The 60,948-nt window shown below is 39.6% G+C and overlaps 1 protein-coding gene across 1 annotated transcript; it reads left to right on the top strand.

Annotated features, from left to right (window-relative positions):
- Positions 1-1,557: 1,557 nt before the first annotated feature.
- On the top strand, positions 1,558-32,478 carry LOC141548928 (uncharacterized). The gene is given in 7 exon segments (XM_074278235.1): positions 1,558-1,895; positions 2,815-2,953; positions 3,711-3,781; positions 7,241-7,367; positions 8,071-8,166; positions 30,420-32,305; positions 32,308-32,478. Coding segments are annotated over 6 exon segments (2,250 nt in total). The 5' UTR covers positions 1,558-1,895; positions 2,815-2,919; the 3' UTR covers positions 32,344-32,478.
- Positions 32,479-60,948: the final 28,470 nt, after the last annotated feature.

Below are 60,948 nucleotides of genomic sequence, written 5' to 3'. Positions count from 1 at the left end.
AGCAGTGGCTCCCTATTACCTCCAGGATCAAATACAAAGTGCTTAGGGCGCCTATATGCTGCAGTGGATAGAACATCTGGCTTGGAATTCACAGAAACTGAGTTCAAATAGGCCTCAGAGACTTAACATTTCCTAGATGTGTGACTCTAAGCAAGTCACTTAAGCTCAATAAGAAAGAAAGAAAGAAAGAAAGAAAGAAAGAAAGAAAGAAAGAAAGAAAGAAAGAAAGGAAGGAAGGAAGGAAGGAAGGAAGGAAGGAAGGAAGGAAGGAAGGAAGGAAGGAAGGAAGGAAGGAAGGAAGGAAGAAAGGAAGAAAGAAAAAGAGAAAGAGAGAGAGAGAAAGAGAAAGAAAGAGAAAAAAGAGAGAAAGCGAAAGAAAGGAAGGAAGGAATGAAGAGAGAAAAAAAAAGAGAAAGAGAGAAAGAAAGAAAGTCCTGTTTGGCATTGAAAGCCCTTCATAATCTGGTCCCCTTCTTCTTTCCAGTCTCTTTACACCTTACTCCTCAACACACATTCTTTGTTCTAGTGACACTAAGACCCTTCCATGTCTCATTCCATGCATTTTCTCTGGCTGAACCCCTTGCCTGAAATATTCTACCTCCTCTGCTCTGCCTACTGACCTCCCTGCCTTCTTTAAATCCCACCTTCTCCATCCCTATCCTCTCAATTCTAGTGCCTTCATTACTTTCTATTTATCCTGTGTATAGATTTTTGTACATATTTATTTGCAGGTTAAATCCTAATTGGATTGTGAGTTCCTTGGAGGGAGGGATTGTTTTTGTTTTTGTTTTTTTTGCCACTTTTTGTATCCCTAGTGCTTAGGACAGTGCCTGGCACAGAGCAGGTGCTTTATAAATTGCACTGACTGACTTTCCACCTATGAACTAAGAGAGTTCGATGATCCTATAGCAGTAATGAATGTAGGAAGCATAGTAACTCATGGAGATATGGGCCCCCAGTCAGGAAAACCTGAGTGTAAATTCCACCTCAGACACTTAGCAGCTCTCTGAGCCTGGGCAAGTCACTTTACCTCTGCCCTCCTCAGTTTTTTCGTCTGTAAAATGGGGATTATAAAGTAGCCTCTACCTCCTGGGGTTGTTGTGGTCAAATGATAAAATTGTAAAGTGCTTAGCATGGTGCCCGCCATACAGTAGGTGCAAAGTAAATGTCAACTATTAGTATTTAGAAAACCTGGGTCAGGAAGGTGGGAAGCAAGGCTACTGTCCGGTGTAGGATGCTCACCCGTGTCTGACTGACGGGGAGAAGCCTCAGGCGGCACTCTCCCCCAGAAGTGGTCAGCAATGACATTCCTGAGCTGGAGGACTGAGGTGGAAGAAGAGGAGCCTCCAGGGAGCCTCGACACCTTTCCCACGGATCCCAAGTCACTTTCCACTATCTCCACTTAGCCTGTAGCCTCCGTCCTCAGTCACCTCACACCTCTTGAGTCCAGCCCAGAGAGGGCAGGTCTAGGCAAATGCGCCTGCGCAGCCCAACCCAACTATGCACACCTAAATCCTTGGAAGGGCTTGAGAGCAAAGAGATACTTCCGGAAGTGGACTCCGGCCCGCGCTTTTCCCCTTCGGCGGTCGTTCGCCGCTCCTTGGAACTACGATTCCCAGAATTCCATGGACTGCCAGGGGCGCGTCTTTCTTCGGACTTGCAGGGCCACACCGTTAGGGGTTGGGAAGCAGGGAAGGTAGCGGTAAACGAGTTAAGAGCTTCGGTTGAGATGGCATTCTGGGAAATGGAGTTTAGGAGCGGCAATGTCTTCGACTCGCGGACGTCTTGAATGGGCAGTCCGGAAGCCCACCCCGCGCAGGCGCACTAAGCTGTCTGGCCTGGCGGGTGCGTCCTCTTGGCTGGCAGCGTTGGTCGGCTTGCAGACCTACGGGAAGGTAGGTCGGTGCCTGAGGGATCACGGCGCCCATGGGTATTTCGGGCTGAGGCTCGAGATCGTCACGGTAACCGCTCGCCTGTCGCGTGCCGATGTCTTTGCCTTGTGCGGGGAGGCGGAGGACCCTGGGCTTTGGGGAGTGTGCGGGCTAGGGTCGAGGATGGGGCGTAAGGAATGGAGAGGGGGCGGCTGTGACTTGAATGCCTGTGACCGCACCCTCGGTACCACCCTCTCCCAAGGGGAGCCGGAGCTGCCGCTGGATTCCCCTTCCCCCTCAGAGACTACCCCTTTTCCGATCCATGCATGTGGGTACGGGCGTGTGGGTGTGGATGTGGGTGGGGATCTGAGTGTTGTTCCCTCGTGTGACTGAGCCTCTCCTCTGCCTGTAGAGCCGTAAGAAGCTAGGGCCAGGCTGTGGATCCTTGGGTTTGGCTGACGTTAGTGGGACAGGGGCCAAGTCCCTGCAGATCTCTTTGCGTCAGAGAAGAGTTCTGTGTCCCTGTTTGTGGGAGCCAGCTCCACCAGTTCTGTTTCTGCTTGTCTGCCTGCCTGCTGTTTGGTCCTCACCCTGTCACCATTCCTGTGTTCCAGGATCGCTGGGCATTCTTTACAGGGCCCTCGATCGGACTAAGGCTTCTGGGGGCTTCGTGCTGACTTCAGCCTGTCTCTGCCCACAGAGTCTCCAGGAACCTACCCTGAGACTCGAGGGTGGGCTTCCCAGGAGGGAGACAGAAATTCAAGCCCCAGGGCCACTCTCCCTACTTAAGGGGCATTGCTCCCGAGCCCCCCAGACCCCAGCTCACCAGGACCTTCTCAGACTCCTGGGAGTGAAAGTAGAGGCGAATCCCCCTTCCCCCAACCCCAGGGAGTAGGAATCCAGCCTAGCAGGAGACAAACCTGACCAGAGATCTCTCAACCAGAGCTTCAGGGCTGAGGCTGGAGAGTGATACAGAGGAACAGATCCTGGGACTGCTGGCGCCTTTGCAATTCCTGACCATCTCTAAAACAGTGAGGAAGGGCTAACCATGGAGGATTTGACCCAAATGATTGGAGAGAGAGGTGAGAATGGTAGAAGGATGTGAGAGTGAGGGCTCATTCTTCCCAAGACAGGAAAGAAGAAAAAGACCTGGTGGGAGGTTGAAACTTTGGGTATGGACTAGGGCTCCGTGATAGGCTCGGTGAATGTGTTTGGGAGCTCATCATGAATCCCTCTCCATCATCCAGATGAATCCTCTCCTCCAGTTCTGCTGTGCCTAATAAGGTACTCCCTGAATTTAATTCCACAAACAATTATTACTAGGTTGGAAGCAGTGAAACTGTTCAGGAAATGCATTCTGCAGTTGTTGCTGATTATTTCTTTGTAAACCTTTTTTTTCCCTTTAGAAGGTTCTTAAATGAATTTGTCTTTACGTTGGGATTGTTCATTTCTCAAAGCCTTTTCAAATTTGTTCTCATTTTGGCCTTAAGAGAGCCAAGAAGCCAGGTTAGTTTTGGGGGCAGTAAGGGGCAGGAGTCTGGGCTTGTGATTTCATTAATACAGGAATTTCTGGTGTGGAATTCCTCCATTGATGCAGATAAGTAACATGTTTGTGACTTCTAATCTTAGAGAGTTGCCTGGGGAATTGAGAAGTTAAGTGACTCACCCAGCATCCTGAAGTCACTATGTGTCAGAAGCAAGATTTGAACCCAGGTTCACCAGTCATTGTCCATTGGAGGAGCACACCCAGCTGGGGTGTGGGGATTTCTAGCCTACGGGTAGATCTGGGCACTTCAAGACAAATCTGATTCCTCTCCTGCCCCCCCCATTACTCCCCAGCTCTACCTTCCCAGGATGAGAATCCCCCAGACGAGGAGATGGCTGCTGTGGTCTTGCCAGCTGGGCCCCAGGTGAGTCAGACTCAGTTTGCCTTCCTTAAATGCCATTTTCATTCTCCACAGATTCTAGTCCTTCCTTCATTCTGGAGCTTTGTGACCCAGTCCTCCCTGCCTTCTCCTCACAGCCTGGGCTCTGGGTGGCTAAATCTAGCCACCTTTGTTCCATTTCTTTTCTCTCTTATCTTTTGTGTATGATTTGATAACAGCTCCTTCTCACTTGATGCTCCTCACTGTGTTAGCCTAAGAGATGTCACTCTTCAGATTCTGTTCCTGCCTTTTGGATAAATTTCCTCTGTCTCCTTCTTAGCTTCATGACTCCATCCTGGACCTTCTTGGCATTTTTCTGCACTTACATCCTACACAACTTTCAGCTGCCACCTCCATGAACATGACTCCCCAAAGCTATATTGATTTCTGAGATTTACATTCAGATCCCTACAGTAATGGAGTGGCATCATAGACACAGGGGCCATTGAAGTATGCAGAAGGATCCCTGGCTCCTTCTTCTCCCCACTTCAGAGCTTGGAAAACCTCATATTAACATTCTGTTCTATTGTGCTTTCATTTGTTTTGTTAAATATTTTCCAGTTACATTTTAATCTAGCTCAGCAGCCGGCATGCTTGACATCTCTGGTCAACAAGATCTCTCAGAATGTTTTACCAGCATCATTAACTCAACGTGGCCCCAACTGAGCTCATTATTTTCTTTCCTAAACCTCCTCTTTCTTCTGGCTTCAGTATTTTTGTCTGGTGCCAGCATTCACCCACTCGCCCATTTTATGACTTGAGAATTCTTAGACTCCCAGCTTTCTCTCTCCTTTCTCATCTGTAATTAGTTACCACCACCATCCCCTGCCATTTTCACTTCTGTAATTTCACTCACATTCATCTCCTCATCCATATGAGCCCCTATTACCACTCACTTTTTTTTTTGTATTTTCTACAGTTATTTTATTTATTTATTTTTATAGCTTTTTATTTACAAGATATATGCATGGGCAATTTTACAGCATTGACAACTGCCAACTTTTTGTTCTAATTTTTCCCCTCCTTCCCCCCCATCCTAAATGGCAGGCTGACTAATACATGTTAAATATGTTAAAGTATAAATTAAATACACAATATGTATACATGTCCAAACAGTTGTTTTGCTGCACAAAAAAAATCGGACCTTGAAATAGTGTGAAGGAAATCCAAACGCAGGCGGACAAAAATAGAGGGATTGGGAATTCTCTGTAGTGGTTCATAGTCATCTCCCAGAGTTCTTTCCCTGAGTGTAGCTGGTTCACTTCATTACTGCTCTATTGGAGCTGATGTGGTTCATCTCATTGTTGAAGAGGGCCACAGCCATCAGAATTGATCATCATACAGTATTGTTGTTGAAGTGTATAACAATCTCCTGGTCCTGCTCATTTCACTCAGCATCAATGAACTATACTTTTTAAAAGTTTACCCATCCCTGCTCTCTACCTCCAATTCTTCATACTAGTGCCAGAATAAGTTTGTTATGTATGGTTTTAGTCATATCAGAAATGTTCAGTGGTTCCCAGTATCTGCCCAGCAGAGTTTACACTCTTCTGCCTGTGGCCTTTATAGCTCTCCAAGGGCTAGCACTGTCATATTTTGCTAGCATTTAAAGTCCATCTCGGATATCATTTCCTCCACGAAGCCTTCCCCAATTTGCCTTAACTCATTGACAATGTTCATTTCCCCTTCAGACTTCATATAGCAACCTGTTTTACATTTTTAAAGTCTACTTACTTAGTATTATGTATTATAGTTCATTATAATGGTAGATTAAATAAGTTCATTGAGAGTAGGTGCCTTCATGTGGAATTGTTTCTGTATTCAAAGCCATCCCTTTCTCAAGATGGTTTCTATCAGTCTTATTGTTCTGTTGTTGACATTGATATACTGTGAGCTTCTTGAGAAGGAAAACAAAATACATTTTTACTAAACAAAGACCAAAAAAGCAAGATGTGTTTGAATGGAAAACCAGAACCAGAATCACTTTACCTTCTGGTAGAAACTTAGAAACAGTGAATGGATTTTAAAATGTGCTTAATTTGGTGCTAATTTGCCATATACTAAAATAAACTAACAATCTCTCACTTAAAAAAAAGAGAGAGAGTAGGGGCTCATCTTTATATCAGCCCCCTAGCACACTTCCACATGCCCTGTGGGAGTGGCTGCTTAATAAATGGCCTTTGCTTTTCTTTGGTACTCTAGGAACAAATCAGAAATGTTAATTCGAGTTTGTGAGTTTGCCTTAGTTTCAGATGTTAGTTCAATTGTTATCCATCAGCTATCAAGTATTAAGTGCCTGTTATGTGTGATTATATGGTAGCCACTGGGGATACAAGTACAATAAATGAAAATACCAGGAGCATTGCATTATGTTCTAATGGAGGAGACAAATACACACTGAAGTCTAAATAGAATAAGAAGAAAAATGAAAACTAGTTCAACAAAGATAGTTTGAGAGGAAAGGCTAGCAGGGATAGGCTTACATATCCATGTATCTGTGTATGTAGTATTCTTGTGTGGATCATTTTGGTTATGTCTGGGCCTGGAGTTTCCAACTGTGTAAGGTGCTCTCCTGGAAGACCTCTTCTACCTCTGTTTCCACTCTGCACCTTACAAACTGGAGTAGAGAAATTTCAATCCCGTGCACAGAGCCAGCATGTGTCAATCAAGATTTGAGCCCACATTGGCCAGACTCCAGAGCTCTCTGTCCCCTATGCCACATTGCCTCACAATTAGCAGGAAATTCTTTTTTTTTTTTTTTTTTTTTGGTGTAGGATTAATTAGAAAAATCAAGTTCTACCTCCAGACACTTTCAGAGTACCTATCCTTATGCATTCAGATATGTACATTTATGGCAACTCCTTTGTTTGGCAGTTAAAGCTCTTTATAATCTGATGCCAACCTACTTTCCAACCTCATTATATATTTATGTACTCTACTGTTCAGCCAAATTGCCTAGAGTGTTTCTTGAACATAACAGTTTATCTCCCATATCTTTGCTTTTGCAACCCTCTATCCTCTATCCCTGAAATGTGCTTCCTGCTCACCTCCAACCGTTGGTGTGTCTTTCTCCAGGGATCAACTCAAGGATTACTTTTTTCCTAATCTGCATATCTGCTAGTGCCTTCCTTCCCTCAGTTACTTTGTATATGTGCTGTACATGCTTATATATGATCTCTCTTTCTCTCCCTCTTACACACACACACAGACACACACACACACACACACACACACACGTGTTCTATCTCTCTCATCTCCCCCAATAAAATCTTGGCTTTTCTATCCTCAGCTTATGGCATAATGCTTAGCACACAGTAGTTCATAAGTGCTTATTGACTTTACTTTTTAAGTACTGGAGATTTTCAGAATATAAGGATTTATTAATTCATGAATTGTTGGTTTCATTAAAGCACTTAACAAAACCTCTCATGCTCTTTCTTTCAGCAATCAGTGGCATTTAAGAATGTGGCTGTGGCTTTTGGCCAAGAGGAGTGGAGTCAACTGGACCCTACTCAAAAGGACATGTACAGAGACGTGATACTGGAAAAGTATCGGCACTTGGTTTCAATGGGTAAGGGATGACTTTCCTCTTTAATTCAGAATCTTCCCATTGGAGAATTTTACCTCCTCTTTTTTTAGTATATATAAGACCTTTTAGCTTAGGGTTCTGGATTCAGTATTTCCAAATCTTTTTTTGTCCTAAAAACATCTGTTCCTGTTCATTGTCCAACACTTGGTTGAATTGAAAGTAGGTGGTTGTAGTTTCCCCATCCTTTTTTTCCTCAATCCAAGGCTTTCTCCCATGAGGTCCACACTGCATATATCTATGTAGTAAGAAATTCCTAGCTTTCCAGCCTGAAGACTATCATCTTTCTGAACTCATTAAAAGTGAATTCTTTATCCATCTCCCATGAACTCTTTATAGGAATTTGCCACTTAGCATTGTGTGGGGAGCCATTTTATTTCCTTCTGGGTCTTCCCTGGTGCTTCCATTACCCACCCCCCCACCCCATGCTTCCCTGAAGATTAAGAGCATGGTAAGCAGAAAGAACCTTGGAGTGTGAGTGAGGAAGTTGGGATTCTGGTACCTGTTCCATCACCCAGCAGTCAAGAGGCCTCAGGTTTAAACATCTCCGGGTTACAGGTCCTTATCTGAAAAAGAATTCTTTTTGTGATTGATTACATTTAATAAGTAATTCTTGGAGTCTGATGTGCAACATGCCTTTGTGTCCTCAACACAAATAATGAAGTCCTATTTATTTTTCTGTGAACAGGGCTTCCAATTTCCAAACCTGATGTCATCTCACAGTTGGAAAGAAAAGAAGACCCATGGATGCTGGAAAGGGAAGTCTCAAGAGACGTCTATTCAGGTGAGTGATAAAGAGCTGGTGATCATTGGAAGTAGTAGGCCTATTAGTCATTGAGCACCTTTGGTGTATGATAGCTGAAGAGCCTCACCTCAAAACCCTACAGGCCTACAGAGGAGGAGCTGGAGGGAGGCCTTCTTGGACAAGTTTCCCCATAGAATTTGGGCTACTTGGACAGTTATTTTTTTGCCCCCTAGTTTCAAAAGAAGAACACCTTTTCCCTGAAGCTAATTCCTGTACTTGTATTCTGGATCCCAACACTTACTTTTTCTAGCACTTTGCCCTACCACTTCATTACAGAGTTTCTCTCATCTCTTCAAACTTACCAAGGTTTCTTTTATTTGAAACAATTCAAACACTTTTTTTTTCTTTACTCTTGCTCCCTCTTCTACCTTTTGTCTTTTTTGTTTGTGTGTGTTGTTGATTTTTTTGCTGAGGCAATTGGGGTTAAGTGACTTGCCCAGGGTCACATAGCCAGGATGTGTTAAGTGTCTGAGGTCAGATTTGAACTCAGGTCCTCCTGAGTTCAGGGCTGGTGCTCTATTCACTGCACCACCTACCTGCCCCTCTTCTGCCTTTTGTCAAACATTCTTTCATTGCAGGGTTCCTCAAATATGCATTTTACAGCTGCTGCATATACTTCACCCCCCAAATTTCCTAAAATCTGCATTACTTTCTGCCATTCTTGTGAAACTGCTATCTTAAAGGGCATAACTGACTTCCTGTTAACCAGATCAGTGCCTTTTCTCTGCTTTATTCCATATTATGGACCAGCTCTACTTTTATTTTAAAGACTGGATCTCCTTATCTCACCCAGGCTGGATGTGCAAAAGCCTGATCCTACTACCATTTAGTAGGGGATCTTTGACCTGTTTCATTTTCATTCAGAGCATTTCTTTAAGCAACCTGGTGACATCCACTGCTAGGAACTCACCATATTGAGGCCTAATTTAGTGCAGACATCTGACTAGCACAACTCAAGACAGCTTAAAATTCCCAAGCTGCATATTAACTAGCTGTGGCCTCCATAGGAGCCAGAATTATAGGCATGTACCCAGCTCACGCGTCCTCAAACTCTTCTACTTTGATCCTCATTCTTTCTTTCTTCCAACCACTTTTCGTCTTCATAAATGTGTCTTCTTCTTCCCCTAAGTGGAAGTAGACTTAATTAATAACATTTAATAATTAATAATAATTTAATTTAATAATAATAATAAGGAAGTAATTAACACTTAATTAACTATTTTACAGTTTTTGCTATTGGGTCTTTTCTTTCTTTTTTATTTAATAATATTTTATTTTTCCCCAATTACATGTAAAGAAAATATATAGGTTTTTTTTTTTTAAGATTTTTTTTTTTTTTAGTAACTACCCCTAAAGTTTTTTAATGTTTGTCAACAGGTAACAGTAGATTATCATAGTCATTTGTAAGATTGCAGATTTAGGGTTGGAAGAAAATTTAAAGATCAAGTAGTCTACTCCCCTCATCTTACAGTCAGCTGGGACCCAGAGAGCTAAGTTACAACCTCAAACGAGGCAAACCAAAAAATTAATAAAGATAATATTTCTAGCAAACCTGGTGTGTTAAAAACAAAATAGAGTTCTGTTTTTCTAGATCCATATCTATATTTATGTACTTTTTTTACATTTAGAGAAAGCCAGAATAATTAAAACTAAAAATACCAAAACTACAATTGCAATATATTTACAGTTTTTGGAATATCATTTTTAAAGAATGGCTAGCAGACTTTTGTCTGGAAAGTTAGAACGCTTTTTAGCCCCAAGTGAATGTTGAGAAAATTGAATAGAAAACTGTAGGAAGACACTTGTGTTCAGTAATACCTAAATATACATCCCTAGGTACATACTTACCCTGATATATCTGAAATTGATTTCATCTCAATAAAAAAAAATATTGAATCAAGAAAACAAACACAAAGTTTATTTATAAAACCATGTCTTCAGAATAGGACATCAGACCTCTTTTCTTTCTTTCTTTTTTTTTTTTTTTTTAATGTGATAGCTTTAAAAATTTTTCCAAATTCACGCAAACATAGTTTTCAACATTTTCACATTCACTTTTTCAAAACTTTGTGTTCCAAATTTTTCTCCCTTCTCCCTCCACTCAGAGATAGCAAACAATCTGATATAGGGTAAACACGTGCAATTCTTCTAAGCATATTTCCACATTTGTCATGCAAGATCAGATAACAAGAAAAAAAAAACAAACAAACAACAGAGATGAAAATACTGTGCTTTGATTGATTCAATCTCCATAGTTCTCTCCCTGGATATGAATGCCATTTTACATGCCAAGTATATCACAGTTGTTACTTAATCTTACTGTTGCTGTATACAATGCTCTCCTGGTCCTGCTCATTTCACTCAGCATCAGTTCATGCAAGGCTCTCCAGGCCTTTCTGAAATTACCATGCTGGCATTTCTTACAGAACAATAATATTCCATAAAATTCATTATACCATAACTTAATCGGTGATTCTCTAAATGATGGGCAACCATTCAATTTCCAGTTTCTGGCCACTATAAAAAGGGCTGCCATAAGCATTCTTGCACATTCTTTCCCTCCTTTAAGATCTCTTTGGGATATAAACCCAGTAGTAACACTGCTAGATCAAAGGGTATGCACAGTTTGATAGCCCTTAGGGCATAGTTCCAAACTGCTCTCCAGAATGGCTGGATCAGTTCACAACTCCACCAACAATGTCTTAGTCTCTTTTCAAAAAACATTGTGGGAAATTCCAACGTTCATTTTTACTCAGGCAAAGACGATGGCTGTGGCTTCCCACTAGTCTTGTGCCAAGCTGCCCAGGGAAAGCACAGCAGCCCAGATGCTGGCTCCTCCACCCTCAATCCCATTGGGCTTACTCTCAAGTTATAGAAGTAGTTCCAACAGAACAAAAGTCCACTAGTGTTTTCAACCATTTCTTTACTATATCCCTGGGGGTGGCAGGGTATCATTGGCTCACTTCCTTCTCATGGGTCCTGATAACTCCCTGTCACCAAATAGTTAATGTGACCTCTTTGCTAAGCAAAGCAGGCATAGAACTTGAGATATGGATCTGGGAAATTATGTGTCATGAGTGTACAACTTCATACTCCCCAGTGCTCTTTTAAAAATAAGAATTTATGGTAGCAAAAGAAAAAATACTATGAAATAAAGTATAAATTGTACAATAACAAATAGAACCAGGAACAGTTTTCATATTGAAAAGGTTGGCGTTCTTATTTTTTCATTTCATTTTTTCTGGCCTCATCACGCCCTTTTATCCTCTTATTCAGCTTATCTTCAGTTGATAAGCAAAGTAACTTTTTGCTACTTACTAAGAGCCTCTTTTCTTTCTGGCTCTCTGTGAACTCATTAGTTTCTTTTTTTTTTTTTTTTTTTTTTTCTTTATCACAATAGCTAGCCTCTGCTCACCTTTGCCTTTCTGGAGCAATTTCCCTCTCGTATTCCATTTTTCTTACTTAGCAACCTTTTCCAGTCTGGTTCTCTTTTTCTTTATATAGTTAAGGCACATGTGTATGAACTGACTTTCTAGTTAACCAACCAACTTAGTAGCTTCATTTCTTAAATAAAAAAATTTGTGCTTTTTTGGTTTTTATACTATACAGTCTTCTCATATATTATCTTTCCTCTCTACCCCCTCATTCCAGCCAACAGGATACCCTTCACTCCCACCCACAACTCCCTACTTCTACCCATCCAGCCACTCCCAGTAACGAAAACAAAACCAGTTGAGCAAAAGTGACCAGCACGGTGACCGTATCTCTTAAGTATATTTTTATAATCTGTTGTCCCCCTCCAACACATACACCTCCTCCCCAACAAAGAGGTTTGAGATATGTTTATCAAACTGTCCTCTGGAACTCATCATGTTATAAGGCGGAGACAAATTAAACAAGTTTTTTTCATGCTTCCAAATCTGGGTCTCCAGCTCTGATCTCTCATTTGCATTCCAGTCCCATACTTCCATCTATTTAGAGACCCTGGGATAACTCACACTTACCTCATACTGTCCTCATTCAAAATTGTGCTCTTCTTTGCCTCCAAACTAGTTCTTCCCTTTGTTGCTCTTCCTATTTCCTAGGGAAGAAAACTGAAAGTTACTTCTGGCTCTTCCCTCTCCTCATCTGATATAATCATTCACTAAGTCCTGTTGATTCATACTTTGAAAAGTCTGATTTGTCATTTCTTCTCTACTTGCACTGAGAGCACTTAGTGGAGACCATCATTACTATAGCCTTAGATTGTTGTAACAGTCTCCTACATTATCTTATATCTTATTTACTGATTACTTCTGTCAAATTCTTCTACCCAAAAAAACCCCATTGATTTCATTGTACCATTTCCTCTCAATCCAGGCATGGTTATTGATTCCCAGTGCCACAACGGACATTCCACATCATCAGATTTCTAAAAATACTAATTATTAATGCCTTTTGCCTTTATATTGAAGTCATTTCAACTCTTCCTCCACATTTAACCTCCCTCCTCAAATGTGTTGAGCGTACTTTCCTCCATACTCCTATTGCACTTGTGTATAGTATACAGGCTGCAATTACCTATTGTATTGGAGTACTCCGTAACTGTTTTGTGTGTGAGATTTATGTCCCTGCTTACATTGGAAGCTTCTCCAAGCTTGCACATTTATTCGTATCACATCATTGATTTAGAACTGGAAGGGATCTTAGTGATTTTGTAGTGCAACCCATTTTACAAAAGAGGTAACCAAAGCCCAGTGAGAAAAGGCTACACAGGTAGTCATCCAAATTGGCATTTGAACTATGTCTTCTAACTTCAAATGTAGCACTCTTTCCTCTATAATACAGGCTCAGAATGAGCATAAGACCTGTCCCATAAAGTGGCTACAAAACAGGCTTTTACAAAATATTTGTCTTTTTGCTATCTAAGGTGCCAGGAAGATGAGAAAACTTTGCTCTTTCTCATGTGTTTTGTGGTCTTATTTTGCCCACCACTTATTTTCTGTTTCATCTTTCCTTAAGCAACTATTAGGAGAGAGACAAAAATTAAGATGTGATCTCTGCCCTCCAGAAGTTTATGGTCTTTTTAGGTAGCAGGATATATACAGATAAAACATATTCATAATGTCAAAGTAATATATGTAAGCGTCAAAATGAAAAAATACAGCTAGGAGATTTTGGAAAAGAGCAGGGTTGACTGGAGTAGTTGGGGAAGACTTTAGAAGTGATGGGATTTGATGTTGGCCCCGAAAAATTTGGTTAGATGAAAAAACAGAAGGGAATTCTGGGTTGGAGAATAGAATGGCCTGAGGCTGTGAATATTACATATTCTACCTAGACTTTATTTTGGAACTACTCATACCATTGCTGGGAACACCCCAACCAACCACCCTCTGCTTAAGCAAGAGCCTTCCTGGCATCAAATCATCATGGTCATCAAGCTGGCCTACTCAAGATTCTTTTCCAGTTGGCCTCTGCTCTTTGCCTTTGAATTAAGGAATCCCACCTAAACTTGAGTTTTTCCATTGGAATAGGAGCAAATTCTTGCTGCTTTTAGGAAGCAAACTCAGCCCTGTGCACAAGGAAGTACATACCATTCTAGGTTCACTTTTAACACTATGCTCTTAGATCATAGAATGTATACACTATTCTTATCTATTCCATGAGTACTAGATACCAATATCAGCTGTTAACATTCCAGCTTTCAGTTTTATCTTTACTTTTGTGTGCTTTCAGTTCTTTTGTGTTTACAAAATGCCCTACTGATTAGGTAGTAGGTATTTAATCTAGCAAGTGCATTCATACTAGTGTACTTGTCTTGCCAAAGCATGATTCCTATTAATTTTATTCCTATAGGATCCACACAAACTTAAGAATGTCAGACACACTCAAAATGTCCCATCCAAGTCACATGGCTTTTCACTTAACCTACTTCTCCCACTTGGTCTAGAGTCCCCACCTTCCTTATGTTGGCCTTATGCAATTGCAACAGCATCCTTTTGGCACTAGGGAGATTTTTGACCAAGCAGGGACAGAAAGGAAGGGATGTTTTAGAAGTTAGAATAGTATAATCTTTGGAGTTATCTAATCCAATCTTTTGTAGTTGCAGAAATCATTTCTATAATATCCTCGATCATCCATGGTCACCAACTTTTGCCCAAGCATTACTAGTAACACGTGAAGTCACTACTTAAAGAGGGAGCTCACTTTTATCACTGGTTCGCTATTAGAGAATTCTTAACTAGATCAAGCCAAAATTTGCTTCCTTGTAACTTCCGCACGTTAATCCTGATTCTATCTTCTGGAACATTATATAGCAAGTCTTATGCCCTCTCCTACATACAAGCCTTTAAGATAATTAAAGATTGCTCACATGCATGCCTTATCTTTTTTCAAGACCTAACTTTCTTGGTTCCCTCAACTGTTTCTGACTACACTATAATCTTTAGACCCCTTTTCTGTCCTGGTTGACAGCTCCAGAAATACTCTTATCACTGGGTCTTCCCAGATTTCCAGTAAGCATAAGGAAAACCTTTGTTTGTTTTTAATTTAATTTCGTTTTTCTTCAGTTAAAAAAACAATTTTTTTCTACCTCCCATTAAAATAAATAAATAAATAAAGCTTTTATAAGAAACAGGCATTGTCAAGCAAAGCAGTTCTTTGATTGTGCATGTTCAGAAATTCTCATTCTACATCCTGAGTAAAGAAAGAGCTTTCTAATGCAGCTAGGCAACAATAAAATGAGCTATCTTTTGAAGGACTGACCTTTCCATCACTGAACATGTTCTGGTATTTCATGCTCAATGGTAATAACTCTTCTTGATCCAGGGAACAGATGATGGAATACACTTCTTCCTTCATCTTATTAGAGAAGTTGGGAACTGGTACTATGAAGAATGTTGCATAAGATACAAATGTACATGGAATACATATGATATGCATATGTATAATTGCTGGGACCGTTGGTTTTGCTTACATGTTTTTCCTTATTACAAGGAAGGGTTCAGTGAGGAAGGAACAGTAACAACAACAAATGATATGAAAACAAAAATTGCAAAAATATTGTTATTTGTTATATTATACTATTATTATATATCATATTAATTCATTTGATTTATCAATCATCAATTAAAGTAATTGATTCAAATTAATTGGTAATAAAATTACTAATATTGTTATATGTGATTACATATCATATTATATATAATATATAGCAATTATATTAACATAGTATATATTATTGTATATAATATATATTATTAATTATATTGTTAAATTAAAATATTGAACTATAGCCTCCAGAATTTAATACAGTATTCATGGTTTAATGTGAAAAGCACATAATAAAATGGAACATCTCATTCCCATGATATTTGATGTGGACAATGTTTTAATGTCTGGTAAGGTACCCTGAGATTTCATCCTTTGCCCAAATCCCTCTTTGTTCCATGCAGGTGACAGTGTATTCTTAGAGGTTGTGCTAATAGAGCGTAATGTCTAGCAGGTCCTGTCAAGCTGGAAAAATTTCACTTGCATGTTGTTGCAGGGCTCAGCAACAAACACTTTCTTTCTTTGTTTCTTTTTTAAAAAAAATAATAATAGCTTTTTTATTTTCAAAATTCATGCAGAGATAGTTTTCAGTGTTCATCCTTGCAAAACCTTGTTCTAAATTTTTTTTCCTTTCTTCCTTCCCTTCCCCCTCCCCTAGACAACAAATAATCCAATGTAGGTTAAACATGTGCAGTTCTTCTATATATATATTGCCGCATTTATCATGCTGTGCAAGAAAAACCAGATCAGAAGGGGAAAAAAGGAAAAAGGAAAAAACCCCAAGCAACCAAACAACAATAAAGGTGAAAATACTATGTTATGATCCACATTCAGTCCCCATATTCCTCTTTCTGGATGCAGATGGCTCTCTCCATCACAAATTTATTGGAATTAGCCTGAATCACCTCATTGTTGAAAAGTGCCAAGTCCATCACAGTTGATCATAACATAATCTTGTTGTTGCTATGTATGATGTTTTCCACTCACTTCACTTAACATCAGTTAATGTTTAATTCTCTCCAAGCTTTTCTGAAATCAGCTCAGCAGACTGTTTCTTATCTGAGCAAAAATTAGAGAGACTGATCTGACTATAAGGGGGAAAATTGTTATGCCATAGTTACTCCCAAAGATAGTCTCTCTTCTTGGAGGAAGGGAGATGGGAGCGGCATTGGTAAAGGGACCATAGCAATGAAATCACAGAACCTTGAAGTATTGAAGGGGTTAGATTTTTTTAGCCACATGACCCTATTGATTAATACAACTCAGGCTCCACTCATCTCTGAGGAGTTGATTTTTTTCACCCTAAATATAGTGTGTTTGTTAATGATGATAACTTAAAATTCTTTATCATTTAGTGTTTTCACATATATTCCCATTTAAATGTTATAATTGCCTTTTGAATTAGTGAAAACATTAATTATTATGCCCACCCATTTTACAGATGAGGAAACTAAAACTTAGGTTGAGACTTATCTAGGTTCACATGGCTTATAAGTGGTGGAGCTGAGACTCAAATTGGGTCTTCTTTCTACCATCTCATGTTGCTCTACAGCTGTACAGTTAACTGTTAAATTTCATTGTGTTGGATTTTTCTTAGTATGCCAGTCCATTAAGATTACTTTGGATAGCACCAGCCCTGAAGTCAGGAAGACCTGAGTTCAATTCTGGTCTCAGACAATTAATACTTACTAGCTGTGTAACCCTGAGCAAGTCACTTAACCCCAATTGCCTCAGCCAAAAAAAAAAAAAAAAAAAAAAAAAAAAAGAAAGATTACTTTGGATTTTGCTTCAGATACTTTATTAGAGGCAGTATGATAAAATAGCTAGAGAGAAGGGTGGCCTTGGAGTTTTGAAGTCCTGGGTTCAAATGCTACCCTAACCTCTTCAGTCACCTGGCTAGTTCTCTGTAACTATTAGTTACAGAAGGGTTGATCATTTGTGTTAGTGGAGGAAACTTCAATGATGGGACTTAGCTACATGAATGAAATTCTAAGTCTAGGCCCTACCCCTCCCCCCCAAAATATTAGCTACTCCTCTCAGATTTTGTGGCCAAAGATTTAATAAGCATATTTTTTATATTTTTTCCAAGTCTATAGATAAACCTTTTGGATAGAATTAGACTATGGACAAAATTTTCTTATTTGATAATGACCCATTAATCTTTAAGAGATTAATCATTCTTAAAGTACCTGGTACTAGTCATAGCACTCTTTTTTTTTTTTTTTTTTAACTAATATTTTACTTTTCCAACTACATGTAAAGATAATTTTTATCTTAATTTTTGTCTTTTTTTTAAAATTAAAGCTTTTTTTTTCAAAATATATGCATGGATAATTATAAAATTCATCCTTGCAAAACCTTGTGTACCATGTTTTTTCCCTACTCCTTCCTCTAGACAGCAGGTAATCCAATATATGTTAAACATGTGCAATTCTATACATATTTTCACAATTATGCTGCACAAGAAAAATCAGATCAAAAAAGGAAAAAAAAATGAGAAAAAACAAAATGCAAGCAAACAACAAAAAGAGTAAAAATGCTATGTTGTGATCTATACTCAGTTCCCACAGTCTTCTCTCTGGATGCAGATGGCTCTCCATCCCAAGACCATTGGAACCCACCTGAATCACCTAATTTTTGAAAAGAGCCATGTCCATTAGAATTGGTCATTGTATCATCTTGTTTCCATGTACAATGATCTCCTGGTTCTCCTAATTTCACTTAGCATCAGTTCATGTAAGTCTCTCTAGGCCTTTGTGAAATCATCCTGCTAATTATAATTATAAAATATATATTATTTTATATATGTAGTATAAAATATATAAAATATAATTATAAAAATAATATTCCATAACGTTCATATACCACAACTTATTCTCAACATTCATTTTTGTAAATTTCATGTTCCAAATTTTTTCTCCTTCCTTCCCTTTCCTACCCCCTCTCCAGGATAGCTCAAGCAGTCGATTATAAGTTATACAAGTCATAGCATCTCTAAAGCAGTGTTTCTTTATCTGGAAAACAATGATAATGTCTACCTGACCTTTCCTGCAGGATTTTTGTGAGGATCAAATGAAGTAATATATGTGAAAGCTTTAGCATTAGATGATGACAATATAATGATGTTCTCTTCTGTCCTTTTGAGAGTAGCACACTCTGCCAATATTCAGCCCACATTCTACCACCTTATCCATATGAATTAGAACCACCTCTTAAGGCCTGTCAGTATCTCAGTGTAGCTCAGGGGTAACCTTGTGTTGGAAAAAGGGAAGGCCAATAGATCACAGGCAGGGCCCTGGGGAATCTGTGGTCTGAGGTCCAGCTTAGCTAGGTGGAAAGAGGCTCGCTAGAAGGCTGCAGACAGGATGATGGCTTTTCAGCAACAGCAATCCCCAAAGACCATGAAGATGGAGAAACTTCATTGGTGGAAGGCATGCCAATTACTGGCAAATTAGAGGTCCTATCAAAGTCTACAATTATATAATCTGAGACTTTGTGTTATCACGATAGGTTTTGGACATAGCTAAACTATATTTTGTAGCACCTAACACTAAAATGTCTTTTTCAAATGTCTGTTGAATGTTTATGGCATTCTCCCATTATAATAACACTTTCAAAAGAAAAGAAAAGAAAGGTATGAGATCAGTTTGTTGGGTACCTAAATCATCAGTATTTATTATCAGGATGTCGTTTTTCTACAACTTACCCTTCTGGGGTTTTTTGTTTTGTTTTTTTGTTTTTGCTTAGGCAGTTGAGATTAAGTGATTTTCTAGGGTCACACAGTTAGGAAGTATTAATTATCTGAGGCTGTATTTGCACTCAGGTCCTCCTGACTCCAGGGTCTCTGCTGTGTCCACTTTGCCATCTAGCTGCTCCTCACCCTTTTGCTGTTTTTGAAAACCAGGTTATTTCCCAAGCCCAAGTTTCAGGTCTACTTCTCTCATCCAGGATTTCTCCTTGCCTCTCAGATCATGCCTGCAGGGCCTGTGAGCACACTAGAATAGAACTCATTTAGGCCTGGGAATGAGTTCTTTATAATACTGTCTTTTTTTTTTTTTTCTTAATTTTTAAAAATAATTTTTTAAAATTAATTTTATAATTATAACTTTTTTTTTTTTTTGACAGTACATATGTCTGGGTAATTTTTTACAACATTATCCCTTGAACTCCCTTCTGTTCCGAATTTTCCCCTCCTTCCTTCCACCCCCTCCCCTAGATGGCATGCAGTCCCATTCATGTTAAATATGTATAACACTGTTTTAATCTCTCATTATTTTGTGCTACAATTTCTTGTTTATTCTGTTAGACCCTTTTATAGCATGGAGACCATTTTTTCTCCTGGGGAAACCATGGGATTCAAGTAACTTTGCCTGATAGAGTTGCCATGCTTATTGCTAATTATAATAGCCATCTTTGAGAGCTGCAGCTCCTTGTGCCATTCAGTCTTCCAAGGAGGCATAATGGCTACAGCTCCAGACCTGGAATCAGGAAGTCCCGAGTTCAAATCTGTCTGAGACACTTACTAGTGATCTTGGCCAAGTCACTTAATTTCCATTTTTCTCAGTTTCCTTATCTGTAAATAGGGATCATAAGAGTCCCTAACTCCCCACATTGTTGCAAGGATCAAATGAGATACTTATGTTCAGCATCTCATACTGGCACACTGTAGGTACTATAGAAATGTTAGTCGTTAGAATTCTTGCTGATATTATTTTTACAGGTGCTTGCTATTTTGTCAGTGTCCTCTTTCACTTGGTCAACAAGCATTTCTTAAGCTCCTACTATGTGCCAGGTACTGTGTTGGGTGCCGGGGATTCAGAGATCCAAATGATCTGATCTGCTCCCTGATCTCAAGCTCACAATTCAATAGTTGGTAAACAATGGAACTAACAGTTGGGGGCTCAGAAGAGGCTTCATAACTTAGAAGTGAAGAACTAAGGTATTAAGTGTATGTGATAAGAAGGAGATAAAGATGCTGGGGAAATAGAAAGGGCAAGGGGTGGACAGCAGGTAGCTGTGTGGGATGAGGGAGAGTGAGGAGGTGACAAGCCCAAGCTATTGAATTTTGGAGACTGGAAGGGTAGTCAGGCCCTCAGCAGAAATGGGTAACTTGTCAAGATGAGTCTGTTTAGGGAGAGGACATGGATAAAGATAGAGTTCTGTTTTAGATATAGTGAGTCTGGAGAGTCGTCAATTCAAAGTGTTTGCTAACCAGTTGGTGATAAAGCATTGGCATTCAGGAGACAGAATGGGGCTGGACGTGGAGGTCAAGGAATCATCCGTATAGAAAAGAGCAGTAAGCTTGGGAGCTGCTGACATCACCATGGAGGTAGCAGGGTGTTGCAACAGTACATAGAGCCCTGGGACTGGTGTCAAATTCACACTTACTTGCTCTGTGATCCTGGACGAAGTCACTCCATTTCTCACCTTCAGTTTGCTCAAAAAGAAAATGAAGATAATGGGTTCTACTTCCCAGGGTTGTGAGGAGCACTTAGCATAGCACCTGGCACGCTGGAGATCCTTAATAAATAAATACTTGTTCCTTTATTCCCCATCCTCCACCTAGGGAGAAAGTATACCAAAAAAAAGAGGAATTAGGACAGAGTTTTAGGGTACAATCACATTTAGGGATGTAACCTTAATACTGAGATGATAACAGCCACTGGCATGAGCATAACGAGTAAAACAGAACTGGACTCCTTGAGAAAGGAGGAAGGACGAGTTGGCTATAAGACAACGGCCCCCTCAGGCAACTGTCTGTACTGGTGGATAGAGCTTGATAGTGATCTCTAGTATTGTAGAGGTGGGGGCATGGGGAATGAGAGCAGGTGCAGGAGGAAGCAGCAAAGATGCAGTATCATTGGGAAGGGGAGAGTGATGGGGTGGGCACATGAAAAGAACATCAGATGCTAAGTGAAATGAGCAGAACCAGGAGATCATTGTGCACGGCAAACAAGATTGTCCGAGGATCAATTCTGATGAACATGACTCTTACCAACAATGAGATGGTTGAGGCTAGTTCCCATGATCTTCTGATGAAGAGAGCCATCTATACCCAGAGAGGATTGTGGGAACTGAATGTGGATTACAACATAACATTCTCACTGTTTTTGATGTTATTTGTTTACATTGTTTTCTTATTCAATTTCTTTCCTTTTTGATCTGATCTTTCTTCTGCAGCAAGAGAATTGTATAAATATGTTTACACATATTGGATTTAGTTTATATTTTATATATATATTTTAACATGTATAACATATTGGATTTCTTGCCATCCATGGGAGGGAGTGGAAAATTTGGAACACAAGGCTATGCAAGAATCATTGTTGAAAAATTATCCGTGCATATGTTTTGAAAATAAAAAGCTTTAATAAAATTTTTTTTAAAAGAACATTAGAGAAGAACTCACATCCTTGGGAGCGCAACAGTCCCTTCATTGCACACGAGCCCCTATTATCCTCATTCATTGAGATTGCCTAGTAAAGTTCAATCACTTTCTTTCATTAACAAAGACTTTACCCATTGGTTAGTATTAGGTCTGGACTAATCAGTCTCTGTCCTTAATTGCTCAGCCTTTAAAAGATGAAGTTGGCAGCAAGGTGAGCCTTTGAGATGGCTCTTTTTTGCCAAATTCTCAGCAGGATGTCAGAATTGCAATCCTCCATCCCTTTTCCTTGCCTCTTTGCCAGGTTGTTGTGGTTGGTGCTGGTTGGGAGGCAGTCCTGACTGTTGAAATTGCCTTCTCTCATACAGATTACCTCTAATTAGCTCCTTTAATTTACTGTCTCCTAAATTAAGGAGTGTTGCCTGAGGCTTGAGAAGCTAAGTGACTTGCCTGTGGTCACCCTACAGGCATTGTTTCAAAAATACAATTTTGAACCCTGCTCTTCCAGGCACCAAGGATACCTCAAATCCCATTAAGTCACTTTGTCTTTTGAAGCCAGTTTTATAATCACTATAGGGAAATTATCATCTGTATCCTTCCTCTGAACAATCGGAGGAGTAATATTAATCCTGTTGCGCAAAAAAATTTTTTGGGGGGAGATTGAGACACTGGGGTTAAGTGACATCCACAGTCACACAGCTAGTAAGTGTCTGAGGCCAGATTTGAACTTAGATCCTCCTGACCACAGAGCCCATGCTCTGACTACTGTGCCATCTAGCTGCCCTTTTTTTCTGTGGGGAGAGGGTCCCCTTCAGTTTTTAGCATAATAGTATTTCATAACATTCATATATCATAACTTGCCCCCAATTGGCATCCCTTTGTTTCCAGTTCTTTGTCACTATAAAAAGAGCCACCATAAACATTGTTTGACATATGGGTCCTGTTTTTCTTTCTTTTGGATACAGACTTTACTAATGTTATTGCAATTTTTTTTTTTTTTAGCAATGTTATTGCATATTTAAAAGGGCTTGCACTTTGACCCAGCAGATCATAAAAAAGGGAAAAGGACCCATATGTGCAAGAATGTATGTGGCAGCCCTCTTTGTAGTGGCAAGGAACTGGAAACTGAGTGGATGCCCATCAGTTGGGAAATGGCTAAATAAGTTATGGCATATGAATGTTATGGAATATTATTGTTCTTTAAGAAATGATCAGCAGGATGATTTCATAGAGACTTACATGAATTGATAAGTGAACTAAGCAGAACCAGGAGATCATTACATACAGCAACAATACTGGATGAGGATGTATTCTAATGGATGTGACTCTCTTCAACAATGAGATGAACCAAATCAGTTCCAAATGTTCAGTAATGAAGAGAGCCATTTACACCGAGGGAGAGGACCATGGGAACTGAATGTGGACCACAACATAGCATTTTCACTCTTTCTGTTGTTTGCTTGCATTTTGGTTTTCCTTCTCAGGTTTTTTTTTTTCCTTCTTGATCTGATTTTTCTTGTGCAGCAAGATAACTGTATGGATATGTATACCTCTATTGGATTAACATATATTTTAACATATTTAACATGTATTGGACTACCTGCCATCTAGGGGAGGGGGTGGGGGGAAAGAGGGAAAATTTGGAACAGAAGGTTTTGCAAGGGTCAAAATTGAAAATTTACCCATGCATATGTTTTGTAAATAAAAAACTATAATAATAATAATAATAATAATAAAAAACTACTGCTTAATCTAAAAAAAAAAGAGTATGCATAGTTCTAACAACATTCCAAATTGCCTTTCAAAAATAACTAGACCAATTCATAGCTTTACCAACAGTAACAATGTCCCTGTTTGTCCACCACCCCTCCAGCATGTCATTGTCCTTTTTTGTTAGCTTTGCTGATCTGATGGGTGTGAGCTGATACCTCAGAATTGTTTTGATATTCATTTCTTTATTAGGTATTAGGAGAAAAGGTGCAGTGCAACACAAACTAGATATAAATGTAATTGGGAAATGTCTAACAAAATAAATAAAAATACATTAAAACAGATGAGGTTAACCTATGATTTTTCTGAATCAGTACAGCTTACAGGGCTCTGTTTCTGAGTTTAACACTCCTAAGTGAACGCATTTTTTTCTTATAGCTATAATAGCCTGGATTTCTTGTGCTACAAAATGTTTATTTAAATCTTTTGACCCTTTACCAATTAGGGAATGGCTATTACTCTTAGAAATTTGAATTAGTTCCCAGTGTATCTTAGAAATAAGATCTTTGTCAGAGAAACCTGTTGCAAAGATTTATTTTTCCTACTTTTTCTGCTTATCTTTTGATTTTAGCTGTATTGATTTTTTTGCATAAAAATTCTTCAATATTTTGTAATTAAAAGTATCCATTTTATTTTCTGTGAGGCTTTCTATCTTTTATTTGGACATGAATTCTTTTCATAGATCTGGTAGGTAAGTTCTTTCTGGCTCTTCTAATTTGTTTATGATATCGCACTTCATATTTAAGTCACATAGGTGTTTGGAGCTTATCTTGGTATATTGTGTGAGATATTTATCTATACCTAGTTTCTATTACCCTGCTTTCTAGTTTTATCACCAGTTATCAAAAAGTATTCTTCTGCCACTAACTAGGATCTTTGGGTTTATCCAACACTAGACCATTTTGTTTGTTTATTTTTATATGTTGTGTACCTAATCTTTTGTACTGATTTTTTTTTTTTTTGAATTTTTTATTTTATTTTATAATTATAACATTTTTTGACAGTACATATGCATGGGTAATTTTTTACAACATTATCCCTTGCACTTACTTCTATTCAGATTTTTTCCCTTCCTCCCCCAACCCCCTCCCCCAGATGGCAAGCAGTCTTATATATGTTAAATATATTACAGTATAATTTAGATACAATATATGTGTGTAGAACCGAATTTTTTGTTGCACAGGAAGAATTGGATTCAGAAGGTAAAAATAACAGTTTACATTCATTTCCCAGTGTTCCTTTTCTGGATGTAACTGGTTCTGTCCATCATTAATCAATTGGAATTGGATTAGCTCTTCTCTATGTTGAAGAAATCCACTTCCATCAGCATACATCCTCGTACAGTATCATTGTTGAAGTGTATAATGATCTTCTGGTTCTGCTCGTTTCACTCAGCATCAGTTGATGTAAGTCTCTCCAAGCCTCTCTGTATTTCTCCTGTTGGTCATTTCTTATAGAACAATAATATTCCATAACATTCATATACCATAGTTTACCCAACCATTCTCCAATTGATGGACATCCTTTCATCTTCCAGCTTCTAGCCACTATGAAAAGGGCTGCCACAAACATTTTGGCACATACAGGACCCTTTCCCTTCTCTAGTAGTTCCTTGGGGTATAAGCCCAGTAGTAGTATGGCTGGATCAAAGGGTATGCACATTTTGATAACTTTTTGGGCATAATTCCAGATTGCTCTCCAGAATGGTTGGATTCTTTCACAACTCCACCAACAATGCATCAGTGTCCCAGTTTTCCCACAGCCCCTCCAACATTCATCATTATTTGTTCCTGTCATCTTAGCCAATCTGACAGGTGTGTAATGATACCTCAGAGTTGTCTTAATTTGCATTTCTCTGATCAATAGTGATTTGGAACACTCTTTCATATGAGTGGAAATAGTTTTAATTTCATCATCTGAAAATTGTCTGTTCATATCCTTTGACCATTTATCAATTGGAGAATGGCTTGATTTCTTATAAATTAAAGTCAATTCTCTGTATATTTTGGAGATGAGGCCTTTATCAGAACCTTTAACTGTAAAAATTTTTTCCCAATTTGTTACTTCCCTTCTAATCTTGTTTGCATTAGTTTTGTTTGTGCAGAAACTTTTTAATTTGGTGTAATCAAAATGTTCTATTTTGTGATCAATAATGGTCTCTAGTTCTCCCTTGGACACAAACTCCTTCCTCCTCCACAAGTCTGAGAGGTAAACCATCCCATGTTCCTCCAATTTATTTATGATTTCGTTCTTTATGCCTAAATCTTGGACCCATTTTGATCTAATCTTAGTATGTGGTGTTAAATGTGGGTCCATGCCTAGTTTCTGCCATACTAATTTCCAGTTTTCCCAGCAGTTTTTGTCAAATAATGAATTCTTATCCCAAAATTTGGGATCTTTGGGTTTGTCAAAGATTAGATTGCTATTTTTATTCACTATCTTGTCCTGTGAACCTAACCTATGCCACTGATCAACTAGTCTATTTCTTAGCCAATACCAAATGGTTTTGGTGACTGTTGCTTTATAATATAGCTTTAAATCAGGTACACTTAGACCACCTTCCTCTGACTTTTTTTTCATTAGTTCCCTTGCAATTCTCGACCTTTTATTCTTCCATATGAATTTTGTTGTTATTTTTTCTAGGTCATTAAAATAGTTTCTTTGGAGTCTGATTGGTATAGCACTAAATAAATAGATTAGTTTGGGGAGTATTGTCATCTTTATTATATTCGCTCGGCCTATCCAAGAACACTGAATGTCTTTCCAATTATTTAAATCTGACTTTATTTTTGTGGCAAGTGTTTTGTAATTTTGCTCATATAATTCCTGACTCTCCTTTGGTAGATATATTCCCAAATATTTGATACTATCGACTGTTATTTTGAATGGAATTTCTCTTTGTATCTCTTGCTGTTGGATTGTGTTGGTAATGTATAAAAATCCTGAGGATTTATGTGGATTTATTTTGTATCCTGCGACTTTGCTAAAATTCTGAATTATTTCTAATAGCTTTTTAGCAGAGTCTTTGGGGTTCTCTAAGTATACCATCATGTCATCTCTTTTGTACTGATTGACCTATTTCTTAACGAGTGCTAAATTATCTTGATGATTATTGCATTGTGGTATAATTTGAGATTGAGACTACTATACTAGGCTCCCTTCTCACTTTTTCATCATTTCCTTTAAGATTAGGATTTTTCTTTTAAGTTTTATAAAGTAATCCTTTGGTGGTTTGGGTTGGCATGAATAAGTAAATTAATTTAGAGAGTTTTGTCATTTTTATTATGTTGAGTCAGTCTACCCATGAGCAATTAATATTTCTTCAATTATTTAAATCTCTCTTTATTCGTGTAAAGGGTATTTTATACTTGTATTCTTATAGTTCCTGTGTGTCTTGTCAGATAGTTCCAAGTATTTTGTACTGTTTGTAATTATTTTAAATGAAATTTCTCTTGCTTTTTCTTCCAGATAGGTTTTGTTGGCAATATATAAAAATGTTGATGTTTTTATATGTGTTCATTTTATATTGTACAACTTTGCCATAGTTATTTTTTTAGTTGTGCCTTTATGGTTGTCTAAATCATCATATATCTGCAAAAAGCAATAATTTTGTTTCTTTTTTGCCAATGATTGTTCTGTTTCTTTTTCTTGCCTTGCTGTTAAAACTACCATTTCTAGCAGTATATTAAATAGTAATGGTGATAATAGATATCCTTGCTCTATTCCTGATCTTATTGGAAAAATCCACCAATGCTTTTTATTTTATTTTAATTATTAATTTTTGGCAAGGCAATTAGGGTTAAATGACTTGCCCAGGGTCACACAGCTAGCAAGTAAGCATCAAGTCACCAGTGCTTTTTAGTATTTTTATACACCCAGTTTCGTGGATTTCTTTTTTTTTTTTTTAATTGAATTGTGTTACTTTTTTTTTTTCAGGATTTTTTTTTTTTTTTATTTCCAAAACATATGCACAGGTAATTTTTTCAACATTGACCCTGCAAAACCTTTCGTTCCAAATTTTCTCCTCCTTCCTCCCAATCCCTCCCCTAGATGGCAGGTAGTCCAATACATGTTAAATATGTTAAAGTACATGTTAAATCCAATCCAATATATATATATATATATATATATATATATATATATATATATATATATATACACACACACACACACACAGTTATCTTGCTACCATTATCTTGCTGCACAAGAAAAATCAGATCAAGAAGGAAGCAAAAGAAAAACTGAGAAAGCAAATAACAGCAGAGAGTCAGAATGTTGTGTTGTGGTCCACACTCAGTTCCCACAGTTCTCTCTCTGGGTGTAGATGGCTCTCTTCATCACTGAACAAGTGGAACTGGTTTGAATCAACTCATTGTTGAAGAGAGCCACTTGCATCAGAATTGATCATTGTATAGTCATGTATAATGATCTCCTGGTTCTTCTCATTTCACTTAGCATCAGTTCATCTCTAAGCCTCTTTGAAATCCTCTTACTGGTCATTTCTTATAGAACAATAATATTCCATAGTATTAATATACCACAATTTATTCAGCCATTCTCCAATTGATGGGCATCCATTCAATTTCCACTTTCTAGCCACTACAAAGAGGGCTGCCACAAACAGTTTTGCACATACAGATCCCTTTCCCTTCTTTAAGATCTCTTTGGGATATAAGCCCAGTAGAAATACCGTTGGGTCAGAGGATATGCACAGTTTGATAACTTTTTGAGCATAGTTCTAAACTGCTCTCCAGAATGGTTGAATCTGTTCACAGTTCCACTTATGATGTATCGGTGTCCCAGTTTTCCCACATACAGTCCAACAGTTGTCACTATCTTTTCCTGTCATCTTAGCCAATCTGACAAGTGTATAGTGGTATCTTAGAGTTGTCTTAGTTTGCATTTATCTAATCCATAGTGATATGGAACACCTTTTTATGTGACTACAAATAGTTTTAATTTCTTCATCTGAAAATTGTCTGTTCATATCCTTTGACCATTTATCAATTAGAGAATGCCTTGAACTATTAAAAATTTGAGTCAAATTCTCTATATATTTTAGAAATGAGGTTTCTATCAGAACCTTTGAATGTAAAAATATTTTCCCTTCTAATCTTGTCTGCATTAGTTTTGTTTGTACAAAAACTTTTTAACTTAATGTAATCAAAATTATTCATTTTGTGATCAGTAATGATTTCTAGTTCTTCTTTGGTCACAAATTCCTTCTTCCTCTACAGATTTGAGAGGTAAACTATCCTACGTTCTTCTAATTTGTTTATAATATCATTCTTTATGTCTAGATCATGAACCCATTTCGACCTTATCTTGGTATATGGTGTTAGGTGTGGGTCAATGCCTAATTTCTGCCATACTAGTTTCCAAATTTCCCAGCACTTTTTATCAGCTAGTGAGTTCTTATTCCAAAAGCTTAGATCTTTGGGTTTGTCAAACACTAGATTAATATAGTCATGGATTATTTTGTTCTGTGAACCTAAGGTATTCCACTGATCAACTTCTCTATTTCTTAGCCAGTACCAAGTAGTTTTGATGTCCATTGCTTTATTATATAGTTTTAGATCTGGTACAGCTAGGCCATCTGAATTTGATTTTCTCTTCATTAATTCCCTTGAAATTCTTGACCTTTTGTTCTTCCAGCTGAATTTTGTTGTTCTTTTTGTCTGGGTTAGTAAAATAGTTTCGTGAGAGTTTGGTACAGCACTAAATAAATAGATTAATTAGGTAGTATTGTCATCTTTATTATATTTGCTCGGTCTATCCAAGAGCACTTGATATTTTTCCACTTGTTTAGATCTGACTTTATTTGTGTGGAAAGTGTTTTGTAATTATGCTCATATAGTTCCTGACTTTCCCTTGGCAGATAGATTCCCAAATATTTTATCCTATCAACAGATATTTTAAATGGAATTTCTCTTTCTATCTCTTGCTGTTGGATTTTGTTAGTGATGTATAAGAATGCTGATGATTTATGTGGATTTATTTTGTATTCTGCAACTTTGCTAAAGTTATGGATTATTTCTAATAGTTTTTTTAGTTTATTCTCTAGGGTTGTGGATTTCTGTACACATGTTTACCTTTCAAATGTACATTAATACCATTTGTCCCCTTCTATTAGAACTGTTTCCTTTGAATAAAATATTGGTTTCCATTTATAGCCCAGTCCATAACCCCCAGTTTTAGTGATAGCTGTGAAATCAAGTTTAATTTCTTGTATTACAACTTTCAAGCTTACTTTGTTAACAGTTTGACTTTTGCTTTGGTATATGCACATATGGCATTTTATGTATAGTTATCAACCTGGAGATGATTATTCATCTCTAGATTCTAGATACCACCACTATTTTACAGAAATCTTCATTCTATTTCGTCCACAGTGTTTTCCATAATATTTAGTTTTATGGTTTTATTGAGTTTTTTTTTTTTTTTCTTTCTCTCTCCCTCATAATACTATCTAAAGCCTTCTTACTCAGGTCAATGCTTCTCCTGTCAAACACATTATTTCTTGTTTCTGAGATATGGAAAACAGCGAACAAATCCTTTTGTTAAATGTGAAATCTCTGTGACCAGATATTCTGATCTTCAGCTTTAAAGTTTGCAAAGTGTTTTAAATAGATTCTCACAAAAAACTCTTTGTGTACTATAGAGATTTTCCTATTTTACATATTAGGAAACTGAAGCATCCAGAGGTTAAATGACTTCTCCAGAGTCACACAGCTGGTGAGTGTCAGAGGCAGAATTAGAGCCTTTCTTTTTCACCAAGTTAGTATTTCCAGTACCCCATAATTCTGGATAAGCTGTTTTCATTCTCTTTGTTTACCGTGTGATGTGGACCATTCTGTCTCTTACATCTGCTCTTTTCCTGCCCACTTGTCCTTCCTTCTGCTTTTAATGGTATACTTAAGAGATGTTAAAGCTGTCTGTGTTGTGAAAGTATTTTCATTTTTAAATTCATTATCTTATTTTCACTGTAGCAGTTTACTGTCTTCTGATACAGGAAATAGGAGACCTTTTTATTTTGTATGTTTTTCAGACTGGGAGACTAAGCCTGAAATCAAGCAGTCTTCTCCAAAGCATGACTTTTCTGAAGAAGGCTCATCTCATGGGGAGATAATAGAAAGATTCACAAGGGATGGTTCCTGGGATTCTATGTTTCTAGAAAGCTGGGACTGTAAGGGCCAACTAGAGAGAGAGCAGGGCCTTCAGGAGAGCCACATGAGGCAAATGACAATGACACACATGAAAACCCCTGCTGGAGACAAAGGTCATGAATGTAATGAATTTGAGGGAACCTTCAGTCTGAAGTCTATCCTTGTTACACAGCAGAATGCTCCTACAGAAGAAAACCTTCTTAATTGTGATGCACGTGGAAAAAGCCTCAAAAAGAATTCAGATCTAGCTAAACTTCAGAAACTATATGGAGTGAAGAAGGCTTGGAAATGTGGCGAATGTGGGAAAGGCTTTAGGAACCGCTCGGCTCTTATTGTACATGTGGGAATTCATAGTTCAGATAGACCCTTTAAGTGTACAGAATGTGGGAGTGCCTTTAGGCAGAACTCATCCCTTTTGAAACATCAGCGGTCACACACTGGAGAGAAGCCCTTTAAATGTAATGAATGTGATAGAGCCTTTAGTCAGAGTTCATCCCTTATTGACCATCTGAGAATTCACACTGGAGAGAAACCTTATGAATGCACTGAATGTGGGAAAGCCTTCAACAAAAGTACACATCTGACTCAACACCAGAGAACTCATACTGGAGAAAAACCATATGAATGCATTGAATGTGGGAAAGCCTTTACCCGGAGCACACACCTTACTCAGCATCAAAGGATTCATACTGGAGAAAAACCCTATAAATGCATCGAATGTGGGAAAGCCTTCAAGGATGCTTCATCTCTTAATCGCCATCAGTTTATTCATACTGGAGAGAGACCATATAAATGTGGTGACTGTGACAAAGCCTTCAGCGGGCTCTCGAGCCTCATTCAGCATAAGAGAATCCATACCGGGGAAAAACCTTATGGATGTAAGGAATGTGGGAAAGCCTTCAGCCAGAGTTCATCCCTTACAAAACACCAGAGATTCCATACTGGAGAGAGACCATTTAAATGTAATGCATGTGATAGAGCCTTTAGTCAGAGCTCATCCCTAATTCATCACCAAAAAACTCATACTGGAGAGAAACCCTTCAAATGTAATGAATGTGGTAAAGCTTTCAGTCAGAGCATACACCTTACTGAACATCAAAGAATTCATACTGGAGAAAAACTCTACAAGTGTAAAGAATGTGGGAAAGCATTTAGTCGAACTTCATCCCTTATCGACCATCAAAGAATCCACACTGGAGAGAGACCCTATGAATGTAACGTATGTGGGAAAGCCTTCAGCCAAAGCTCATCCCTTACTAAACATCAAAGAACTCATACTGGAGAAAAACCCTATGAATGTAATGAATGTGGAAAAGCATTTAGTAAGAGCTCATCCCTCACTCAACACCAGAGAATTCACACTGGAGAGAAGCCCTATGAATGCGGTGAATGCGGGAAAGCTTTCAACAAAAGTACACACCTCACTCAGCACCAGAGAATTCACACTGGAGAGAAACCTTATGAATGCAGTGAATGTGGGAAAGCATTCACTAGGAGCACACACCTTACCCAACATCTTAGAGTTCATACTGGGGAGAAGCCCTATAAATGTGATGAATGTGGAAAAGCTTTCAGTGATACTTCATCCCTTACTAGACACAAGTTCATTCATACTGGGGAGAAACCCTTTAAATGCGATGAATGTGGGAAAGCCTTTAGTGGCCTCTCGGGCCTTATTCAGCATCAACGAACTCATACAGGGGAGAAGCCCTATGAATGTAATGAATGTGGCAAAGCTTTTAGCAGGAGTGCTCACCTTATTGAACATAGGGGAACTCATACTGGAGAGAAACCATACAAATGTAAAGAATGTGGGAAAGCTTTCAGTCAAAGCTCACACCTTACAAAACATCAGAGAACTCATACCGGAGAGAAACCCTATAAATGTTGTTATTGTGAGAGAGCCTTCAGCCAGAGTTCGTCTCTTATTCAACATCAGAAGATTCATGCTGGAGAAGAATACTGTATGTAAAGAAAAGCCTTCAGCCTTTTGAATGGATGATCTGTCACTCTTTAGCCAGCATCAGAAGTCTTGCTTTATGAGTTCAGTGAATACAAATGTGTATCGAGCATGTACTATGTACATAGGGTTACATAGAGTAATTTACACAAAGAAATGTTAGGCACTCTTGCAAAAATAGTTCCCTCCTCCAAAAGTTCTTGTGGATTGAGGGATGATCCTAGAGGGAGGGGGGAGGGGGGCTGGAGTTGGGTGATTAAAAGATTAAATGTTGTAAATGTGGAATCTTAAGTATATTTCTGAATATTGTAATAGGAGTCAATGGGAATTTCCAAAAGCAGTGTATCATTTACATGCTATCGTGTATTTGAGCTTCTGAATCCCTAGGAATCCCTTGCAAAGGAGAGGGAGCTGCCAAGAAGTTCTGCCAAGTGGGCTAATGCTCATGAGGTAGAGTTGTGAAACTCTTAAGGGCACTTTTGAGGAGAATTATGTGAGAATTTCTTATCATAAATAGGGAACTTACAGGTCATTAAGTTCAGGGATTTTCACACTTTTTGAACTCACAGAAACTTTATATTAACAAAAAATACAATTTTGGTTCAAATGGGAAATGGCAAAATTCAAAATATGTAAATATAAGTAACATTGAAATTGAAGTTGTTGGATTTGTAATTGAATATCTTTATGTGCTTTAACTTGGATCAAGCTCAAACAGATAGAACAATTTCCCTTGTATTGTAAGTTTTAATACTAACTAGTGGAAAATCTGCTACATGTGTATTTTTAAAACTCACCTTTTGAAGTAAACTTTATTGAGATTCACTCACATAAACAGTATGTTTCTTTCACTTGGTTTCCAGAGCATTCATTTCCATTATATTTTCATCGCATCGCAGTTTCAGCACAATGTACGATAGCATATCTGAAATCCAAATGGAGAAACAGTTCTGTGATATCACTGTGGGCAGGGTAGAAGAGAAGTAGAAAGGTTTAGTCTAGAAATTCCCAAGTGGAAATTGTCCAAGTTAGGAGTAGGTAGATAGCAAGTGCCTAAATAAGCTGGTCAGTAGGACTGGATAGCTGGAGCAGGAGCTCAGGACAGCCAGTGTTAGCAACAGAATGGTGACCATTTACCCTAAAGTAAAGCTCATTTCTCCCCTGTTCTGGTTTTAAGTCCCTGGCTCAGCGTGGGGGAAACAAGGGTTGTTGGGTGTGTGTTGCCTGTTGACGTACTTTTGATTGTAGCAGAAGGAAAGAATAGGGGGATTTTCTGAGAAATAATAAATGTTAATAGGGACTGTTCTCCAGTCCCTCTTGTAGATCCTGCCTGCTTTTTGTACCTAGGGGAAGGCTCAGATTTTTGTGAAAGAGGTGACCCCAGTGCACAAGCTTCCATAATCAGCCTTTGTCTTTTAGGCTCTCCTAGTCAGCCAGTGGATAGTATCATCTCCATACTGTTTTAGTGTTGAAAATCCACCAATCTAGAGTTCTTGCCTTGAATCATATTATGGAGTGTGAGGAGGGAAACAACTGACTTAGGGAATGGGTAATCTTTAACCTTCGAGGAGAGGGATGTGGAAGACCTGGCTGACTTTTAAGGGAATCCAAGAGGGTAAGCTTGAATTCATTGGGGAGAAATCGATTCTATATGATGAAGTGTGATGATACTGACCTTTGAAACTCCCTGCGGGCTGCATCTTCTGGCAGTGCTCTGGAGACTGTATCCTGCAGAAAATAGTGGCAGTGGAGTTGACCAGGGTCTTTGTTTAGCTGTGTGAAACTCCTAGATAACTTAGTTAAAGGTGTTGTCTATGAATAAGCTTCACCATTTCCCTGCATGTTTGGGCCAGAGATCACAATTCCAGAAAACATTCCATAACACCTACTCGGTAGATGTCTTTTACCTGGAGCTATTATTGTGTTTATAACAGTATTTATGGGATTATAATTTATCTCTGACCAAAGCAGAACTCAAACTTAGAATCAAGTTTCAGGGAAAAACATCCGTTTGAGGATAAGACATCAGAACTTTATATCACATTCTCCTTCAGAATGAATGGAGCTGTTTACAGCAGGCCATTCTTCAGGTCAATGAAGGGGAGTAGCAGGGATATGGGGCTGTAATTCTGCCTCAGAATGTGTCACTAGGATGCATTGTATAACTGATATAAGCTAAGGTGAATGACGATGGCCTGAGCCTCTCCTGCTGAACTGCCATTTCATGTGAAAGCCAGAAGCTTAGATTTTCTGGCTGCAACTTATAAGGCCACTGATACCCCTAGTGACATAATCATAGAGGACTTCTGTCTCCTTTTGTCTTCCCAATTTTCCTTTCCTGACACACCATGTCTGTATACTCCTGATTCGCACCTGTCTTAGGCTACTCCATGTAAATACACTGAGTAGTGGGTGTTTTACCATAGGAGAATGTCCTTGGATGCTGTTGGGTACAAAATTGTTCTTGATTTTCACAGAGTGAGCTGGGACCATTCAAACTTCAACAGCTTCCAGGCTCACTATTTCAGATAAGCAAAACTAAAAACTATCTCAAAGTGTATCACCCCCTTCATTCTCTTATTATTTTACCTATGAAATGGGACCAACAGAGATATCAGAGATATGAAATCTTACATAGTGTTTGTTTTCCTATTTATAGTCATAGTTTTGCTTTGTGACACTGTGTTCAATCTATTTTATTCAAACTCTGAGGGAAGGGGAGTTTTGATGGTCTTACAGGGGAAAGGAGAGAAAGTATGGAGCACCTGAACACTCATACCATTTTCCTGGGCTCCCACACCAATCACCTTCATTTTATCCTATGGCTTTCTTGACTCCAGTTACATTTTTAAAAAAAAAAAAAAAGCTGTTTCTACCTCAACATGAAGAGATTAAAAACAATTAAGAGAAAAAAAGGGGACAAAAATAGTTTTCGTCTATGCCATTAGCAATAGGAAAAAAAAAAAAAACTTGGCAGAGTAGAAATTGTCAGCTTGCTGCCTTCCTTCTTCCTTGAGTTAGAAAGGAGCTCAGTAAGTTTTGCCTTTTATGAAGCCTAGATCTGCCTCTTTGCAATCTCAACCCTTTGCTGCTAGCTCCCAAAAGAAGAACTGCAAACTTTCAACAACCATATGAAAGGTGGCTCCAAAACACTCATGACTGGAGAAATATATATATCAAAACCAGCAAATGAGTATTAATTGTCTCTGTGTCAGGTATTGCCATAACAGCTTGAGATACAAGTGCAATGAATGAAACAATTCCTACTCCCAAGAAGATTATGTTTTTACTGGCAGACATCAAGTATATTTGTGGAATAAATACCAAGAGTTAGGAACTAGCCTGTAATTTCATTAATTTAGGCAGGGGTTCTCAAACTACAGCCCACTGAGGATATTTATACGGCCCCCCAGGTTATGGCAAATGGGCTGAGGGGCAGAGACAGAGTGTGAGGTTTTATTTTTACTATAGTCCGGCCCTCCCACAGTCTGAGAGACAGTGAACTGGCCCCCTGTTAAAAAGTTTGAGGACCACTGACATTCTCAGGTAAGGAAATTCCCTCCATCATTGCAGATTGCCATCTTTGATGCAGTTTATAGTTTTTATGAATTGTCCATGCACCAAGATACAAAACCAGTCTTTTTCTGAGGCAGGATTTGATCTGAGGGCTTTCTGGCTTTAAGGCCATTTCTCTGCCTTACACCATATTGACTCTGTAAAAAGAACAAATACACCCACAGTGTGGGAACAAAAAGCAAGATATTTATGTGTGTTAGGGGAAGGAAGAGAGGTGAGAAGAGTAAAGGTAGAAAAGAAGCCCAAGGTTATAGTATTAAGGGGGTCAGAGAAAGAAGTCAGCTTTCTGTGGGGGTTGGTAGTTAGGAGTGTGAAAGAAAGGTCCTGGAACAAGGAAAATGTGTTATGGAACGTGAATCCTAGAAGTCACAATGGAAAGGCTGGGTAGGGTTGGAGATAATGGAGATGAGAGTTGGAGGTAGTTTCTTCCTGTGTAGCTGGTGGTTGATTAATACAGAGCTAGGAAGAGAAACAGGTTGGAGAACTGCTAGCCTTAGGGGTAGTAATGGGTGACATGCAAACTCAAACTCAACATTTCCAAAGATGTATTGCTGACAGTCAAGGCCCATGATGAGTGTGTGGAGTAAGCAGTGAGTGGTACTACAGCTGAGATGACATTGATTTGAGGCATCCTGTGTTATCTGTTCCTTGTCTGGAGAGGTCAGGATAGTGAAGGCAGGGACAATGGATGGGTGCAGCTTGCCTCTCACAGCAGGCAAAGGGGGCATCCCAAGTGCTGGGGGTAAAAATAGAAAACAAGATATCCCTGCTCTCAAGGAGCCCATATTCTGGTAGCACGGGGGGGGGGGTGTCTTTATTTTTTGTGTAATGATCCTCTCTGGCGCTCTGGTGAAACATTTGGACATCTTTTGAACTCAATTGCTCGATATACAATATGTGCCAGGCATTGTGCTAAGTGCTGGAGATAGAAAAATAGGCAAAAGACAAGTCCCTGCCCACAAGAAGTTTACAACTTAATAGGGGAGACATCAGGCAAACAAATATGCACCAACAAGCTGTATATTCCAGATAAATAAGTAATTAACAGAGAAGCTACTTTAATTAAGAGGGATTGAGGAAGGCTTCATGGAGAACCAGGAATTTTTGTTGGAAATTAAAAGAAGCAGGTGGAGTGGAAGAGTTAAGAGTGTTCCAGGCCTGGAGGTCAGCTACAGAGAATGCCCAGAGCCAAGAGTGGAGAGTCTTGATGGGGGAAGAATCAAGAGGCCAGTGCCACTGAGTTTAAGAAGAGTATGTGTTGAAGAGTCCTTATTGAGGAGTAAGGTGGAACAAGACTGGAAAGGTAGGTAGGGGTCAGATTAGGAAGGGCCTTGAATGCCAAACAGAGCAGTTTATATTTGTTCCTGGAGGTGATGTGGAGCCAATGGAGTTTACCCTGTAGGAGGAGGACATGATTGGGCTTGTGGAGAGAGACCTGATGAGGTACACGCACCACCAGGCCACTGCAGTAATTCAAGTGTGATGATTATACTTTTAAATACATTTAAAAAAACATATAGGATTACAAAGGGAATCAATTATATTGGAATATAGTTCTATTTTTAAAAAAAATTCACAGACCCCAGGTTAAGCGCTCCCATGATACGGGGAGACGGCACACATGGGAAGTTTTAACTACAAACTCAGATGTCCCAGGGTAGCATATGGTAACAGATCTTTAGTAGCATTTCCACCGATTCAACATCGTTGAACCGTTTCCTGGTGCCAAGGAATTTGGTAGTGAGAACTTTGTTTTCTGGGCCTTGAATAGTTATGGCTATTGAAAGACGTGAGGGCTGTAGCCCCTGTAGAAACCAATGCCAGATTTCTTGTCCACATGGGTTGCTCCTGAGGCCATTGGTCCTGAACTGGGGATCGGCTGGAAGCCTGGCAGCTACACTAATATACCATTTTTAAAGTAGTTTATTATTTTTATTTTTTTAATTAACAAGCACATTTTTATTCATCAGTACCTCCCATTCCAAACTCCACACATACACACACAATAAGCAAATAAATCAATAGTGGCAGCTGGATGGCACAGTAGATAGAATACCAGCTCTGTAGTCAGGGGAACCTGAATCCAAATCCAGCCTCAGACAGTTGACACTTACTAGGGTGTGTGACATGGGGCAAGTCACTTAATTGCCTCCCAAAAAACCCCAAATAAACAAAAAACTAATGGCCCTCAACACAATGGCATAGGCTAGCAAAGCAAGTCCCTACATTAACAATGTCCAAAAATGTCTATCTCTGTTTCTGAAGTGCATCACCTCTCTTCTAAGAGGTTAGATTCATACATTATCTTCATTCTTTTGGACATGGGGTAGGGTTGTGTTGATCACAGTTCTGAAATCTTTCACAGTTTTTTTCTGTTGTAATTGTCTAATGCATTCTAGTTCTGTTTACTCTGCATCACTTGATAGGGGTTTTCAGTTAACTCTAAATATGTCTATTTTGTCTTTCTTGTGGCACAATAAAATTCCATTATATTTACATACCACAACTTGTTTAGCCGTTCCCCAGTGAGAGGACATTCCCTTATTTTTCAATTTTGGGTTCGTTCTTGTACAGAGATCCTTTTTCTATGCTTTTAGTCTCTTTGGAGTGATATAACTGGGTCAAAGGGCAGGCACAGTTTGGTAACTTTGGGGAGCATAATTCTAAATTGCTTTCCAGAATGGCTGGACGAGTTTTTAGCTCTGCCAAGAATGTGCTGCACTAATACACCATAGGAAAAAAAAATTGACTTAGTCCAGGTATTTCAGAAATCAATTTGGAATTATGCTGAAAAAAAAAAGTAATGAAAATGTTCATAACCTTTGATCCAGAAATCACACTGATTGATATATATTCTAAGAAGATTAAAGTCAAACAGAAAGATCCAAATGCATGGAAATATACCTAGCAGCACTTTTTTTTTTTTTTTTTTTTTTTTTTTTTTTTTTTTGTTAATGGGAGAACAAAGTAGAAATAAAACTGATGCCTATTGATTGGGGAATGACTAAACAAATGGTCAGATATTACTGGGCCGGAAAAAAAACAATGAACATGAAGAATTCAAAGATGGAAGACTACAAACTGATCCAGAGTAAGGGAATCAGAAGCAGGAAAACAATGTGCGTGGACTACAACAATGTAAATGGAAGAACAAAATAAAACTGAACAGATTCCAATGAACCATTGAGAGAATGCATTTCCTTTCTTTGCAGAAGTGGAATATGGTAAGAATGTGTGCGTGTTGGTTGCTTTTATTAAACTATTATTTTTTCCTTTTAAAAAAAATTACAAGGAATGACTTGGTGAATCGGGGTAGGGGAAGGGACATATTCCTAAATAAGGGTGATGAGGGGAAGTTAGCTGGTGCAGTGGATAGAGCACCAGCCCTGAAATCAGGAGGACCTGAGTTCAAATGTGGCCTCAGACACTTAAGACTGTCTAGCTGTGTGATCCTGGGCAAGTCATTTAACCCAAATCACCTCAGCAATAAATAAACAAACAAATAAATAAAGGTGATGAAATCAGAGTGAAGATTTGATCTAATTTTTTAAAATCATGGCCAATGTTCCAATTTGTTTTGCTTGCTTATACATGTTTGTAATGGATTTTGTTTTTCTTTCTCACTTGTTGGGGGGACATGGGAGAGAAAGGTGGGAAGGAAAGAAGGCGAATTTTTATGGATTAGAAAATTGTAAAAAACAAAAAAGAAAAGTGATGGAAAAGCAAAGGGTAGTTGGGGTGACCCCCTATGAACATAGCCATGTTCTCTGGCTCATTCCTGAAGGACTTGGTATTTCTTCAGAAATCCTTGTAGCTGGGAAACTGTGGCAAAGATATATGGTGACCAAGTCAAGAAGAACTCCCCACTTAAGGCTATAAAAGAAACAACTTTCTCTTTTGAGAGTGAGCCTTGGGACTCCAGCCTTCTCTCCCTTTGACTTATTGTGATTTAAACAGAGAATTTTTCTCCAGAAGCTCACTTGACTCTTTCCCAAAAGGGAGATGTAGCTCTGAGGCTCAAACAGGCGGAGTCCAATCCTGGGGGGATTCTGAACTCTAGAAGAGGGGAATCAGTTTCCCCTCTTTTACACTGTAGTTGTCTCCCACTGGGACCATCTTAAAGTTTAAGTGTGGTTTGTGTTTAGGGTCCCCCCCAAAAGGAATGAACAAGTTTATACACACATCCCCCCTACTCATGAAAAACAGTAGGGAAATTTCTGTCATTCCCCAAACTCAAGTTCTTCAGTGCTAAGTCACTCCCATGGGAGGAGTCCCAGTCCAAGAAGAAGGGTGTCCCTCTCAGATTACTGTGTTACTAAAGCATGACTTGCTGGAGGGGAGAGAAATTCAGCTCTTTTTTCCTCCTCCTATTGTAGGAAGAGCCTAGGAAAATTTTTCAGTAGGTCTTTTCCTGGTCTCTGCTGAGATCTGGCAGATGAGACTAGTTTATTCCTGGAAGGGAGAGTGCATCTACTGAAGTTACCAAAGGACCTCCCCTTCAACTTAAGGAAGATAAAAGGCAGTAAGAGGAATGTCAAGATAGAGCCAATTTTGTTTTATTGATGGAAACAACATGTGTGCAGATAAGTAGATAGAAACTAGATACCACATAACTGGAGGAGGGGAGGATGGCATAAGGGCACTAGCAGCTAGGAAGGGGCACCATGAAAGGCCCCATGGAGAAAATGGGACTCGAGCCATGTTTCCAAGGGAACTTGGGATTCTTAGGAGATCAGGCATTATATTCCTTGCAAAAGTATGGAAAAGGAGAGGAAGTGACTTGTGTAAAGAACAGCATGAAGAACAATCTGCAAAGGAGAATAACACATTTAATGAAGCTGGAAAGGTTGTTTGGAGCCAGAGGTCATAAGGAGCCATTGGAGTTTGGTTTTAGACTGGGAGGGGGAGGTAGTGGTGCCATGCTCAGCTCTCTGCCTTAGGAAGATCCCTTTGACAGAGTAGAATGGAGCAAAGAGAGACTTGAGGCAGGATGACCCAACAGCAGCTATTGCAATAATCAAAGTGCAAGGTTGTGAGGGCCTATACCAGAGTGAAGTCAGTATCAGCAGAGAGAAGGGAATAGAGCAGAGTATTATCATCATTCCCATTTTACAGATGAGTAAAACAGGCTCAAGGAGAGAAGTGACCTGGTGCACAGGCTTTGAACCTGGATTTTTGAAATCTCATATCCAGTTCCCCTGACAATTGCCCTTCTTTTTTGAACTGGCTTCTGCCTGAAGATGTTTGGGGGTTGCAATATCAATAATCCTCTCTACTCCCTAGTGCCCCACTTCTGGTTAGGCATAACTATAGGAATCACCAGGCTCTTTGTGAGTATATATGAGAAATTTAGGATTATCATAGCGGCTTCTAGGAATTATAGATTTCCTGAATATAGGAAGGCAGGTGACCATGACTACCTACCAACCAGGTTGGTTTTTTTTTTTTCCTGGGGGGGGGGGGGAATTCAGCCTATACTTAGATCACTTTGATAGTTTGCATACAAATAGTTGTAGGAGAGGGTTCAAATATTAAGAGACAGCAAAATGTTGACTTGGAGTCAGGATACCTTGGTTGAAATCCTACCTCTGACATTTATTAGCATGTGACCATGGGCAAATTTCTCTATCTCAAGTTTCATCAGTTAAGAGAAGACAAGAAGCCTTGTACCACCTTATCTTACAAGGTAGTGAAGAAATGATTTCTAAAATTTGAAAAGCAATAAAAATGAGAGCTTTTTATAGCCACTGCTCATCCTCTGCTCATCCTTTCCACATTGTCTGAATAAGTAGATCTGGGAGGATCACTGAGATTTCTGGGAATTGTTCAGGAGGATGACTTCTACAAGTAATTAATTAGGCATAAGAGACAGAGGAGGTATTCAGGGTCCTAAAGATGATTCCCCCTCCCCGATATTATAGAGCAGGAAGACCAAGGTTCAAAAAAGGGCAGAGAATAGCCTAATGCCTCCCCAACAATCACTGGCCCTGGAGGGGTAGGTTAGTTGAATCCTCTCTAAGGTATGGAGGCCTTTGCCAGTCATGTTCCCAGTGGGCAATGTTGTTACATTGGGCCTACCCTCATCCCTGGTATCTTCACAGTTCAGACCAAAAGCTGATGACAGCACCTTCACTTTATATACTTTTCTGAGAGGTCTGCCAGAGCAGGGATAGGGAACACCTGGCCCATAGGCTGTACAAGGACTTTGAAATCATTTGCTAAGGCAATTTCAGGCGATGTTGAATAAGCTCAAATCTAGTTACAACTATCTTCCATTGCTTGAGTTCTTGAATTGACAGTTTTGTATGGCCCATGAATGATACTATAAATATCCAAATGACCCTTGGCAGAAAAAAATGTTCCCCACTTGATGCTACTGGGTATATTTAATACTGTTATATTTCCAATCCATCTTAAGTGATTCTTGTGTTAAAAACATTGGATCTAGTCATTCCTTCACAGAAGTGCATTGTTAAAGGGTGAAATTATCTTGCAAATGAATACTAGTCAGAGTATTAATTTCAGTTCACCAAATAAGGGTTTCACAGAATTTTAGGTTTTTGAGGGACCTCAGTAGACAACATAGTCCAACCCATGTGAAACCCCCATTCAACATATCCAGCCTCTCTTTGAAGATATCTGTGTAGCGGAAACCCATCACTTCCCAAGCCCATCTCTCTTATAGACAGATGATTGTTAGAAAGTTTTTCCTGACGTCAAGCCCAAGCTTGCCTCTTGGCAATTTCCACCTCAGGTTTCTTTTCAACAGTGTATGTCCTGTGTTTTGAAAAATTGAATCTTAAGTGGGCTGTACAAAGTAAGTACCAGGTCAGCTGAAGGGTGCTGTAGGAGCCAGTAATGTAACCCGATTGCAGTTTGGTTACATTTAGCTGAAAGCTGGGTTTTTTCATGTCATGAAGGAAAAAAATAGCAATGTCTATCCAAAACCGAACACTGTCTGGTAGATGAAACAGGAATGGCAATCCAGTGACCAATTCTAAATATTTTAAAATTTGCTTTTACAGCCATTATCTGCTTAATGTCCTCTCCTAAACTTCCTGTTCTACTTCCTGTTGTTACCAGAAGCTATAGGTGTGGCACAAAAATCCCACATATACTGTTTATGTCAGGAACAGGTCTTGACAGATGGAACAATACGGTCCTATCTCCCTAGGACTTTCATATCTGCAAGCAATATAAGTGTAGATAATTATATGACTCCTTCAGGTACATGAATAGTTTTTAAACAATATCCTACCTGAAAAGATGGGTCCAAATGTAGTCCTACTAATATGGGCTACAAATAATAATTGGCAGATTTTGCTACAGAGTATTATTCCATGGTTCAATAATATAGCAGATTATAACCTGGTTATGTTTTGCTGGCAGCTGGATTTTTTTCATGTCCTGAAAGAAAAAAAAAATTGGCACATAGGACTTACCCAAGTGGTAGTTTTATATATATACATATATAAAATTTAAGCCTTAATAGTCCATCCAAATATACATCCTATGTTTATATATGTGTACTTGTACAAGTTTAATTAGTTTAGGCCAACTGTTCTTAATGCTGTTGCTCAAAGAAGTGACAATAATAGAATATGCCTGACTCATCAGAGGGGATGGAAAATGGTTCAAGAGAACTACAAGATTCTGAACATAAGAGACTGAGTGAATGTTGTCACCAACAAAAAGTGAAATCAAAAGGATCAGGTTTAGGGGAAAAATAATAAGCTCAGTTTGGGACACATTGAATTTGAGGAAATGCAGGTGGAGATGTACTGTTGGCAGAGTTCTGAACCGAAAGTACAACTTTTCAGAGCTCATAATGGGTGGTATTTGAAACCATACAAGTAAATCAATTTTTCAAGGGAGAGAGAGTTAAAAAAGAAAAGAAGTGGGAGAACAACAGACCCTCGGGAGAATATCCACTGTGAGACTGAGAAGATAGGGAGGAGCAAGCAACTGTAGAAGGAAAGACAGGAAGGAAACTGAGGAGTTCTAAAGCTAAAGGAAGGGTTAAGGGAACAACGTTATGCTGCAGTGAGGTCAAGGAAAAGGACTGGAAAAGGGCCATGAGTTTTGTTGATTAGGCGGTCATTGGTGAGCTTAGGGGATACAAGAGATCAGATTCAATAGAAGTCTAATTGCAAGGGGTTGAGAACAGAATGGATAATGAGGAAGTCTCCAAAAAGTCTATTACTTTTTCAAGCAGTTTGGCAGTGGGATGGAAGAGATAAAATGCTAGTTAGATGAAGAAGGCCAAGGAAAGGCTTTAAGACAAAGGAGACCTGATTTTGTTTATATGCAAACAAAAAGAGTACTGAGAGACACAGAAGACATGAAAGAGATGGATGGTGGAAGAGAGGAGTGGATGGGATACAAGGAGAAGGAAGACACCCTAAGACATGGAGAATGGAAGAGAAAAACAAAAAGAGGTTAAATTAGATGCATTAAAGTAGGATGAAGTGTATGGAAGTGGGAAAGGTAAGAAAGATCTCAAACAGTCACTGTGAGAAATGAGAAAGGAAGTACACAAGGATGAAGTAGGATTTATTGAGTTACAATGAGTTACATACCATCTATCTCTAATGGGTGAAAAACTTGATTTTGTGAATTTCCCTAAACTCCCAGCAGTCCTAGAACAGGAACATAGCAAAAGGATATTTTGATTTAAGCAGGCTGGGAGGTTGAGGGATGTGGAGTGGAATGTGGAAGGAAGCTTAAGCTAATAGCTACCGAAATATTCAAGTCAAAGATTCTGAGGGTCAGGGCTAAGTGTGTGTGAGCAAGTGAATTCAAATTTGGGAAGATAACCTGGTAAAATAAAGATGGATCAGGGGAAGAAAAGACAATAGGAATGAAACACAGATTGATGGATGGATGTGAAAGAGAATGGGAGAGGTTTAATGGTAAAGTGGTGGGTGCAGAGTAGAATTGGAAAGTTTGGGATCTTGGAAGTGGTTCAGTTCTGAGACGTGACATCTAAAGTGTGAGTATACCGTGTGGGTTGGAGGTCTCTGAAGATGAATTTGGGGGCATATGTGATCAAACTAGAAATATGAATATTGAAGACCCCAAGAATAATAGTAGGGCATGGGTTAGAGAGCAACACCATGAACTAAGACACAAACTGACAGCTCTTAGAAGTGGCCATTGGGGAACAGTGCTACGGTACTGAGGAACAAACACTATCCATACTTCCTCTTGGTTCTGAGTTGTTGGGAAAGGAAGGTGAGACCACAGTAAAGCTTTTGAGCAAAGGCTGGATAACCAATCATTTGTCAAGAATGTTGTATCATGACTAATGTGGAAATACATTTAAAATGATTGTACATGTATAACTTATCAGATTGCCTACTGTCTTGGGAAGGGGGAGGTAAAGGAGAAAGGTAAGAAAAATTGGAGCCCAATCTTACAGAAATGAATGTTGAAAACTATCTTTACATGTAACTGGAAACAAATGAAATAGTACATTAAAAAAAATGTTGTAGAAGGGAGTCTCCTCCTCCAGGTAGAGGTTTGATTAGATTGCCTCTGAAGCCCCTTCTGATTCTGACGGGATTACAAAAGCTGTGTCCTCAGAGGAAAGGTAGTGAGGAGGTATAAAGGATGCTGATTGAAAAATTCAAGGATATAGTGGAGGAGGGTGGTGGTCGTGGTGGTGTTAACAAGTGTGCAGACTGAGTTAGGGAACTAAATTGTTGCAGATTAATTGAGGGAGTTAGGAGAAGGTAGTTTCAGTATGGGGGCATGAGACCAGATGATCGAGATGGGGGCGGCAGTACAACAGTGGAATAGACAGAACTTATGTAAGAGAGGATCTGCAATGTGAAATGTATTTTTTCTTTCTTTCTTTCTTTTCTTTTTTTTTTTTTTTTTGCTGAGGCATTTTGGGGTTAAGTGACTTGCCTAGGGTCACACAACCAGGAAGTATTAATTGTGTCTGAGGTCACATTTGAACTCAGGTCCTCTTGACTTCAGGGCTGGTCTTCTATCCACTGCACCATCTAGCTGCCCCTGAAATGTAATTTTATGAGATGAAGAAGGGTAATTGAGTGTTAACTACTCTGTTCTACTACTGAACCATAGTGACGCCATGCACAATACTTCCCAGTGACCTGGTTTTGGTTGGACTTGGTATGAAACTGATGGATGTCAAAGCTTGCTGAATTCAGGAACAAGTAACTAGTGTGAAAATTCCTTCCCAGAATTTCTTGGGAAAATTCTTTTTCTAAATTTCAATTCCTGAGAAAAATCAGGTAAGAAATTAGGGGAAAGTATTGTGATTCTCCTTTGAGAATGATAGACTAATCAACACAGAGATGTTACTAGTTCAAAGGAATACAAGTCAAAAGCATTAGCAGGAAATCCTGATGTGCTGTCATAGGATAAAGTCAACATTTCCACAAACCAGGAAGGAAGCACTTTGGAGAGAAGCAGTCACGGTCTATTCAGTCTTGCTTGTAATTTGTGTTACTGGTGCATGTTCATGGCTCTATTAAATGAGTCATTCTTCCAATAAAATATATATAATGAGTTTATACACATAGTATACTTTGTACAAATCTTGCAGGTGGCATTATAAGAAATAAGTTTTGGAAGAAAAATAAGCCTTTACTTGGCAATGATTGTTTGTAGTGCTATTAACCTTGCTAGATCTGAATGTTAAATTATTCAATAATGTTTTCTTGTGTTTTCCAATGTTAGAAAATTCACTATAGGCTACAGTTCTTTGTAAATAATACTAAACTTGTTATTTCTATTCATAATGATGAGTAGGGTATGAAGTCTTGAAAGTATTTTTAAGAAAAATAAAATCAGCCATTTCATTGCCAGATATGGTTTAAGTTATTGGCACAATATATTGATTCTTAATAATATTTATGCATTTGTTACTTTTTCAATAAAAATATCTCTGAATTTTTTATTAAAATTGTTACAGAAAAATCATTTACTGTTTATTGTCATGGTCACTGATTTAAAATATTGTAAATAAAATGTTATGAAAAATACAGAATGACTTGTGATTTCAGGAATTTTCGAGAATTCTGATTTCTCATTCCCAATTTGGAAACACTGGGAACAACAAATCAGTTTTGGCTCCAAAATGACTCATCTTTACATTGCACCTTCAAGATCCCTTCCAACTCATTCTTTGGGATCAGGGACACAAATGTTCCCTGGTTCAAGTAAGCCTGTTTATACCTTAGCTATGAAGGGTTTACTATGAAGTGAACAGGAATCAGGGACATGAAAAAGAGAAAGGACATATATCAGAATATTTGTTGTTGTTATTCAGTCATGTCCAACTCCTTGTGACCTCATTTGGGGATTTTCTTGGCAAAGATACTGGAGTGATTAATCATGTCCTTCTCCAGCTCATTTTACAGATTAGAAATTGAAGCAGACAAGGTTAAGTGACCTGCCTAGGTCACCCATCTAGTAAGTGACTGAGGCTAGATTTCAACTCAGTTTTTCCTGACTCCAAGCCTGGCATTCTAACTACTGTACCACCTAGGTGCCCCAACTCCAGGATAAGCCAAATTTCTGTTCTTAGGTGGTTTCCAACAAATTCTTCCCTCTCCTTTATTGTAGGCAATTGAAGAGTCCCATATTTCCAAACTCATGGAATCTATGCTCTGCAAATGTCTAGGGTCCCTGTGCTTTTATCAACCAAATAACTACAAATTCATAGCAATTATTGCTGTGATCATTCTTGGTAAGAGTCGAAACCACCAATAGAAGTTTTTATTAAAAGTAATTTTTTAAAAAGGATTAGTTATAGAACTGGGATACTGCCTACCACCAATCAGGAAAAGGGCAGACAATCTGAACTCCGCCCTGGGGAAAAAAAAATCACAGGAGGAAACCACAGATCAAAGTTGGCCCAATTGGACAGAAGAAATCTTAAGTGACATTTAATATCCCTAGGATCTCAGGTAACAGAAGGAAGCAAAGGGACCCACATATGTCATCTCTAACATCCCATTTATTAAGAATGCCTTAGGCTTTCAGCATCAGAATACCATCATGATCTGGGCATATGATGGCAAAGACAGATTTATTCATAATGGTTTAGACTTCTGTGACTGCCTTGCTTCTAACCATTTCCTAAGTGTAACTTTCCCACAAAATGCCACCGTAACAGAAAATAGGTTATCAGCACGTTTGTATTTTTTGTTAAGGTCTATATGACATTTCAAAATCTTTGGCCATATTCCTTGCAAGTTTTATTGAGATGCCCTCTGCTATAGTCCACTAAGTACAAAGGAGCTTTCTATCTCTCTGGTTGCTTTCTCCAACCCCTCATATGATTAACTTGGGAACCAGAATTTGTTCATGAAGCCTGCCACTGGAAATTAACTAATATTATCCTAAATCTTGTTTTCTAGGGTTTTAAAAAATTAGGCAGAGCCATATTCCCCTCTATCACGTCCATTTTTCAGAGTATAACAGAAACTCTACCACCAATTTTGTCCTCTTTATTTTTTTCTTAATATTTTCCCCCTATTGTATGTAAAAACAATTTTTAACATTCATTTTAAAACTCTGGGTTCTAGATTCTTTCCCCTCCTCCCCCCGCACCCCACTCCCATATTGAGAAAGCAAGAGAAGCTGATAAGCCGTACAATTTTTAAGAAAAAAAAAAAAAAACCACCATAAAAGAAACAGGATTAATACTAACCTTGAGGCAGATTCTGGTTTTTTGACTTTCTTGAAATAGTAGTCTACTGGTATTGTCACTTGCATTCTTCTTGAGAAGACAGACTGATGGAGACACAGCTTCATTTCCCACAGAACACTTTGGCAGGGCTGAATTTTCCAACCAAACTCAATTTTTTTGGTAGTTCAGAAAGGCATGGTTCTGTTCAAATCATGGGGCACTTCATTTTCTATAGCACTTACAATCAGGCAAAGTATCACAACAGACCCATGCTGCATCTATCTGGTGATACATCTAGCTTTCCTGCTTCTTGCATAGTCAGTATTATATAGCTTATTACTATTATGCAGTGAATCCTCCCCACCACCACCATTCCCCCAAGACTACCACTAAGTGTCTTCACTGGAACCCAGGGCTGCTTTCAGAAATCACACAAGAACTGGGTTTGCCTTTTCACTAAATATCCTTGTCCAGAAATATACATCAACTCTGCAACAAGCCTTCAGTGTGACAGATAACGGGACAAGTTGCGCAAAGAGATTTGCTCATGAGAATATCATGAGATAAATTTTGCAGGTGTTACCCTCATTTTACAAATGGGCAAATCAAGGCTCAGTTAAGTTGAATGGTCAAATAGCTGGTAAGATCCACAATCTAGGCCTTAGATTTTGAATCTATTCACATCATCCCAGACCATGGAGAATTCTGAAAAGCAGAAGCAGGCTAGAAAAATCAGGAATAGGAGAGAAAGACACAAGATGATGACATCAAGCAGTATTTGGCACAAAGTAAGTGTTTAACAAATGTTCATTTATTGGATTTAAACTTTTAAGGTACAGTAATGATAGCAGCTCACATTTCTACATTTTCATTTTCAAAGTGTGAGGTAGGTTAGACAAGTAACATTCCCATTTTAACAGTCAAGACACTAAGGACTGAAAAGGCTAAATAACATAGCAGTGGCAACCCATAACAAGTGGTGGAAACTGGCCTCAGATCCACATCTTCTAACACCACATAATGCTGATTAACAAACAGACTTTCAAAACACTTTGTTAAAGAGAGTAAAACGCCATTGCTGGAAACAAACATTCAAAGCAATGGAGAATGCTGCTACTTAGCAATCTGAAAAGTGGCTAGCAAGGGCAGCCAGGGGAAATGTTTTTTCTCAGCAAAGGGGTTTGATAAATCATTTTTTCTATGTGAAAAAAAATCATTAAGGCAGTCTTGAACTCCTGTACACTGGACGGAGAGTTAAGAACAGAAATACAAGACATAACAGGAACCCAAGGTATCCCACACTTTGCTCTTTTACCAGTTTTTCTCCAAGTCAGGGAATTCCCAATTCATGAAATCTAGGGTAGCAGAGCCACCATTTGAATTCTCAGTAGGTATGACCTGGGAAAGGACAATAGACAATTTTGCTCCCAAAATGTCTTTCTACAGATGATTCAGGAAGCTTAAAAACTGCAAGAACTATAGAAAAAGCAGTCAATGTAATCAATCAATGAATAAATGAGGTACTTGGCTCAGAGCTCTAAAGAGATACTTGAAAGTTAGTGGATTTCTCAGAGGCTGGGATATTCAAAATTTTTGTTAAAGCAAATAAAAGTAGGAGAAATCTAGTTAGTTTATTCAAGTACCTGTGATATTAAGATGAACATAGATATCTTGCTGCAAAGGTGCCAGTACACAGAAAACTGGGCTTAAAGCAGCTCTGGGTTCAAATCTTTACCTTTGGCACATACTGGCTCCGTGATCTTGGGAAGTCACTTGACATTGGTATAGGGGGTTCCTTCCCCTTGGAGTTTCCTATACCAATATGCTCACAGGCCCAGTGTTCTTCACCTCAGCCCCTTTTAAAATGGTATCTTTTTTCTCAGTCTTTACATATAACTAGAAAAATAGTAGTGATTTATTTTTCCCAAGTGGACTAATTTCAGCTTCAAAGATCACTGTCTATTTTGAAAAAAAAAAAAAACCCTGAATTCCAGGTCCCAGTAACCAATCAGCATCATCTAGGAGCAAGAACGTCAACCTAGAAGGCCAGGGAAAAATTTCAGTTCGGACAGCTCTCTTCATAGGAGTATATCCCAGAGGATTAAGCTTGTGGTTCAGGTTGTCACAAGGAGGAATTATGATATGTCAAGATCACTTAATTCTAAAATCATCGTATGTGCTGTATAAAAGCACATTAACAATGTTTTCAAATTCATGTAGACTTTCAAAATGTACAAGTCACCACACACACAGACGCACACGCACACACACACACACACACACACACACACACACACACACACACACTCTCTCTCTCACATACACACACACACACACACACACACACACACACACTCAAAAGAGCAGCTTTTACTCTGGTCGTTTCCCTGCACTGTCAGAATGAGCTGAGAGCTCATGAACTGTACAGGTTGGCAGATGAACCTGGCTGTGACTCTTGTGGCCGAGGGTTAGGTTTCTCTAGGAAAACTTCCAACTTAGCTGGACATGCCTTCTTTCTGTCCTGGAGCATTTCTGAGTAGCAGTCCATAGCCTGTAAAACTGTCCGCTTCACTGAACAGCTTCGTTCACAGTCGGGATCGTTCTCTGACAAAACTTCTAATGCATGTGAAATTTCAGCCAAGCAATCAGACAGGACCTTCGTTGTTAATATTCGCTCTGGAGCAGGCTCCCTCTCATCATCCTTGCTCTCGACTCTCTCCTCTGGGAAGCACTGGGGATCTTCGTTGGGTGTGTCTCCTGGGGTATCCAACAGCTCTTGTACATCATCGAGGGTGACCTCCTCAAAGCCTAGTAGCTTTGCCAAGTGCTCAACCTCTGAGGTAATGGCCAAAATCTCAGACTCTACCTCAAAGAAATCATTCTCTAAATCAGGCCACACTTTGCGCCAAACACTACTCAAGTAATGGCTATTTACCTCTGCCCAGGAAATTTTGATATTGTCGATTGCCTTCATGATGTTGTAATCCTTCCAAATTTCTCTGACTGAAAACTGCTTATTATTTCTGTTCACCTCAAGAACCTGACTAAACATGCACCTCAGATAATATGCTTTAAACACTGCAAAAACACCCTGGTCCATGGGCTGCAGAAGTGAGGCTGTGTTTGGGGGAAAAAACAAGACCTCGAGGGGAATACATGTCTGAAGCGAGTCAAAATTTGACAGGTTGCCCATGGAACTATCTAAGATCAACAATGCTTTGGGTTTAAAACCATATTCTGTGCAATAACACTTAACCACAGGACAAAAATGATTAACAATCCAATCATTAACCATGTCTGTTGTCACCCAGGCCTTCTTGTTGGATTTCCAGATAACAGGCAGAGCAAGTTTAGAAAAACCTCTCATATGTTTAGGAGTCTCAGAATGGTAGACGACGAGAGGCTTCAGCTTAATGTTTCCTGAAGCGTTACTACCTAGCACGACAGTCAAACGGTCTTTAGCAGCTTTCAAGTCAGCAGCATCCTTCTCTTCAGAGAGAGCTCTGGAAGGCAAGCGTTTCCAGAACAGCGCTGTTTCACTCACATTAAAAACCAAATTTGGAGAATAGTTTCCTCTCTTAATCACAGACTTGAGTGCGGTGGGAAATTCTGCTGCTGCCTTAATGTCAGCACTGGCAGTTTCCCCCATGATGCGAACGTTATTAATTTTATTTCGCTTTTTGAACTTCTCAAACCATCCACGGGAAGCCACAAATGTTTTACTGGATTCTTCACCTGCCTGTGCTTTCAAATGATCAAACAAACTCAGAGCCTTCTGCATTATCAATGCCTGGCTCAGCGGCATGTTATGCTGTACCATGTTATCCACCCAAACACTTAACATGTTCTCCATTTTCTCCATGACGCTACTTCGGATTCGGGTCACCTTGGCAGCAGTGAGGTTACTGGAATTGTGCACGGAGACCTTCACTCTGTCAGCTTGGTTTAAAATGGATTTTAAGGTTGACTGTGCCAGGCCAAACGAACGGGCCACCTCACTCTTCGTCTCTCCAGCTTCCACTCTCTTGATTATCTCAATCTTCTTTTCCAAAGAGATAGATTTGCGCTGCATCTTCTTCTCTGAAGCGCCACTACCGTCAGATGGGCGTTTGGAAGACATAATGAATGTTTCTAATTTCTCTGTCAAAACAAGAATTGATGGATTCTGTTATAACCTGAGTAATATTAAGGCATGCTAAGAGTAACTAGAGGGATAGCTGAGTCAATCCCCTCCAAGCTACAGCATGGTACAATGGACAGGGTACTGGATCTGTCCTTGATGGACCTGGATTCAAATTCTTCTTTGCCACCTGTGTAATTCTGGACAAGTCGCTGAAATCTCTCTGCCCTTTGGTTTCCTTACGGGCAAAATGAGACAGCTGGCTCCGATGAGATCTCAGGCTGGGGCCTCCTTCTAATTCTAATTCTGATTCTATGATCAGAGTGGCTTGGCTTACAACTCAGTGATATAGTATCTCTGAGAAATATGGAACTTTAAAGCTTAGAAATTACATAATCTCCAACTGAAGAACGAGCTCAGAAACAACAAGTGGCTTGTCCAGGATCATACAGTCATGATGAGAGTCAAGGGCTCTCTAGCCTACTACAATCTCAAAAACAGGAGAGAGAACTGATTCAATCCAACAGATATTTATTAAGCAGCTTCTATATGCATGGTATTGTGTGAGGCTCTGGGATAGAAAATTTGAATAAGAGAGACTCTGCCCTTTTGGAATCTTCAGTACAGCAAGGGAATGGGACACTTAGATAATTATAATATAAATAATTTACTGAAATTGCTTGAAGAGAAATGCATTATGAAGTTTGAGGGACATAAAAGTGTTTCTTATATGAGAGATCAGAAAATGTTTAATGGGGGAGGTGGCATTTGGTTTGGCTTTAAAGAGTAGGCATGGGAGTTCAATCAAGGAGCTGAAGTTTTTTTTTTTTTTTTTTTTTTCCTTTTCTTTCTTTCTTTCTTTCTTTTTTTTTTTTTGCTGAGGCATTTGGGGTTAAGTGACTTGCCCAGGGTCACACAGCTAGGGAGTGTTAAGCGTCTAAGACCAGATATGGACCCAAGTCCTCCTGACTTCAGGGCTGGTGCTCTATCCACTGCGCCACCTAACTGCCCCACCTAACTGCCCCGAGGTAAAACTTTTGTTAGCTCTGGAGAATGAGTGAAAATCTTTAGGCAGGGAGTAATACAGAAGAACTCTTCTGACAACAGGATGAGGGATAGATTGGAAAGGGAAGCTAATGGAAGGCTACTACAAAAAATCCAGATGGCTGGGAATCAAAATCTACAGTAGGGTAGTGACAACAGAAACAGAGAAATGGGCAGAGAGATATGGAGTTGTAACCATAAAGATTACCAAAAAAAAATTAAGATTTTGATCCCTGAAACCTTGCAAGATATCTTGGGGTTTATGGGCTACATTTCTTTTAAGGACCATGCTTTAAACCAAAATGACACACTCACTGATTGGGTAATAGTAGGTCCCAACCCAAGCTGCAATTGGTCACTGTTTAAGTCCTGATGCTCAGTGAGTGTAAATAGCCATTGTTTCTGTCTTGGCCAGAAACCCTGAAAGCCTTCCCTCTCAGATTTATGTTATTTACTTTTCTGACCAAGTAAAAGAGGCAGAGAATGGCCTCTTATATTTCTTTGGTGTGAGCACCTGCAGATAAGGCTATGATTCCCTATTTGGACAAAGGAAGAGGAAGGGGGGAAGGAAGGAAGGGGGAAGGAGACAGGGAAAAGAGGAAGGAAGGAAGAAAAAAGAAAGAAAGAAAAAGAAAGCAAAAGAAAGGAAGAAAGACAAAAGCAAGAGAGGAAAGAGGAAGGAAGGGAGGGAAAAAGAGGGGAAGGGAGAGAGAGAAGGATAAAAGGGGAAAAGAAGGAAGGGGAGAGAGACAGAAAAAGAAGGAAGGAAAGATGGATGGAAGGGAAGTAAAGGAAAAAAGAAAGAGAAAGGAAGAAATACAAAAGAAAGAGAAAAAAGGAAGGAAAGAGGGAAGGAATGGAAGGAAGGAGGAAAGGAAGGAAAAAGAGTGAGGAAAAGAAGAAAAAGAAAGAAAGAATAAAGACAAAGAAAAGGAGAAATAAAAGGGAAGAAAGTAAGGAAGGAAGGAAAAAAGGAGGGAAGGAAGAAGGGAGGGAAGGAAGGGGAAGGGAGACAGGAAAAGGAGGAAGGAAGGAAGTAAAGAAAGAAAAAGAGAAAGCAAGAGAAGAGAAGGAAGGAAGACAAAAGAAAGAAAAAAAGGAAGGAAGGAGGGCAGGAAGGAGAAAAGGTGGGAGTGAAGGAGGGAGGAAAGGAAAGGAAAGGGAGACAAGGAAGGAAGGAGGGAGGGAGGGGGGAAAGAGGAAGAAAAGAAGGAAGGAGGGAAAGAAAGAAGGGAAGGAAGGAAATAAAGAAAGAAAGAAAGCAAGGGAAGGGAAGGAAGGAAGGAGGGAGGGAAGAAAAAGGGGAAGGAAGGAGGGAGGAGGGAGATAAGGAAGGAAGGAGGGAGGGGGAAAGGAGAGAGAATGAAGGAAGAAAGGGGGGAGGAAGGAGGAAGGAACGGGAGAGGGAGGGAGAGGAGGGAAGGAGGGAGGAGCTAATTGCATTGCCCAAATGCAACTGGCTAGTTGGGTCCCCAGTGGGGCAGCTACTGCTACTCAGAGATATTTGTCCTTCCTTCTTAAAGAGGAATGTGACATCAGAGAGGTGATGATGTGATGTGCAAGTAAATTGGGTTGAAGTAAGGGAGGACCGGGCGAGGGAACCGGCCTCCCTTTCCCCTCTAGAGCTATCTGGGTCCAGTAGCCAAATATAGATTAGGACTGCTTGATATGGCTCCAGTTGCAGGGGGAAACCTGGCCCTTTTTAAGCTAAGGTCTTCAACAGGTTTCAGTTTGACTGAGGGCCTGTGCCCATTCACTAATGAAGGCTAGGTAAGAAATGAGGCAGAAAATTTCCCCTTTTCCCAGGTCAAAAAAAAAGAAAAATCAATCTGAGAAGGGCCAATTGCTATGTATACTCCCTTGGAGCCAATTGGAGCCCACCATGACCAAATAAGGTCTGAAAGTAGTATGCAAAAAGCCCAAAATGAAGGGAAAGAATGAATGAGACTGCCAAAGAAGACAAAGAGAGGGTCGGGCAGGAAACACAGGGAACAACTTGTGAAAGATTTGGGGAGGGCAGAAGGAGACAGTGGAAGGAGACAGACAAATACATAAAAAAGATCAGAGAACCACAAGTTTCTTAAGAAACTAAAGGAGGAGACAATTTCTGTTTAGAATAAAGGGGTGGCAGAGAGCATCAACTACTGAAGAGAGAGAAGGCCTGTGGATGTGGTCATCAATGCTTTTCATATGCAGCATCGATCCAGTGTCATGGTAGGCAGTTGTTCAAGACCCCAGAGGCTATTAAGTCCAACCTACTTATTTGGGAGGTAAGGAAAATGAGGCACATGACTTCCAGGATCATACAGCTAGGAGGTATCAGGGCAAAACATAATCATGCCTACAGCACCTACTATGCTCCAGGCAGTGTGCTAAGTGCTTTGCATAGGTTTATCTCATAAACATATGATTCCTTTTGCCTCACTCACCATCAAGAAGGTTTTCAGTCTCAGTGTGGGACCGATGTAGGACCAAGGGTAGATCTGCTCGATCCAGCCGGGATTTCAAGAAAGATTTGGAAACTGGAACTCCTGCTTATGGGAAAAGAAGGTGGTCATAGTTATAGTAATTCAGCAAAAAGAATTCTGAAATCAGTCACTGTGTTTCAGATAATGGTGGAAGGAAAGGAAAATTGCACAGATGATATATTTGCAGAGAAAAGATAGACACACAGGGCACAGACACAGAGATACAGACAGACACACAGACACACACACTCACACACACACACACATACACACACGCACACACGAGCAAGCCAGGATCTCTCTGAATGGCACATTCTTTCACATGTATGTCCTGAGTAGAAAGAAGGATCCAATATAGGCTGGGGGAGAGGATTTGAAGGTTTTGATGTAGAATGGAAGGACTAGGTTTTTCAACTTCCCCTTGGTAAGATAAAAGGAAACGCCTAAGGACTAGATCATCTGTCTTTGAACCCTGGGGAGGCATGGGCCTCCCAAGGATAGGAAAGGCACAGTTGAAGGGCAAGCTTCAGAAAGCTGCCTACTCCTATCTGTTCACAAAACAGACAAATCAATCCTACAGAGTAGAAATGCTCTGTGTTTGTGACCTAAAGATCTCTGAACATAAATCTGACTTGCTTCATTGACCTCAGGGCCAAGGCACAGAAAGCCCTGAGAAGGCCACTGAAAAGGATCCATCAAGATGAAGAAGCAGCTTCTTGATACTCATCATGTTAGTCTCAATAGATCACAGAGAAACAAATATGAGCACAGATTTTAAAATCTGGCTTCCTTTAAATCTGAAATTCTTTGATTTAGGGAAAACCAAGGAAGTCATGTTTTAATGAAGTAAAAATTCCCATGCTACTTTTGTCATTGTTATAATCAGGCTCGTTAGAATGGGATTTTCACTACCTGCAAATAAAGAAACACTTTTTTGTTACTCCCAAGGTGACTCACCTACCAGGAATTTTAGGTCTGGTAGAGGAGACTGTACTCACCCCATGTCTGTGCTCCTTGTGGGTGCAAAACCTTGTAAATATCTCCTCTGGTCCTCAAGTCGTTGAAGCCTTAAATGGTGCAATTTCATCCCACACCATCTGAATGAATCCCTACCATCTTCAAAGCATCATGCTAGCATAAATGACATAGTCCCTGCAGCTTAGCTACTTATGATCAGAGTTTAAATAGATGCACAAATTACCACTATACAAGGCAGCGTGCATTGTCAGAGGACTGACAGAGGCAAAAGATGCTCCGGGAATTCAGAAGGAGAAATAACTTCTGGCTGGGGTCATGAGGAATGGTTACTGGAAAAGTTGGCATTTGATCTTGACGGCTGACATTCAGAGGTGGGCCTGAGGATGGGAATGGCCTAAGCAAAGGAACGGAGGCAGGAAAGCATGGCCTACAACTGGGGCAGGGGGATGGCAAGTGAACTATTTGGCTTCCTCCCAGGATTGGTGGATGAGCAATAAGGTAAGACGAAGGTCAGCCTGGGAAGCAACCTTGCCCCTGTCCTCATCCTGAGTTTAGACTGCAACCTGTAAGCAATGGGGAGCCATGAAAGGTTTTAGAGCATGGGAATGACATGGTGTACATGGCGTCTAGGAAGAAAGGAGAAGATGGTATAGGAAATTAACCAGAGGCAGAAGGTCAGTCAGGAAATCTGATCCTTTGAAAGAAGCCGTGGCAAAAGAGTTTGTGAAGAAAGAATCAATGTGAATGATTAGATGGAGATGAGGGGAGGACCTAGGGAAAAAAGACACACACAAGTGGGATGTCAGAAAGAGATGGTCTGATGGAGAAAAATGGTGGGTTGTTTTAAACGTGTGAAATTAGGATGAATAACAACTGGATACTCAAGAGGAAATTGTGTACATGGCAGCTGGAAAAAAGACAGAAATGAAAGCAGAAATATATATGGGTGGTAAAGCGATCTCCAAGGCAGAGAATAAGGGAGAGTTGAGACCACAATCTTTAGCGCTTTCTAAATGCAGGGATGGAAAAAGGAATGAGCAGAGAAGTAGGAGAATCCTGTGCCAGCAAATAGTTTGTTTCAAGAAGACGGTAGGCAACAGCATCAGATGCTACAGAGAGCTATGAGGGATGAGGATGGAAAAAATGCCAATGATTTCGTTACCCCACTGGTGTCCTCAAACAGAAGCTGCCCTGCCCCTTGACCATCTGAGTTGTCCTTCCTTGGACCAGCTCCTTGATATCTTACTCCTCATGTGATCATCAGAACTACAGGCAGCATTCCGCATACAAACAACTGAGCAAAATAGCAGGACCCTGTTAAACTCGGTAAAAGAAATCAATTAGGTATATCTGAGATTTAGCTTACAATTGCTTATGAAATTTTTGCTTATGTTACATTTTTTTTCCTTTATTAGTACAAAGGCTTTTAAAAAGAAGGGGGAGGAAACTGGAGAATATGTGAAACAAGAGAGGTCCACAGGTTGGCAATTACCAACCACACTAGCCTAAAACAAGTTTCCTTATGTTCCTGGCCAGATATAATATCCTACGTTTGGGGGTATTATTATCATAACAATTCACGTTTACATAGCATTTTAAGGAACATTCTCATGTCCACAGTATAACAAATGAGGAAATCAAGAAAGAGGTTTTTGTTTGTTTGTTTGTTTGTTTTTTTAAACATCCAACTGCAGGGCTGCGATGGAAGGTGAGGGTAGGTCAGTGGGTGAGATTTCTTACCCAAGGAGGCCACATTCCCATAATTCTCCAGCATCACGTCCCTGTAGAGCCTCCTCTGAGCAGGGTCCGGTAGCCCTCATTCCTCCTTTGAGAGATACACAGCCAGATCCTCAAATGTCACCAACTCCTAAAAGAACCGGTTCCTGCTGCCCCCAGGATGGAGATTACTCAGAAGTCTGCTCCAGGATGAGGTGCACAGGCAGCAAGGGTGAGGTGAAGCAGCTCAGAGGACGTGCACAAGTGGATGTTAGAGTGGAGGGAAAGAGGGACACAGAGCATGGCACAGGACAAAGAACAGCCCGTTAGGAGAGCCTGGGTTCCATTCCTAGCCCTCCCACTAACCGATCAAGATCCTGCAGTCAAATCACAACCTTTCCACAATTCAGTTTCCCCATCTCTGAAATGGGAAGAATCTAAATCCATGTCTATGACCCAGAAGGAAGAGCCCAGGCTCCTAGGGGACCTGCAGCCCCTGGATGGCACAGTGCTGGGGAGAGATGCTGACAGAAAGAGCCAAGCCAACACTCAGGCAGCAGCAATGGGAATCCTGGGAAGGACGGAGGGGACTGGAGCTCACCTGAGGCCGGGCTGTCAGGAGGACAGCTACCATCACCTTGTGGGGAAGGGCAAGAACCTACTGAGTTGTTGGCACTAAGAAAAGTGAAAAGAGCCACGAGTGAGATGAAGCTTGGCCTTGGGGTCCCTCGCTGCACAAACCAGAGAGCCCCATTTCTCCCAGTGACAAAACCACATTAAAGCCTACTTTAAAAACAGAGTTTTAATTCTCTGGAAGAAACCATCCCTTCAGGTGGAAAATTTCACCAGGGATACCCAGAAGAAAAGAGTTCTGTCAAGAGAGTTTGGGAAACCAGGATCCCTCGACCAATCTTAGCAGCATTTCCAAACTGTTGTGAGTAAATTCAATAAAAGCAAATTGATACCAAACAAAACAAAACAAAACAAAACCCAACCCAAACCTGAATATTTGCTTTAAATTAGTTTTAAATTATAAAAACCTGTTTTAAGAGATTAAAGTTCCATTGGATGATAACTGTAAACTATAAGGGAACCATGGTAGAATTGTAATCTAACCCTCCCAGTTTACAGATGAGGAAACAGGCCCAAGAGGTATAAACCAATGCAAGATATGGTACAGAAGAGAATCCTGGGTTATGGGCAAGGGACAAAATCTTAGCCTCAGTGCCTTTATCCTTGAAATGACAACACATGATGCTATGGTAAGGAAAATAATCAAGAAGGTGTGATGTGGAGTACTCCAGGTGACACAATGTTGGTGGCAGACCCAGGATCAAAATGTCAATTTCCTAACTTCTCAGCAAATATTCTTTATCAACTATCCTGGCAAATATCTTCTTTTAAGCAAGGGCCAGCTCTAGCAACTAGTCATTCTCTAGAAGGTTCAAGTGAGAGGAAGAAGGGTCACCAAGGGCACCTCCCACATATGCTAAGAAAGCTGGGGTTAAAGAGGGTACAGAAGCCCCATGGATGACTGGTGATGACCCGGAATGCAGGAGATAATTTTGGATTCTTCAACATCTGACCAAGCTCTGATCACTCCACAGTGCCTGCTTCAGCTGCTTTCATGACTGTTGGAACATATCTGCCCATTCCTCTGAGGAAAGTCTTTGCAAGCTTGGAATAGACTAACTCACTGACATGTCTGAGTCCTCTAAGTTACCCTAAAATTGGTCTAGCCCTTCTGCTGAAATGGTTCACTGAGATGTAGCCATTGTACATACTACAGGTTCCTGTAGTCACAGGTGAGAGTCTGGTGCCTCAGGTGGACCCTAAAGGTGGACGAGTAGCCCTGAAAAGGACTTGGTAAACTCTGCCACTA

Source organism: Sminthopsis crassicaudata, chromosome X, assembly GCF_048593235.1.
Source record: "Sminthopsis crassicaudata isolate SCR6 chromosome X, ASM4859323v1, whole genome shotgun sequence".
In the NCBI taxonomy this organism is placed as follows: Eukaryota; Metazoa; Chordata; class Mammalia; order Dasyuromorphia; family Dasyuridae; genus Sminthopsis; species Sminthopsis crassicaudata.
This window is presented reverse-complemented; position numbering and strand designations above follow the sequence as displayed.